The sequence below is a fragment of the Haliotis rufescens genome, unplaced genomic scaffold, assembly GCF_023055435.1.
Source record: "Haliotis rufescens isolate VD_foot unplaced genomic scaffold, xgHalRufe1.0.p SCAF_39, whole genome shotgun sequence".
In the NCBI taxonomy this organism is placed as follows: Eukaryota; Metazoa; Mollusca; class Gastropoda; order Lepetellida; family Haliotidae; genus Haliotis; species Haliotis rufescens.
In genome coordinates, this window is record NW_025964101.1 from 311,213 (window position 1) to 383,301 (window position 72,089).

The 72,089-nt window shown below is 42.9% G+C and overlaps 1 protein-coding gene across 1 annotated transcript; it reads right to left on the reverse strand.

Annotated features, from left to right (window-relative positions):
• Nucleotides 1–11,156: 11,156 nt before the first annotated feature.
• Nucleotides 11,157–57,784, reverse strand: LOC124124161 (glycerol-3-phosphate acyltransferase 1, mitochondrial-like). The gene is made up of 23 exons (XM_048381427.1): nucleotides 57,281–57,784; nucleotides 55,267–55,379; nucleotides 53,615–53,728; nucleotides 53,181–53,251; nucleotides 52,234–52,341; nucleotides 47,125–47,177; nucleotides 43,865–43,973; nucleotides 43,485–43,581; nucleotides 40,532–40,668; nucleotides 39,093–39,186; nucleotides 37,178–37,307; nucleotides 36,173–36,255; nucleotides 35,621–35,734; nucleotides 34,531–34,729; nucleotides 33,257–33,327; nucleotides 32,911–33,059; nucleotides 32,099–32,214; nucleotides 23,501–23,646; nucleotides 23,270–23,353; nucleotides 21,234–21,356; nucleotides 19,830–19,956; nucleotides 18,343–18,411; nucleotides 11,157–17,880 (listed from the first exon to the last, which is right to left on the reverse strand). Exons 1-23 carry the CDS (start codon nucleotides 57,285–57,287, stop codon nucleotides 17,708–17,710), a joined length of 2,487 nt encoding a protein of 828 aa, XP_048237384.1. The 5' UTR covers nucleotides 57,288–57,784; the 3' UTR covers nucleotides 11,157–17,707.
• Nucleotides 57,785–72,089: the final 14,305 nt, after the last annotated feature.

Genomic DNA, 72,089 nt, shown 5'->3' on the forward strand with positions numbered 1-72,089 from the left:
GTAATAGACAGTATACCACGAGCAGTAATAGACAGTATACCACGAGCAGTAAGATACAGTATACCACGAGCAGTAATATACAGTATACCACGAGCAGTAATATACAGTATACCACGAGCTGTAATATACAGTATACCACAAGCAGTAATATACAGTATACCACGAGCAGTAATATACAGGATAACACGAGCAGTAATAGACAGTATACCACGAGCAGTAATATACAGTATACCATGAGCAGTAATATACAGTATACCACGAGCAGTAATATACAGTATACCACGGGCAGTAATATACAGTATACCACGAGAAGCAATATACAGTATACCACGAGCAGTAATATACAGTATACCACGAGCAGTAATATACAGTATACCACGAGCAGTAATATACAGTATACCACGAGCAGTAATGTACAGTATACCACGAGCTGTTATATACAGTATACCACGAGCAGTAATATACAGTATACCACGAGCAGTAATATACAGTATACCACGAGCTGTTATATACAGTATACCACGAGCATTAATATACAGTATACCACGAGCAGTAATATACAGTATACCACGCGCAGTAATATACAGTGTGCCGCGAGAAGTTATATACAGTATACCACGAGCAGCAATATACAGTATACTACGAGCAGTAATATACAGTATACCACGCGCAGTAATATACAGTGTGCCGCGAGTAGTTATATACAGTGTGCCGCGAGCTGTTTGCGGTGGGCAGTAGCACACATTTCCTCCCCCTCTCCTTCCAGCAAACCCCTCATGTGTGGACGGGTCAGGGGAGCACTGGTCAGCTGTTTCACTGGCGGCCAGTTTTCAGGGGTGCGGGAGGCCGGCCCTTCACTTCTCTAAAACTGCACTGGGCAATTCTGTGATGTATTTATTGTAAATATATGTAGCCTCTTTGAAACGAATGGAAACTTATTCAAGTTCAATAATTTTTCCTATCTGACAAGTCTATATGATACCAGTATACACATATCTGATGCACCAAAAGAGCTGTGATTGTTAAATTATTTAAATTTTGTCAGTTTTTTACAAAATGTATGTCTGTATTAAAAAAGAACTTTCTACGAGCGTACACAGTCCTTTATTGTTTATTCTTGTTTCACACAAGGGAGGGGCTCACAGGTCAATTCCGTGGTTGTCAGACGCTGCTTCGAACATATCACCCAAAAGTTTCGAAGCTGGACAAGGCAAGGCGTATAATATGACTGTTTTGTATAACATCTGCATTGTGGTAATGCGCGTAAAACGGGACCATGGCATCTGGTCATATCAAAAGTCCTGGCAAACCAATACATCGAGTTAAGATAATATTTCAGACAAGTTTTATCAGGGCCTGACTGGAGTTGGATGTACATGCACCCAGATAACACCTGTAACAGTGAATGTTGACGACAAGTGTTATCCCGGAACAGTTACAGTGACCCACAGGGATTAAACACATTGTTGTATTTCAAAACACAAAACACACGTCACAGGACAACAAGACGAACCCCAAGCTACGACTGTCGTGATGGCATTGCGTAATAGAGATTAGTGGTTATTGTAGTGCTGAAATCTCTACTTCAAAGGACCATAACATAAATGGTAGTTTACTGAAAAGTTGGGACGCCAATGCCACCTGCATCAGTCAGGAGCTGTCGAAACGGTTTGATGTTGTAAACAGAGACTCGGTAACGTTCAGCTTCATCTGGTTTCATATCACGAATCGGTTTTTAAAGACACTGACATTTTCCTTTCTGTTGAGAGTGCATGGTGTCTACATGATCATTGTAACGCCTAAATCCACTGCATCAGACTCTTGCCGACAGGAACCTAATTCTTTTGTTCCCAACGTTCCCTGATTTCCAGTTGTTGGTTTAAGTGACTTGTACATTCAGGTCATCGTTGAAGAGTTTTAAAACGGTAAGGAAGCTGAGCATTAACCAAGTTAGAGGCTGTTCTGCCACCGGTGTTGATGAAGCGTTGGCAGCACGGAGGGAGCATAGAGACAAACTATTGCCCACCAGGGTGACAGCCTGAAAGCCGGGCATCAGGTAGTTAGCGCTGTTGCTGGGACAAATCCTCAGGGCTACGGTCCTGCCACGCTGTGAAACAGGGTTGTTTATGATGATGATGATGATGATGATGATGATGATGAGTAGTAGTAGTAGCAGTAGTAGTAGTAGTAGTAGTAGTAGAAGTAGTAGTAGTAGCAGTAGCAGTAGCAGTAGAAGTAGTATTTACAAATTGAAATAACAAATGCAGCGAAGAGGGTTCGGGTGATCCTGGCACAGTCAGGCTGATGAGGCTCATCATCACGGCCCTTGCCCCCTCTACACGCAACTTTTCGGAGAATATGAAGACTCCCCCAAAACTACAGCCTTCTGTATTCCTGGTAGCAAACCCGGGTACTCTCCCAATGTCAGTCAACAGATTGGGAGGTACCAAACCTAAGGCACCAAGTACAATGGAGAGTCGGACAACTTGGCAAGCATGACATTTCGAAGGCGTCCGCATATTTGCCATGTTTTTCCTGAATCTTGTAAATCACATTACAGTAAAGTACGGTTATAACGAACTCAAAGGGACTACTAATTTTAGTTCGTTATAACCGTAGTTCGTTATAAGCATATATACAGCATAACTTCAGCAAATAGGCGGGACCAAAAAGTAAGTTCGTTATATCCGTCAGTTCGTTATAAGCGTGTTCGTTATAACCGTAGTTTACTGTAGTGTCAAAAGGGACAGACAATTCAATAACATAAATGATTTCATTTGATCAAAAAGGACAAGAACAAGTTTATTGGCCTGGATACGTCTTAGGCTGTATACGGGCCTATGCCAAAGGGTTTTGTATTGATCATTTTCCACACAGTAATAGCAGCTTGATTCAGTGTTAACGACGCGTGATAAACTTTTAGAGGCAAGGGAGACATTTTTAATTCCGAGCTGGAATATGACGTCACAGTGCTGGTCTGTCTTGCACTTCTCGAACGCAATCTGGTTGTTGCGCAGTTGACCGAACACACATCTGCCAGGGTTTGCCCTGTCCATGACACATGTAAGTAAGTCTTTTTATAAACTCGGCGTCTGTAAAAAGAATTTTTCTGTAATACTTGTACACCTTTAACCTTTGGATTGATCTGCATAACTTAACATGACGTAGCATCAACAGGGACTAAACGTGGGCTTAGAACTAATGAATAAAACTTGCGCGGGCCAATTCCTTTCAAAGGCCAGATACACCAAGGTTAACTCAGTTCCACGGCCATCAGTAAACGTAAACACGTTAGGGGTGGGACTGAACGTTTGTTTTGAAAGGTTTAAACATGATAATCTAGGGGTAGGATTGAACGTTTGTTTTGAAAGGTTTAAACATGATAATCTAGTCACCACAAAAAGTCAGGTTTTCCTGTTACGATAAAACGGAAATCTTGTTTTTCGTGCTGTGTTGCACCAACCTGTGTTACCGGCCCCGGCAGAGATCGCATCACATACGCCAGACCTATTGCCAGGAGACCGTAGCAACAAGCTGAAACATTGACAATACGTGACTGTGGTGCCCATTTCAGGACATCGTAAATAGTTACAATCAGTGCATAACAGTAAGGTAGTACAAATTCATTTCTGCATAATAGACATTCTAGTACATTTGAATAATAGACATTCTAGTACATGTGAACAGCTGGAATTTCAACACAAAATGTTTGTTTTTCCCATGTTGCCAACATACAAACTACCGAAGTCACCAGGGGTCAGAACAGAACATATTTACTCTCAGGCCGACATCTTTGGTATGTGAGATACAATGGACAATATGTGTAGCAGGAGATGATGGATACAAGATTAACAGGAAAATGTAGCATTTTTTCTTACAAGTGACAGTTTCATACAATTAAAAAGTGTTTTGAATTTTGACATGATTGGTCTTTCTAAATACGCTTTTGAAATATACAATTGTCACTCTTTGAAATATTTAAATTTAAAAATGAAATAGAATTCATCACCATACATTTCCTTTCATCTAGTGGTTTTAAGTCCACCTTCCCTCCCCAAAAGGCAGGTCGTGGTATAATATTCCAAAACATAATAGCGTTATTGCCAAGGGAAATGGTATACATTTCAAATAATTTTCCAATTAAATTCAGGTTTCATTATGGTAGGATGAACCTCTTTGTAGATTATGAAATTTGGTATCTCCTGGCTACTCTTACGCTGAACCTTTTTTCATCGTTAAGGAATGATATTGCAACATTAAAGTGAGAATTAACAAATGTCATGGATGAATAGATTGTAAACTATGCGACGACGAGACGTGGGTCGAGTTGTATAAGTCATGTGAATAAGATTGAGTGCGTGAGTTGGGTTTAGGGCCGCTTTTAACAGCATTCCTGTTATATCGCGTCGTGTCAGCTTAATGTGGGAGAAAAGCCCGGAGAGTTGCAGGTCTCAGACGTTTACCACCTCGGCGAAACGGGTATGGTGCTGACAAACCTAGAAACATAATCGGGGCGAACCGGGATTCGAACCCACAATCATAGGTTTCTGACGTGCCCAAGGGACACAACTCTGCACAGCGAATCGCGGCGCCTTAGACGACTGGGCAACCTCTCATATGAATAAGAAACATATGTCAGATGGAACTGAGAAATAAAAGTTGATTTCAAAGTTATTGCACGTAGTTACGTACTGAATAATTATTGTACAAATCCACTGGTATTTATACTGCAGAATATGTACATGTAAAAGTATAATATGTTAGGTGTTACGTTTGATCATAAACCCGATCAATGAAATGATAAATGAAAATCGTCTGTTAACTCGACAAAATACATCAATCGTAAAATTGTAGTATTGCACTGCAGAAATTATCAGAGTTTATACCTTTGATGTGCATCGATTTCCCAGAGAATATATTTTGAGTCATCACAGCTGGAGAGCAGCGATATCTACTTTCCAAAGTATATTGTATTATTTGTCCATCTCACTCCCCTATCCCGGGATAACACGCTACATGAGTGAGTGAGAATATGGTTTTACGCCGCTTATAGCAATATTCCAGCAATATCACGGCGGGGGACACCAGAATGGGGCTTCACACATTGTACCCATGTCGGGAATCGAACCCGGGTCTTCGGCGTGACGAGCGAACGCTTTAACCACTAGGCTACCACGTTACACGAGATACATGCAGGTCGTCATAGGGACGCTGTGCAACAGACAAGATATTTACTTGGAGACAAAGTATGTATGTCGTTTATGAATTATTATGTTAATATAAGTATCGTCATTAATATTGTTATGTATAAGTAATTATAGTTCTTGTGGAAAATGTTGTAAATATATGTTTAGTAATTCTCACTGGCAGTAAGCGATTGAACATCCAGTAGATTTGTACAGCAGTCACCACTACCGATAGAGCAGCACCTGCTTACCCTTTTCGCAAACACTGGTGTCATAACTGATTTGTAGTGATCCATTCATTTAATTTTCACCGCTGTTTTCCCTTTTACGCCAATTGGAATCTCTTCCGGCGGATACTCGAGACCGGTTACTCTCTGGGGTTGACGATCAATATGTACGGTATGATTCTAAAGCATCGAAGCCTTGGAAGTCCATGGTATTTTCCCCTCTCACACATGGTTTCATATTTTCATACATATTTTTAATTATCGTGAACGTTTCACCATGGATAGCTGCAAAAATGTAATAATTAGTAAACACATTATCATGATAGTCGGAATCGTACACTGGACTCTGCGTGTAGCAGATATTTCTTATGATAATCGAAAGGGGCTTGTCGCTTTTATTAACATACAACCTTGCTCAACGCCATTTGTATTAAAAACCTTGTTTTCATATTTTTCACTCTCACACATGGCTTGATACTTTCTTACATATGTTTTAGTATAGTAAACATGTTAGGATGAATACCTGTAAAAAGTAGAACATAAAATAACTTATTTGTACCTACTCATGGATGGCTTTCTCGAAATCAATGATTTTGATTTTATGACAAAGATACTCAGTTTTAAAAATGATATGAACATTTTACCAATGAAATTTATAAGCGAAATTCTTCTTTAATTGCCAACATGATGAACGTCTTACAAAACAACAGCTTCTTTGATTTACATATGTGTGACCGTATTATCTTTTTTTTTCAGATGAAAATGCAAACTCTCAACATCCCCGATTACATTGTCATGGGAACGATGCTCGCCTCATCATTAGGTATCGGGGTGTTCTTCGGTGTAAGGAGTAAGAACACAAGAGAAACCTACCTCCTGGGGGAACCGACAGATGGGGTCTTCTCCGTGGCTATCTCCATGTTCTTGACCTTGCAATCGTCAGTGTCCTTACTTGGCTACCCCTCGGAGATATACACGTACGGGACTATGGTCCCATACGTCTTCATAGGCCAAAGCCTCGTCTTCCTTGCCGGCGCCTATACATGTCTCCCGCTTCTATACCCGTTACGCATCGTCAGTATATATGAGGTGGGTACACTTATATTATCCCAGATCAAACCAACCAGTAAACCAGGTTTAAGGTTTCAAAAGGCTCACATCAATGTACCCGTGTGTGTTGTGAATGAATGGATCAGGCACTTGGTTCACTGCGTAGTATCGATTCACGGCGGCGTGGAATGGTGTTCCTTATATCAATCATTGGTTTGTATGGCCCAAATCGGATTCTTTACATGCCACAGATATATAGAAGGAATAATGCCGAGATCAACGTTACACAAGAAACACAAAGTAAAAACAAGAAGGTCTATTGTTTCTCGTAGTTTCCTTTCTCTGTTATTTTGTTGGCTACACCTGTGTCAGAGTTTATATTTTTAAATGTTATGCATAGAATCTAAGCATTCTGATAATGGGTCGTCTGTATAAAGAAAGGTAATCGGCAGATACTATCTTCACATTTTTCCAGCAAATATTGTATTTATAATTAAGGTTTACTGATATCGACAAATACATTCTTCAAACATTTGTCAAACAAATATTGTATTTATACAGTAAAGTACGGTTATAACGAACTCAAAGGGACTACTAATTTTAGTTCGTTATAACCGTAGTTCGTTATAAGCATATATACAGCATAACTACAGAAAAAAGTCGGGACCAAAACAGTAAGTTCGTTATATCCGTAAGTTCGTTATAAGCGTGTTCGTTATAACCGTAGTTTACTGTAATGACCGTCTACTAATATCATGCAAACCACTTGCAAATACAGAAGCAGCCCCGTCACCGACATTTCCTTAAAGCTTTAATTGTTAAATTCCACAAAAGACCAGTGTTTCAAATGTACGTATCATTTGGCCGGCATATTTAAATTTATGACGCATGTCATTTAATAAAGGAGCATTGAAGTGGCTTTGAACATGTATCGTTTTCATGTATTTTCTACCGTGTGAAATAATGCTGTTCATGACCCTTGAAATCGTGCATGACAAGGTTTAGATTTATCCTGTGTTTCATACGCTCCTAAATGTTCAGTCACAGGTAAAAGGAAGATTACCATACTGACACCAAAAAATAGCATTTAATTTAATCGTTCGATAATATAACTGTGTTACATTGTAAGCTTTGATCTGTCAGTGTGCAGAAACCATGTCATTATTAACATATGGCGTGGAGATCCGCATCACCACAGACAATTAAAGCTTCCCATGGACGATGAGTACTTGTTAAAAAAGACTGTATAGATGGATGCTCTACATTAAATTGCGAACAGGTTTTAATTTAACACTGGCTTGTGGGGAGTATAATGTCAGGTTGTGAAGATGCCGGGAAACTTTAAACACGCTGAACGTGTTGGTATACTCCCTCACACGTTAATGTGCATGGAGGCTATGTTTTGTATAAGCACCTGACAATACTGTTGCCTTATGAAATTATTAATATTAGTATGTTTCCATAAACATAATATAGCAACAAACCCCTTTCCATATCCGACTATATCATGAGCATGTGTTTATGAATTGATATCAAATGATACCGGGGTTCGCGAAAAGGTGAGCGTATCCTTTCCCACCGGTGGCACCCATCACAAACACATGCTAAGACAAGTCAATTGTTCACCTGAACTACCAGGTTATCATAGTTTTGTGGAGAGTGTTTTGTCACTCTGAATCTTAATGCATAGATCTAAATCCGAAGCAGATGAAGCGGTCTCACTTGATTCCTTTATTCCTGGTTCAGGTGGGTAGATCAGTGAAAGGGAATTGGCTGCTCGATGGTTATTGAAATAGGTTTTTTTAAAAACAAACATATTGTAACACTGAGTGTTTTGTAGAAGACAATTTCTTTTTTCTACAACAAAATTGAAGCATAATTATCTTTTTTTAATAATTGTTTTAGATAAAATCCCAGCCTAATTCATTCATAACATGCATTTCTACTGTATTTGCGTTTGTTTCAAATCCGGCCTTTGGCCCTGTGAGTTGATGCAGATATTGTAAAGATTCTTACAAATATAAAGTTTGCTGCCACTAAAGTGAAACTTCAAACAATGGTGAAATGATACCCTGAAGTGTTCCTATGATATAAAACTCGACATGACCTGCACCTGTTGGACAATAGCAAGTATAGAAACAATTAAGTATTGTCTCATATCCGAAATTGTTGACACAAATTCGTGCAGTCATCAAAATATTGACATGTTCTCAATTTACGAGAAAATCCGGAATTCCGTTGTGTTGAACCATGTTGCAATTTGCAAAGCAGTACTTTTAACTTAGCACTCTTTGTACAACGGGACCATATATATATATTCCAGCTATATGACGGCGGTCTGTAAATAATCGAGTCGGGACAAGACAATCCAGTGATTGGCATCATGAGCATTGATCTTCGCAACTGGGATACGATGACATGCATCAACCACGTTAGTGAGCCTGACCACCCGTTCCCGTTAGTCGCCTTTTACGACAAGCATAGTCACCTTTTACGGCAAGCATGGGTTTCTGAAGACGTATTCTAACCCGGATCTTCACGGGTATATTCTGCATTTAAAATTTGAAGTTATTTGTATACTAACATCATGTTATATGGTGCATTCTAGTCCTATGAATCTAATTTCTAGGTTTTATTCCTGGCTGTGGCGTTATTCACACCTGCTCTGGCTCTCCAAGTATGCAAGTAAATAAATAAACTGGTAACAATGTAGTTCTATGGAAACCTTTTAGGACCATTTGTTTTTTAGGGTTTTTTTCAACATAACATCTTAAAATTTCAAGTTAGTACCTTCCAATTTCATGTTAGCATCTAGAAATTTCAGCTTAGTATCTTGACATTTCAAGGAAAAAAACTAATGTCCCCCAAAGGCTTCCGTAGAGCTCGGTTGTTGTGGATGCATATTACAGTTTGTCTACTTTGGTGAGAATCATTTCATTATAATCTTTGAATAAACTTAGTAAAGGAGAATTACAGAAATGTCCATAAACACAATACTTGAAAACATTAATAACTTCAGTGGGGCATAGGATACACAGCAAATCTAGAAACACACCGACAGTGTATGTCCTTGTTCGCATCCGTTCTGTTGCTGCTATTTGCCCCAGTACGTACTGATGGATCTTCTTCCTTCTTCTCCACCTGCAGGCATCCCCCTTTGGATGTCCATCGTGATTGTCGGACTCGTCGGCACAGTCTACACATCCATTGTGAGTAATCAGTACAGTGCTGTGTGGAGATTCCAACTTTCTTTCAGTATTGATTAACCAGAATTCACTTAAATTTGTATTAAATATATTTCCGGAAACTTCAAATTCCTTATTGTCATTCTGTTTTAAATCTTGACATAATCGATCATTGCTTCCAGCTTCTGAGCCTATCAATATTGCTTTTGTCTTGTCTACATTAATGTTTAAGCGAGACATTATGTAGAATGTAGTAATTCTATAGCCGCATATAAGCTTTCATCTTCACCATTTCAAAATAGATCAGTTTCATCAGCATACTGCTATTCTTTATGAACAATAGTCCCTTCAATTTTATTATTTCAAATCATACATCCTAGGATTTCAGCGACTAGGAGGAAAACATATGGCGACAATGGGTTCCCTTGTTGACAGCCTCTTTCATTTGTAAATAAAGTCTGATAGATGTCCATTTTGTTTCAAGTTTGATGCGGTATCGTAAGTTAGTAAATTTATCCACCTTATCATTTCAGGTCCAAATCCATAGTTTTGTAAACTTTTTTTTTATAAATTGAAATGCCTTTTCAAAATCTATGAACAGAAGTAATTCTTGTTTAGTTTGTTTTTATTTAAAGGTGTCATATAACAATCTTGTGTTTTTTAAAATTACAGTTAACATAAGCGTCATCATCAAGCAAAGACAAAAGTGTGTCTGTTTTTACGTATTGACATCAACTATTCAACATCATCATCATCATCATAATAATAATAATAATGCCATTAGATTGCTCTGTTTCCTCACCACCCCGAGGTATGATCAAAGCCTACATTTTCATCAATCTGATCAGTGCACACTCGATGTTCACTCTCACCTCCCAGGGGTATGCTCAAAGCCTACATTTTTATCAATCTGATCAGTGCACACTCGATGGTCACTCTCACCTCCCTGGGGTATGCTCAAAGCCTACATCTTTATCAATCTGATCAGTGCTCACTCGATGTTCACTCTCACCTCCCAGGGGTATGCTCAAAGCCTACATTTTTATCAATCTGATCAGTGCACACTCGATGTTCACTCTCACCTCCCTGGGGTATGCTCAAAGCCTACATTTTCATCAATCTGATCAGTGCTCACTCGATGTTCATTCTCACCATCCTGAGGTATGCTGAAAGCCTACATTTTCATCAATCTGATCAGTGCACACTCGATGTTCATTCTCACCACCCAGGGGTATGCTCAAAGCCTACATCTTTATCAATCTGATCAGTGCACACTCGATGTTCATTCTCAGCTCCCTGGGGAGTACAACACATGCTGCCACGAGGCTCTAGAAGGTTGACAGTCACATCATCTCATTTCACGTTAACCCATTCAATGCTGGGTGAACAGAGGCATATTTGACAGTCACTTGCCCAAGGAGACACATGCTACATGTGCTCCAGTGTGGGGCAGGATCCAAGCCCTAGAAACAGGATAGTGTTCTGAAAATACAACAAGACATTCTATATCTACTTCCATCAGCTTTTAATGACAACAGTAACTATACAGTGAGCGAATCCGTTCCTATGTACTATACAAACACCATATAAACTGCCAACAGAGTCAATAAATAGCAAGGTATACTGAACATAATCTCAGACTAACATCAGAATACACAAGACATTGTCATACACAGTAGTCGTCCAAACACTGTTAATAAGTAAATCACTGTTAGTCATGATTGAAGTTTCCATTGTTGTCAATATTAATTCCATCATCACTGGATAAATGCTGTGTAACAAGATGATTCTGTCAGAGATAAAAAGAAAGTTACAAAGTAATTCGTTTGTGCATTGAAATCAAGAATATATTCACAGTCACATGAATGTGACAACCCACTGGCTGTAGCGATTCACTCAGTCACAATGTACACCCTGAAAGTCAAGTCACCACACACTACATGATAATGAAATCAGGAACTCAACATTACGACGAACCATATTTTTCAACAGGTATCGAACAAACACATTCTTAGTCCACTAATAACAGCTTGTGAACTTTGGGTCACATACCGAAAAACAGTATTTCCCAATTCATCGTCATACCAAATAAAATGTGAATATGCTTTCAACCAATTGAAATGTCTCCTATAATAAACATGTAAGGTTCTTGAAGCTACATGACCATAGGTACACATTTGTATCAAGGCAATATCGTGACACAGCATATCTTAATGCACTGAAGCTGCAGCGAATCGCCACAGCCGTAAACACTACAGCTAACTGTTTCTAAGATGTGCAAATCTCTCAAAGTTCTCACACCAATAACATCCACGCTCAACCACACAGTTAGTATTTAGTATAACCTGTTTGAGATCAGTCTTTGTAAATGTTCACCTGTATTATAGTGCAGGAGTACATGCAAACTTGAAGGTGATCAAAGTGTTATCGTGGTGTGCACTGTGTATATAAATATCAATGGTACCCATTACACAGAATATATATCTGGGTAACTTCTAAAGTAACAATTACTTGTCTAGGAAAGAAGACCCAAGTAGCATGAATCTTGGTACTAAATTAAAATAATATGCCTCTTTTTTGTTAATGCACCCTACTATTGTTATAGTGTTCAAAGACATATATATAACTGAAGCCTCAGTTTTTTAGTTCATCCTACATGCTCCAAATGTACATTTTTGAAAAGAGTAGCAACTATTGGTTAATTTGAAAAAGTTTCCAGGCTGAGGTCCACATAAATTGTCCAATTGTAACCTTGAGTGGAGGAGGGATTCACATGAAAATCAAACAGACATGGATGTTTTGTTTTGTTTGTTTGTTGCTTAACGCCTCACTCAGCAATATATGTGACGGCGATCTGTAAATAATTGAGTCTGGACAAGACAATGCAGTGATTGACATCATGAGCATCGATCCACACAATAGGCATACGATGACATGCATCAACCAAGTCACCCGATCGTGTTAGTCTCCTGTTACAACAAGCACAGACACAGATGTACACTAATATTTCAATACAATGTAAGCAGATGTTGTGGGACAAGGGTCATGTGTGTCCCTTGTTATTTTCAAAATAGTGTGAGGGGCATCAAACCCCATTTTAACCCACCCTACCAAATTACGACATTTTGACATTTCCTACTGCCTCATCTACAGGTTTCATTGCTGCCCAACTCCAGTAGTAGTGTGCCTGGTGCATCTACAAGCATCATTGAAACACCTCACCCATACCCAGAGCCAGTTGTTGACACTGACAGTCCCTCACAGTATATTGCACATGGAATTGGAGCATTAAGTGTGATGTCTCTGAAGACATCTTTAGTTAGATGTTAATGAAATAGATGTGACTGTATGTTTTAATGTCCAACAAATGCTATGCCTTACATATAATGAACATATAAATGCTTACTAAAATTTTCAACCATCCAAACTTTGCATAAAAATATCCTTGCATGAACATGATCAACAAAAATGGATCAGAATTGTCCTAAAATTTGATAAAGTAATTACGGTAATTTATCTCCATCAGTGTCTTTCTTAATGTTTATACGTATCTGTAAATGAATATAATTAAAAATAAATAATAATATTAAATGCAGAAATTGATATAATTACCAATAAATTATCATACAAAATGCAATCATTAATCCTCAACTGAGAAGAAATGTGAAATGATATATAGAAACAATAACAAAACTGGAGCAGAGACTAACATCTACTTTCATCCACTGGTTAAATGAAATATAAGTGTACGAAAACGGGACGATTTGAACTGGACACAATCGGATACATTTTCAAACTGCTGTACTGACATTGATCATCACTACAGGCTGGGAATTACATCAACAACATCAGTCATAGAGATCCTCAGCATATTGATGGTGTTCAGGATTTCCTATAGACTGAGAATGCATACCTAAAACAAGCTGAACAAGTAGCTCTGGTCCCTGGAGATTGTTTCGATATTTGGCAGCCACTTATGATGTAGACTTGTTCATTGCAAATTATGCAAAGCCATGGAAGCCATCTTATACACAACAGGATAAACACTGCACTATCCTGGGGACTGTGTGTACACAGAGGAAGAAGTGGAGAGCACTATCCTGGGGACTGTGTGTACACAGAGGAAGGGGAGACCACTCTCCTGGGGACTGTGTGTACACAGAGGAAGGGGAGGGCACTCTCCTGGGGACTGTGTGTACACAGAGGAAGGGGAGAGCACTCTCCTGGGGACTGTGTGTACACAGAGGAAGGGGAGAGCACTCTCCTGGGGACTGTGTGTACACAGAGGAAGGGGAGAGCACTCTCCTGGGACAATGTGTACACAGAGGAAGGGGAGAGCACTCTCCTGGGGACTGCGTACACAGAGGAAGGGGAGAGCACTCTCCTGGGACAATGTGTACACAGAGGAAGGGGAGAGCACTCTCCTGGGGACAATGTCTACACCGAGGAAGGGGAGAGCACTCTCCTGGGGACTGCATACACCACAGAGGAAGGGGAGAAGAGTCCCCTGGGGGTTGCATACACTACAGAGGAAGGGGAGAGCACTCTCCTGGGACTGTACATACAGAGAAAGGGGAGAGGACCCCTCTGGAGCCTGTGTACACAGAGGAAGGGGAGAGCACTCTCCTTGGGACTGCATACACCACAGAGGAAGGAGAGAAGAGTACCCTGGGGACTGGTACACCACAGAGGAAGGGATGTGTTGGAAAGACAGAGATGCTGGTACCAGTCCAAGTCTGATTGCCTAATATAACTAAGGGCAAGAAACAATTCAGATTTTTCAGTTAGTGGTCCTAAAAATACATACGTATCACTATCTGGGCAGTAAATTATTTGGGTTAAGTTGCATTTAATCCAGTCTGACCATCTAGGACACCAGAACAGTCTGTCTATCTGTAAGACCAGAACAGTTTGACTAGCTGGAACACCAGAACAGTTTGACCACCTGGAACACCAGAACAGTCTGTCTACCTGTAAGACCACAACAGTCTGACTAGCTGGAACACCAGAACAGTCTGACCACCTGGAACACAAGAACAGTCTGACCACCTGGAACACAAGAACAGTCTGACCATCTGGAACACAAGAACAGTCTGTCTACCTGTAAGACCACAACAGTGTGACTAGCTGGAACACCAGAACAGTCTGACAGTACTAGGAACTGACAACTGGGCATCTTTGAAGGCTGTATGTGTGTATCAATCATTAAGGAGGATAACAAGATGCTTGAAGCATGGAAGCAGTAATGAAAGGAAATACAAATCTTTGACAAGTAGAAACCATGCATATAGATCATACTGTGCCAAGATACCAAACAAAATGTCATTGTGGAATCTCCTTCAAACATCAGAATAAGGAAGACAGTGGTTAGTCTGAAATCAACGATGCATTTACAAAACCAGCCTCTACAAGTCCTCCTGGTAAACAAATAATAACGTCCATCTGAAGTCACAAAACAAATTGAAATATAACAAATATTTGAAAAGATGAATTTTGGCGAGAGGAAGCTAGCACATTGGTAATGCTTGTTGTTTGTTTCTGTATTTGTTGTTTAACACCCCACTCAGAAAACTTCCAGCTATATGACTGCGGTCTGTAAATAATCTAGTCTGGACCAGACAATCCAGTGATTAACATCATGAGCATCGCTCTACACGTTTGGTATACGATGACATCATTGGTAATGCAGAGATAGATCTAGGTAGCAACAAAGGGAGGAGTCCCCTACTACAAAACTGTACACAGGAAAACAAACAGTGAATGTCTGCCATTTTTTGTGCCTGGACCGTGACAATATTGTCATAAATAAGATCATAACAACCTCTCTCATAGGCAGCTTTGATAACGTTCTTTGCCTCAACGTTAATGCCCGATGTGTTTTTCATGTATCCTTGGAGACTGTTTCACAGATCACAGATCACAGGTCACGCAAAACAAAAATGAAACGAGTGGCAGTCCATATATGTGAGCAAATAATCTACCATGACAAATACAATTCTGCGGAAATGTGCAGTGAAGTTGCATGAATCCCATGAGAGCACACTTAGATTTATTAACGTCTGCAGTGGTATCCTATGTCTCACTACATGAAACGTGGGATGCCACTCCCACCATGTCGAAGAAAGTAGAAGTGCTTTACAATCACATCTCTGCTCTGATGACCATTCATCAGGATTCTAGTACTTACATGGCAGTAATGGAGTTACGATAAATCCAATGTGCCAGGCCAAGTTTCTAGAGCCTGACCATTTCAATGTAAAATAACATAAAGGTTGTCATTTGCATTGCTGTGCATTGCCTACATCAAGACACAACAAGAATGGTTAATCTCAAAGGGTCTATAGTCAAGTGAGTTTGTCTATCATTACTTAAATTAACAAAGATCATAGTCAGAGATACAAGCAATTAAAGTGTGACTATGCTCCAGTCTGGGGGACATTTCCTAATTCCAGTCACTGGTCTCATAGAGACACTATGTATTCAGTAAATAGAGAATAACCTAGAAGCAAAGGAGGATTGCAGATTATCAAGTGAATTAGTTTTTAAAGTTCCAAATCTTGACAACTTTCAACAATAAGATAATGTTAAACAGATAATGTAAAACATTTAATTCTGAGAAATGCAGAAAAATGGGGGTTTTCCTAATCTGAAGTTGAGACATGAGCTCAGATACTTTTTTGTTACATCAAATTATTTGTAACAAAGGTTTTTTTATGTCACGCTGCTATGGAACGATCGTTATAATGGTCAATGAAATATACAGAAACTAACTCTGCACATACCTGCTCCCTTATTGGTAACATAATAAGTGAATCTACATTATAAAATCTGAGGTAGCGTACAAAATGGTGTTTCGGGGATGTGCTTCCTGTAATTACGTAAAGTAGTAAGTCATACTTTTCAGAGTTACCATGGTTACAAAGATATCATTTTATGATATCTGACATAATTCTTGTATATTAATTAAAGTCACTATATTATCTATACTTGTGACTATATTGTGAAATTGATTCCCACACAAGTTGATCAACTAATACAATAAATGTACAGAGCTGAAGCAGACAATGCTGATCGGAAACACCGATGTAAAATATACACTCTTCTTGTCCCAAATGTTCACAGTTTTTGTGCATAGACACAAACTCACACACACAGAAGTCATGAGCCATGGGCCCTGTAGCTCACCCGACACAACCTTCTTTTATACTTGATTGTCACTGGGAGTGCCCAAATTGGTAAAAATGGTAAAGAGACGAAAAATAATCTGGTCCAATTTGAAAGAATTTCAAGAAACTTTTGACGACTGACACAACACATAATAACAAGTGTCTTGTGTAGATATAGCAAATGAATGCACACTGTTGTACTGTGGATTCCGAAGTACAGATAATTAAAGTGGCATTAGCTAAGACTTCTGAACAGATAATAAATGCTTCTTTAATAAATATTACTTACATATTATACTTATGATTTCTTACACATGACCAAATTGTGGTTCTATCTGAAGAGATTTTACATATCTTTCTATGATCATAAGGACAGTGCGCATATCCTTAAATTATTGCACATAGCAGCTGACAAACACATGCAACATGTTGATTCATAAACAAACAAGCCACAAAATAGAGTTCATGTTGACAATACAGCAGGTCTTATTATGCACGTGATGCTCAGAGGCCATGTGTGTGACACCCTGTCTCACAGCGAGGCTACAGGGAGTGAGCCAATGTTCATGTCCGACATAATACTTAACAACATGACACACGGTCGTGCACAGGAAGCAGCGGAAGTCTACATCGTCTATCACAGATTCTCGGCCATATCAGGTACCTGAAACCTGCACTCCATCCATGGAAGCATGCCAATCCTATGCATCCATCCATGGAAGCATGCCAATCCTATGCATCCATCCATGGAAGCATTCCAATCCTATGCATCCATCCATGGAAGCATTCCAATCCTATGCATCGCTTCTAAAGACACCTGAACAGAAATCTCTAAGAGTTTCAACAAAGGGGACGACTTTGTTCGACTATAAAGGTCCTTGGTCCAAGGGAGACTACTCTCTGAGTGTCTCAAGGAGTTCAATATAATGTCCAAGCCTCTCTTTGACCTGGTAATGGTCACACAGTCCGATAATTCTCAAATTGCTGGCATTGTAACACTCCACAATACGGATGTTCTGATACGCCTTCACTGCATTCTTCAGTGTGTCCATCGAGGCACTCTCAGCTGGGGAGGTAAATATTCTGGTTAGTGAAGGGCCGCATAATCCTCACTGAACAGGTTACACGAAGTGAAAATACATCTTATTTATCTTATACAAAGATTTACAAGTATTATAACATTTTACTCATAAAGAATCTTCATCTCAGGATCTCTTTAACAGAGACCATTTTGAATAGTTCTTGAAATTCATAAATGTTTTCTTTACTTCAGTTAAATACGATTAAGTCAACAGGATTCTTTTTCTCTCAGGGGTCAAATGGCACGGCTGAGTAGGTATGTGTCCATTTGTCTCACATCATTATAATCGATGTTCTGTCAACACCATATCAACAATCAATGCTCATGGGTTTCACCTAAGTGGTAAACGTCTACAATTTGCATGACAACGGGCTGTACGACCACATGAAGTGGGCCTGCCATGACCACACCTGATCTCACAAACCTCACCTTCACATCAACACTTACCATACAATGAGGAGTTCTTTGCGACTCGATCTTGAGCATGTGCCAGCAGCATCCTCATGAAGTCATCCTCTGAGAGGGCAGGAGAAAAATGGAATGAATTAGCTCGTAGCCTCATTATAAGTGGAATTTACTGTCATTATTATTTACTGTTATTAGCTGAGCTTACTTGACCAAACAGAATCGTACAATAGTAGCTAAAGTCGCAGACAGTACACACATCTGATACCAATGCTCTACCTACTGGACACACCAGTCAATAATATGATTCCCAAGCCCTCAGCGTAAGATAACAGGCAATCTACTGTCCTCAAAAGGCATGCTTATAGTTTGCTTGGGACCTATCTAATCCAGGTTCCCATGGATGGACTGTAAGCAAGTAAATGTGATGCATCAGTCATCATTACTTCCATCTAAAGCAGACATACCAGTCCAGGAACAATAGTGATCATCAACCCAAAGAATGCCAGGAGATAGCAGTGAAAACTACAGACTGGCTGAACGACACATTCTGTCCAGTACAACACAGAGCTGGTCTTTCCTTGAGACACTCTACCAGCAGCCAACTTGATCATCTCCAACAACATGACTGATGATCCAATCTGTGCCAGGGGCAGTATAAACATGAATCTTGGAAAGAGTTCCACGCAAACAGCTGTCCGGGATGAGTGAGTCAGTATAGTTTTATGCTGCTTTTAGCAATATTGCAGCAATATCACGGCGAGGGACACCAGAAATGGGCTTCACACATTGTACCCATGTCGGGAATCGACCCCAGGTCTTCAGCATGACTAGCGAGCGCTTTAAACACGAGTCTACCCGACCGGCCCCCGTCCGGGATGATGTGGGTCTTTGGCGTGGCTATTGAGCGCTTTAAACACGAGTCTACCCAACCGCCCCCCGTCCGGGATGATGTGGGTCTTCGGCTTGGCTAGCGAGCGCTTTAAACACGAGTCTACCCGACCGCCCCCCCGTCCGGGATGATGTAGGTCTTCTGCCTGGCTAGCGAGTGCTTTAAACACGAGTCTACCCGACCGCCCCCCACCCGGGATGATGTGGGTCTTCGGCGTGGCTAGCGAGCGCTTTAAACACAAGTCTACCCGAACGCCCCCCGTTCGGGATGATGTGGGTCTTTTGCGTGGCTAGCGAGCGCTTTAAACACGAGTCTACCCAACCGCCCCCCGTCCGGGATGATGTGGGTCTTCGGCGTGGCTAGCGAGCGCTTTAAACACGAGTCTACCCAACCGCCCCCCGTCTGGGATGATGTGGGTCTTCGGCGTGACTAGCGAGCGCTTTAAACACGAGTCTACCCAACCGCCCCCCGTCTGGGATGATGTGGGTCTTCAGCGTGACTAGCGAGCGCTTTAAACACGAGGGTACCCAACCGCCCCCCGTCCGGGATGATGTGGGTCTTTCGGCGTGACTAGCGAGCGCTTTAAACACGAGGCTACCCAATCGCCCCCCACCCGGGATGATGTAAGGGATCTCACCTGGCATCTCGGTCTCCAGACTCCCTGAGATCCTGTAGGCTGTGACCAGGTATGTCTCGAGGATGGGGGCCAGGATCCGGTGATAGAATTGCAGCTTATCGCACACAGTCTGCTGTTCAATGTTCAGCTGAAACAGTGAAGGACAACTAGAGCTGCTAGCATAAAGCACTTCCCTTCTTGTTGCATATATATACTCGAACATCAAATGTTTCTATTTGAATTAAAAGAATGAGTGTTAATGAGATTGTTAACTTTTAGTGTTTTCAATTGAGAGGTTCAATCATTGACTAAATACCCTGAAAATGTCATTCAAAATCAAACCTGCATCCTACCAAGATTACAATTAAAAGAACTATATACTAACTACAGTCAAGTCCTGGTACTTGACATGGCTGGTTGCATACGATTATGTCGGATTAACGAGTATGTACGAAATTAAGTAGTATCAACATTCGTGATCGAAAATTGAACAACTATATGATAGATAACACTTTGTAATAAAAAAATGAAATATGATGCTTAACACAAAACTACTGTTACGGGTTGTATGACTGATTCTAAAATACTTTAAAAAGCATATAGTCTGAAATAGAAGTCGCCAGTTGAAATCTAGTGCCGCAAAGCTCAAGAAAGGTGCTTTCTTAGTGGCTAATGTCAACTTCCTGCTTGTCATTTCATTGGTTGGTCAAAGTTCGCCAAAGTTGGTTTTGACGTGACCTGTAATGAGATGTCCTCAGTGGTTGCGAGAATTTAATCTGCTCTTAATGAGATTGAGGTAATCTAAGCATGTGATTAATCCTGTTTTGTTTATTTAAAGCATTAACTGTTTATTGTTAAGCAAGTTTATCTCTGCTGCCCTCTGACGTCAAAACACAGCGCTGTGTACTTGTGGGCAGATGATCACGCACCACACTGATTACTGTGTCGGATTAATGAGACTGATTGAAGATTTAAATAATTTGTTGCAAATTAGTCGTTTTAGAGTTGGAGCGCAAGACAAGTCGGATTAACGGGTCTAAATAGCACTGATTTAATCGGTTCCCATCATTAGTGTCAGAAAAAGCCTATTGTTGAATTAACGAGTGTCGGATTAACAAGACTTGACTGTAGTTGTTGAACACTTTCGAGGTTAAGGCGCTATCATCTGTTATACATCCTCTTTGTTGAAACTATAGCTTTTAAATCCCTCTTAAAAGACATTTATTTTTGTCATCAACACTATTTTCAAGGGAGACTACTGGTGTTAGTCAATCAAATGTAGAAAATGGCAAAACGAAATCACTGGTTAAATGTAAGGTCAGCTAATAAAGCTAATAAAGTGGTCTCCTTTCTTGAACTTGTCCTGTTTCTGGGATTGCGATTGTGGCAACATGTAAATAATGTGACTAGATATCGTGTACTGACTTTGAGAGGCTTTTCCTCCACAAAAGTATCATCAGTATCATCATCTTCCTCATCGGCCCAGGACAGCTGTGCTGAGAGACGGTTGGCCCACTGACGATCAAATGTAGTGTACAGATTGTCATACTGAAACAAACAGATACTGAGCGATCAGGATAGGCGGATACTGAACAATCAGGGAGGGTGGATACTGAACAATCAGGGTGGATGGATACTGAACAATCAGGGAGGGTGGATACTGAACAATCAGGGAGGGTGGATACTGAACAATCAGGGAGGGTGGATACTGAACAATCAGGGAGGGTGGATACTGAACAATCAGAGAGGGTGGATACTGAACAATCAGAGAGGGTGGATACTGAACAATCAGGGAGGGTGGATACTGAACAATCAGGGAGGGTGGATACTGAACAATCAGAGAGGGTGGATACTGAACAATCAGGGAGGGTGGATACTGAACAATCAGGGAGGGTGGATACTGAACAATCAGGGAGGGTGGATACTGAACAATCAGGGAGGGTGGATACTGAACAATCAGAGGGTGGATACTGAACAATCAGGGAGGGTGGATACTGAACAATCAGAGAGGGTGGATACTGAACAATCAGGGAGGGTGGATACTGAACAATCAGAGAGGGTGGATACTGAACAATCAGGGAGGGTGGATACAGAACAACAAGGGTGGGTGGATACTGGCAATACAAAGTCAGTTGCAGAAAATCAAAGCCACATTTTCTATCTGATATCACAGCAGTCAGTATTTGAGGAAGGTTTTATATCAGATGGTCATAGGGACAGCAGAATAGACACTACCCAGCATCCCCATGGCGTGTGATACATGTATATACAACCTAAGACAAAACACCCACACTTCTTATTAAACATAAGACACACCAAAGATGGAAATACAATGGCATGTCAAAGAAAGAAAAATTGCAATACATGTCTCCTGGTAAAATCAGTTCAACAAATTAAACATACATAGTTCAATCTATGACTTTAGCCACAAGTTTGAAGCCCAAAACTAGTAAAATTCTGTTCTGTCTGGTAAACTCAGCATAGTCTATATGATAACACTAAAATCTATGAAACATGACGTTAAAAGCCATAATCGTTATAAGCCATAATCGGGCTAGTAGTCTTAAAAGTTTAGGTCATAGACTGACAGTGTCTACTTCAGTCATACTTATGTTCAACGTTGTTCGTTTGTTTTAAACGCCGCACTCAGAAATATTCCAGCTATATGACAGCGGTCTGTAAATAATCAAGTCTGGACCAGACAATCCTGTGATTGACATCATGAGTATTGATCCACGCAATTGGGATACAATGTTAATCACTGGATTGTCTGGTCCAGACTCAATTATTTACAGACTGCCTTCATATAGCTGGAATATTGCTAAGTGTGGTGTTAAACAACAAAGCCTCAATCAGCAGTATTCCAGCTATATGACAGCGGTCTATAAATAATCGAGTCTTGACCAGACAATCCAGGGATAATAGACATCATGACATGCATCAACCAAGCCAGTGAGCTTGACCATCCAATCCCATTAGTCGCCTCTTACGACCAGCATAGTCACCTTTCACGGCAAACATGGGTTGCTGAAGACCTATTCCACCCCGGATCTTCACGGGTCTCATACCTATATGACTGCCATTTTGCCATTTTGTTACTGAAAAGCATGGCAACACTGTTACAGTGCAACACAACATAAGGCAACACTTACAGTGCAACACAACATATGGCAACACTGTTTCAGTGCAACACAACATATGGCAACACTGTTACAGTGCAACACAACATATGGCAACACTGTTACAGTGCAACACAACATATGGCAACACTGTTTCAGTGCAACACAACATATGGCAACACTGTTTCAGTGCAACACAACATATGGCAACACTGTTTCAGTGCAACACAACATATGGCAACACTGTTTCAGTGCAACACAACATATGGCAACACTGTTACAGTGCAACACAACATATGGCAACACTCATCCTACTTTTGTGAGACAATGACAAGTCCATACCTCTGATTCCTCCTCTGCAAGAATCTCCAGTGAGATGAACTGTTCTACCATATCAGATAAGGCCTCATTCAGTCTCCCACAAGGCTGAAATAGTACAGCCCAAAACAGTGTCAATGTCAATTTATGTGATTTATACGCTTATGAACATGTGACAGGCTTCTCGTCCAATGCAAAAATCTACATAAAGTGTATACTTCTCACTAAAAAGTAATATATATATAAAACACTCACTGGGACAAAAATAAACTCTTCCTGAAGCAGTTTGCAAAGTTCCTCAGCAACACCGATCACTCTTTCTCTGCATACTCTGACTGGTCCATTCTCCTGCAGAGGGGTGTTTGTCGGTGAAAACTTACCAACATACATCAAGGCATTAGCTGCAACAGAAACAGACAGAATGCTGCAGCAGACCAGCTTCCTGGGGTCAACGTTGACAACAGTCAAGGAGTTCGGTTTAACACAGTTTTTGTTTTTTTGTTTATTGCTTAACGCCTCACTCAGCAATATTCCAGCTATATGACGGCGGTCTGTAAATAATCGAGTCTGGACCAGACAATCCTGTTATTGATTTCATGAGCATCGATCCATGCAATTGGGATCGATGACATGCATCAACCAAGTCAACGAGCCTGATCACCTGATCCCGTTAGTCGCCTCTTACGACGAGCATAGTCGCCTTTTATGGCAAGCTGGTTTAACACAGAAACGAGCAATACCGGTATTTCAGTTCTTTAACCACATCCACAGCAAGTCAACATAATTTGGGAGGAAAACAAACTAATTATGTTAACACTTCGAAAACCACAAGGGTGGGCATGTCGCTTTAAAAGAGATTCCACAGTGGTTGGCATGTCGCTTTAAAAGAGATTCCACACACATGCAATTCAGGTAAAGTAGTGTGATACACACTTAAATGGAGGAATTATTGGCTCATGATTCTTGATATTCCTCGAATAATGCTAAAATTGGCAATACTGAGTTACAGGGGTCCGGAAAATTTTGTAGAATTTTCCTATTCGGAATATTCTATAAGTAATACGTTACCACTGTTATACCGAGGCTGTTGTCTCCCACAACTGCTGCTATAGCGAAATCTACCACAGAGATCTCAATTACCTCATGCAGCACGTGCGTAGCCACCTAGCTGCCATGTGACACCCTTCACTCTTGTCTCCTGCGAGAGCAAGTGCTCGGGGGACGGACGGGCGGGCAGCAGCCCAGTGGTAACGTATTACTTATAGAATATTCCGAATAGGAAAATTCTACAAATTACATTAAGTAATACGTTACCACTGTTATACCGAGGCTGACTACCACAGTAGGCGGTGGGGAGCACCTACAACCCGAATCCTGACTGCTAGCGTTCCTTCCGACCAGCGGAAGTAAACACCAAGGCGGAAGCACTCGATGCGCATGCACCTAGCTAGGCGTTACCCTATAGGAATACCAAAGCACTGTCAAGCGCATACCGTAAGGCTCAATCGTCATTGCCAAAACGATTGGTGACTCCAAACGGCCCCACTGGATAGGTATTTCATCGCCGCAGCGGATGAGAACACTGTATCCGCGTTAGCTTAATCTTAGATCAGGTTAAACAGTCGAAAAGAGGGAAATTAATTTCATTCAGACCGTATATCCCAGAGCAAGCCTACTTAAAGTATGCATTAGGCGCGTGACCTAATTCCAGTATTTGTAAGCATGCATCACAAGGTTGGGATACACGACAGACAATTAAAGACATAATTGTCAAAATACAAATAAGGACAAAGCACACAAAAAGCCGCCCTCACCTGTGGTGTGAGTGCGCTGGTTTGCGGGACCCCAACTCCTGTACCCACGGCAGTGGGAACATTGGAGTAGACCCAGATTGACCACCGTGCAAGGTCAGACGCCTGAGGAGTTCGGAATTGCGCTGGGCACACCCCTTAGGTGCCCGCTTGCGCCGCGATCCGCGGGCCAAGACGGTGCACACTCTCCACGACGGCATCAGCGACCTGTTTGAGGTAATGATTGGCAAAAACCGAGTCAGAACGCCAGTAACAACCTCGTAATATTCTGCGAACAGAGATATTCGAGTGTAGGGCAAATGTTGCCGCTAGCGCCCTGATCTCGTGCGGGTTTGACCCCGCTACCGGTAACCCCCGAGACCGGTACGCCAGATTGATGACAGAACGAAGCCACAACGCAATCGAGTTGCGAGGTATGTCAACCGTGCGATTAGGGTTACACGATATGAACAGACGGTCACGCCCTTGTCTACGTTCATTCGAAGCCTTAAGATAATACTTAAGGGCCCTAACCGGACACAGCGCTCTGTCCTCAGTATCAGCAGGATGTAAGATTTCTTTGAGTGATCTTACAGTGAATTCTCTCTCGGTTTGCCCGACTCTCTGATTCTTGGCGACGAAGCCCATGAGCAGGCCCAGGCGGACCGCTCCTTCGTCACCCCTATCGAATCGTACCTTGGCGACATCGAGTGCATGAATTTCGGATACACGTGCTGCCGTGGCAAAGGAGAGGAGAAATGCTGTTTTCCAAGTCACATGCCGGAACGAAGCGCTATGCAAGGGTTCATACGGAGCTTCCGTAAGTGATTGCAACACTAGCCAAAGATCCCAGGCCGGTGCCCGAAGGCGGCCCTTCTTAAGATCGTGCTGTTTGAAACCCTTGATAATACCCCCTATCACCGGCTCTTTGGAGAGACTGGTACCCATAGCAACGTCCCGTACCGTAGCAACGGACGAGACATAGTTGGCAATGGAACCCCCGGAGAGTTTCCGGGTCTCTCGCAAGTGAGACATGAAACGAGCAATATCCTGCACAGATACCTTATCTGGCGAATGAATGTGATGTTTACAACACCACTTCGTGAAAATAACCCAACGTGCATTATACACCTTCTGGGTAGAATCACGATGCATACTAACGTATGCCCGAGACGCCCGGCGAGAAAAAACTTTACTCCTCAGACGCTCGGTGACAACATCCACGCGTGCAGATTGAACTGCCCTGCGTTTGGATGAAGCTGACGGGTGTGAGGGTGGATCAAGAGATCCGGTCTCACAGGCAGTGGAAGTGGCGACTGCGTGACCTGGGTCAGCAAGTCGGGGTACCACGATCTGTTCGGCCACATGGGCGCGATCAGTAACATTCGACAGCGAACTCCTCGGAGCCGGCTTAGAATGTGTGGTATCAACGCTGTCGGCGGGTAAGCATAAGCGACCAAGCCCGTCCAGTCTAACGTGAGAGCATCGTGATCGATGGCCCTCGGGACCGGGACTGGTGATACAAACAACGGGAGTTGATTGTTGAACCGCGTTGCGAACAGGTCGACCATCGGACGACCCAAACGTTCGCACAGCCACTGAAACACTACTGGGTTCAGCATCCACTCTGTGGGGCTCGGATCCTGAGGCCTCGATAGAGCATCGGCCAGTACGTTCCGCACACCTGGGATGTGACGGGCGCGTATCTGGCACGGGACACTGTCCACCAGAGCGTAAAACTCGAACGTGAGATCGAGTAGCGAGTGACTGTGGGTTCCCCCCAGTTTGTTCACATAGGACACTACCGTCGTGTTGTCGGTCGCCAGCATGAGCCGGGCGTCGACGAGACGATGCTTCCAGTGATTGACTGCGTTGATCACTGCCTTGAACTCGAGACAAGTGATGTGAAGACCTAGTTCGTCTAAGCACCACAGCCCCGAGCTCACCTCCCCCTCTAGATGGGCGCCCCAGCCCACTAGAGAGGCGTCTGTATACAGGGTCAACGTGGCCCGGTAGGGCCGCATAGAGACTCCTGATAAGACAATGTAAGGGACCGTCCACCACACCAGATGCGGTCGGAGCCGATCCGGGAGGGCGACGGTCGCACTGTTCACCTCCGTTGCTAACAACTGGATTAAAAACCGTTGCAGCGGGCGGAGTTGGAGACGACCCCGTGCGGTGCAGTCCTGGGCTGATACAAGTAGCCCTAACAGCTGTTCCCAAAAGTGAACAGTCTGTTGCACCGCTAAGACTTTGGCAATCATCGCCTGAATTTTGTGCCACCGGTCTGGGGGGACAAAGAGGCGATGGGACACCGTGTTGAACCGACCTCCGATGAACAGCAAGTTCTGAGAAGGGGTTAACTCGCTCTTGGGGAGATTGATAATCCACCCAAATTGCTCCAAGAGCCGACGTGCGAAATCGAGATGGCGTGACAGGGTGTCCGTCATTCGATTTGCTACTAGCGAGTCGTCCAGGTACGCGAAGTACCGGACACCCCTCCTGTGGAGGAACCCCACTATGGGGGTGGTTAACCGGGTGAACAGCCAGGGAGCGGACGTGTGAATCATTCTGAGTTCGGCACTGTCCTACTTGGGAACGAGAAATATCCTGGAGTAAAACCCCGGTGTTATTTCTGGTAGAGCTAACTCCCGTACTGCCCCTTCTCCACCAACCTGCCGATGGCATCGGCGAGGATGGGAAGATCGGTTTCCGAATCGAAACCTGCCAACGGGGCAACGGTGAGCGGCGAATTCGCTTTGAGATCAAGCCGATAGCCGTACCGAATCGTGTTGACCACCCACGGGTCGTCGAACACTTGTTCCCAATTCTCCCAGTAAGTCTGGAGTCTGGCTCCCACTGGGGAAGGAGAGGGGGCCCTGACAGGTTGCGACAGGCGCAACTGTCCAGGGCCAAGTGACTCGGGTTCGCCTAAGGGCCAACCGAAGTTGGCGCTGTCGGCATACGAACCCCTCCAATGAGAGTCACCTGGAGGGGCCCTTGCCGTCCGTCGACGACTTGGGCTTCCCCCAGTTCCCCGTCTTCCCGCGAAAGGGCAGCTGATTGCCCATACCGGAGCCCTCAGGGCGGGGCTACTTCCCAGAGGAAGAAGAACCCGACCCCTTAGACCTACCGGCCGCAGCAGCCTGGGGCGCGCTCCGGTTAGGAGCGGCACCCAGGCGCCTATGCAGGGACCCAACAAGAGCAAGTGTGTGCCGAGAGTCCTCGGCAACGTACTCCAGGGAAGCATTTAAACTGAGCAGGCAGTTGTAAATGCGCTGGTCACAGTCCGTGGGAGAACCTTCGACCAGACGGGCCGCTGCAGCCAAGTAAGTGTCTCCGTGAGACATGGAGTGCCGAGCGAGGGCGTCCAGCTGGTGCAAGGTAGCTTGCGTTACCGTAGCAGCCGGTGGGGCACGGACACCCAACCGCTCAACATGGGCCTCCGCGGTAGGACCAGCCTCGGGAAAGGCAAGGTCATGTACCAGGAATAAACCCTTTCTCCACGACGTCGGAGGCAACGGGAGACCCCGACCGGAGGCCGCAGCGAAGGCGTTCTCCAAGGAAGGCTTGAAACCGCGCAGCAAGGTTGATGCGGGGAAAGCCGTGTCGGAAGACTCATCGTATACCTCGGAGGAACCCACAGTCGTGGATTCCCCGCGGTACCGGCCGGGGCATGTCCTCAAAGAGGTCATAAACCATGGCCACGCGGTCCTAAACCGATAGCGGGAGCAACGGTTCGGGGGAAGGACCGGTGACCACGGGAGCCGCCGCCGTACCGGTGGACCCCGCGTCCGACCCCGCGGCCACCGAAGTGGCCGGGGACGGAACAGCCAGCGGCCTATCCTGAGATAAGGCCGCCAGCTTGGAGTCCACAAGTTATGCAAGTAATGCAGCGACAGAATCCCCGGACAGCACACGGGCCGCCAAGAGATCCGCCGCTTTACCGGTGGACCCCGCGTCCGACCCCGCGTCCGACCCCGCGGCCACCGAAGAGGCCGGGGACGGAACAGCCAGCGGCCTATCTTGCGATAAGGCCGCCAGCTTGGAATCCACAAGTTTCGACAACAATGCGGCGACGGAATCCCCAGACAGCCCGAGGGCCGCAAGGGGATCCGCCGCAGCCGAGGAGGTGGTACCCGCACGGGGACCCCGACCGGACGAACCGGCCACCACAGGGGTGGAGACGGACTGTACGTACAGCCGGTACCGCTCAAAATCCGCAGGCCCCAGACCTTCGCACAGGATGCACCGGGTGTCCCCGCAAGGAACCCTGCACCGCGGGCAACGATCGTGGGGATCCCGGGACGACAAAAACTTTCTGCACACCCCATAACTCCGAGGAGCAGGGGTAGAGGGGGGTAGATACTGGGGACATATCCATGTCAGACATTGATTGTTTGCTATAAACAAAGAACAAAACATGGTTACAACGCACGCACCACAATGATTCACAAACGAACATTTTCACAAGAAAATAAACGAGCAATGTGAACATATAACATACACATATAACTTTTATTAAAGAAATAAGTTATGTTAACCCCCAAAACATACAAGAACAGGGGAAACGTAAAACACAACGTGCATACGCGAACCCCGCAAGTATATAGAAAAAAGGGCGGGAAAAAATTTCCGTTTGGCGGGAAAATTATAACCAAGCGTAGCTACCGCAACGCCCCATAAAAGCACAGTTTATTAGAGAATAAACTATAATAAATATCACCAAATCTTCAAGGAACGCTTCAGCAGGAGAAAACACGTCTTGCTAAGCAGACGAAGGAGACAAGAGTGAAGGGTGTCACATGGCAGCTAGGTGGCTACGCACGTGCTGCATGAGGTAATTGAGATCTCTGTGGTAGATTTCGCTATAGCAGCAGTTGTGGGAGACAACAGCCTCGGTATAACAGTGGTAACGTATTACTTAATGTAATTAAAATCCCAATCGGACATTTGCATTTAGGCCACGCCCCCTTCAAATAGCGTATTTTAGTACGACTTTTCACACACATTACAAGTTTACGTATTCATAATATGATGAATTATGAATTGTTTCAATTTAAATTGTTTAATTCAAAGGACAATTAATAACAAATAATATCATTTTAGATTTACATGGAAAACATACGTTTGTTTCTGTTATAATAACGATCTGTTAACGTAGTGAACGGTCTAATTAATATTCATGAGTTATATTCATGAGTCTGCTCAAGTGTACGCGTTGTAACATTTGGATCGAGACTATTATCCCATATTTGGTTATCACGTGACCTCAAGGGAATTTTTTTTTTTAAACTTAAGATTTTTTAGAAACAAGACAGATAATTTAATCACAAATACTAAAATATCGTTGATAGCAATAGTTATTTGAATACTTTTTTCATCTGTACTTATTTATTGACCATAAAAAAAATTGGATATCGATCGTCCTAGAAAGCAAAATGGCGGTCAATCAAGATTCAATATACGACTACCTACTGAAAACAATAAAATCTGCAAATCCTCATTGTATGTCAACCAAGTGAAAGTCGTTAGCCACGACTTACAAAATGATCGTCCAGACTTTGAGGGTTTGGCAGATCCGCTCGACTGATCTGCATCGGTCGACTGGCTGTCGTCACGCTTTCGCTTCTTGTCTGAGGTTACGTATCGTAGCATTGTGAGGATAATGAGGTACATCGATGATGCAAGGTATTAATGTACAGTTGTAAACACCTTTCACTCAAATTAACAAGATGTTCTCAGTAATTAATCCTCGATGAATCAGTGTCAACTCAGTTTATTGTCTATTACAGTGATTGACTGATTGGACTATCATGTAGGTACGATGTATTTACAGCAATCAAAACAAACAAAGCTTGTCAGTGTAGTTAATCTTCATTGTGTTGCAACTGCAGACAGAAGCTGCTCAGTTCTAACTGTTGATCATGTCCGGTCAAAATTTAAGAATGTCCGGACAATACTTTTTAAAATGTCCGGTAAGCAATATTTTAAAACGGACATTTGAGATTCCCAATCGGACATGTCCGGCGCATATGACGGTTTCCGGACCCCTGCTGAGTTATGTCTGAGGTAGTGAATACTGTTTAATGCTGCAAACAGCATCATTCCAGCTGTATGACCAGTCTGTGACTAACCACTAGTCCGAAGCCCTGGTCTAGTAACATTCTCTTCAGTCTGGTAAGCTAATAATGTCCTAATATGTCCACACTAGAATGTACTAAACAGGATGCTGAGAACCAAGTTCGGGCTCGTCGACTCAAACATTTTGGCAAAGAAGGACAACTGATGCCTGTAACTATTCAGGTCATTGGCTGACAGCATGAGCAAAGATGAAACCCATGGCCACAAGTATGGAGTCCTAGAAACCAAATTAGGGTCAGACATGGTTCAACCACATGGCCATAGGTTTCTGGCACACCTACGGAACACCACTCTGCACACATCAGCCCAAGGCAAGGGAGTTAACTGACAGTAAAAAAGTCAAGTCACCACCTTGCCGAACTAGGCTGGAATTATGGAGTCCTATTTTGGCTGGACTAACAAGCCCATGCATAGTCCAATCAAAATTGTGTAATGAAATTGACATCCGGTTCGTAAAAAAAATGGATTTCAAAATGAAAATTTCGTGTGACTGCAGGATTTGCAAAAGATATGTACCGTCAACTGGGCATTGACAGATATTTTCCAAATCTTTTCATGTTTTTAATCAAAGTGCTCAAGTGACTTCATGCACTTCATGAGGAAAGGCCCGTATAATTAAAATATGGATCTTGATCATCGATCAGATCATCTTGACTGGGCGCTACCATTTTGTTTGGAGCAAATGCAAGTGATCTAAGAGGGAATCTGATTGCTCAATAAGAAGGGCATAGAAGGGACATAACTCGTATTAGCCACTGGTGGCGCTATGATCGAGCGCAGAAATTCCAGTCTATTTTGGCAAGGGTGGAAAACTGGACGTTTACAGTCAGTTCACTGCTTTGCCTCGGAAGATGCTCTGACCACCAATCCCCATGTTCCTACTGTTGTACTGACTCCCTGCACTGCCTGCCACAGTTACCTATTACACTCTCCAGGAGGAACGGTGATATCACATTGTTGCCGTAGTAGGTCAATTCAAACACATTGGGCAAGGTCAGGCACGGAATCAGGACTTCTACATCATTCTCATCATGTCTACAACAGAAAATAGATACAATCCTTTAAAAAAATGTGAATTATTTAAATTCACAGTATCTTAATCATTCATGCTCCATTTTAAAGACAATGATGATGTTTTTTCTTCATTATATTGTTAAACATGGTCAAGTGGTGGTACATAGGGCTGAGATTACCAACTACATGACAATAAATGACATATTTATACTAGATCTGTCAAATATGGCACTTAGTTGACAGTAAAATGACTGGTCCCTACTCCCTAGTCAAGTAAAATTTCTTCTGGTCCAGTAAGAACACATCCTGATAATTAATGACAAACTACATTTTCGAGGTAGTAGACTCAAAGTTTTATGGCACAGGCTGTATGTGATAATGCCGGGGAATAATTCACAAACCAACAACACCACGTAAAATTAACATTTTGCTGATTTCAGTGAAGATTCTGTTGGGCTACATTTCATATACTTTTCTTACATTTCATATACTTTTCTTACATTTGTTTTTGTAAAATGACAATGAGTGCCATATAGAACGACCAACTCGAAACTCTGAATTACAGATTATATGAGCCTTGTGACTGATGCTGCAAGTCTCACTAAGGCTCGGGACTTCCACCATTCCTGCTCTCAGGACAGGTAGTCAGTAGTTCTTTGCACCTCGGTGCTCTCTGCACAGTCTCTAAATGTTTTGCAAACCGACAGTATCCCTTACTTCCTGGTGATGAGGTCAGTACCAAGCAGTGCCTCGGCGTACTCTACAACCACGTCAGACTCTCCGCAGAAAGCTACATCTCGGTTACGCATCTTCAGCTCCTGCTTGAGCCAGTTGAAGCTGTGTACCAGCCGGGGCATCGTCACACCCTGCAACACAAACACACTAAAGTCAGCCGGGATATTTAACAAACTGACAACCTGAAAAAACCTTGGCCCTATAATATCTTAAATGCAACAACCATTATAAGTAGTGATGTACATGAGAGCACAGGAGCCAACTTGTAACACTAAGATCTCTTACAGCACTTACCAAACCACCAGTGTCAGTGTCACAATACACCTACCTGTCGAAACTTGATGAGGAAGAGGAATGCCACCATATTGGTACAGGTGAGAGCTGTCGAGTGAACAGCAGCTGCAAGAAGAAACCAGGGTATAATAATTACAAACACTATCATCATACAGCACACATGTACGTATGTGCATATTCTTCATGCTGATTGGTGCATTCACATGACAGTTCACAGAATCCTTCAGTATAAGTGACCTTAATGAATTACCATTCACCATCATCCCAGAAAGTCAAAAAAAATAAATTCTAGACTACAAGATTTCTACTCAAAATGCATATCCAGCATGCCATTCTATACAACATGGAAATAAGACTTGTTTGTTGTTTATCAAATATGAATCACTGAACATAATTTTAATAAAGCAGACTTATTAATATCTAAAACATCATTTCTAACCTTACAAAAAGAACCTACAATAAACTATGTTTATAACGAACATGACCGATATAACAAACTTATTTTTTAGTCCTAGTCATGTGTTGTATATATGCTTATAACAAACTTTGGTTATTACGAACTAAAATTAGTGGTCCCTTTGAGTTCTTTATAACCGTAGTTTACTGTATTTATATCCTGCCAGCATGTCAATAAGATCTGAAATAGGAAGGTATAATAAACTGATCAGAAAGCTGCACTGCGTAAGCTAGCACCACCAGGTCAACAGTGAACAATGAGTCAGGAAGAGAATACTTGTAGTTATACTGCAGCCAGCAATAGCCCAGTTATATCACCTCGGCCTGTGTCCAATCAAGACTGAGCCACGGATGCCATTCATCATCAGCTGAATCATGACAGGGTTCTCAGCCCAGTTCTTCAAAGTAACCTCAGCGCTACCACGTTAGCATGATGAGAGTTTGGAAGCTAGGCTAAAAATAATAATAGTCTTGGTTCTCAGGCTCTGCCCGCATCATCATAAAGTTTGTCGCACATTCCATTTTTAATTCCATTTTTAGAAAAACAAAAAGAATCCAATGGTAGTCAAATACTGCATTCCCGTATTTTCCTCATCAAGGAATACTTTTATGTGGGGAGGCCCTTTCCCAGGTTGATTGTACACAACAGCTTATTTGGTTACATACTAGTTTGAACAAAAAAAATAAAAAATGCCTGCACACAATATATTTTCAAAAGCCATTGCCTGAGAACCAATTCTTTTATTTTTTTTAAGCTTTAGTATAATCCTAGCATTTGAACGTCTGTTGTGACCAGGCTAAGGAGGCCTGTTCTGTCCTGGGCCCTGACGGTGGTCCATGAGGTCAACTCACTGTGTACTATATGGAGTCCCATGCCCTTCACGAGGCACCGGCTGTTGTCCAGGCCGTCAAACTGCAGACTTGCTCGAGAGGAGCTGGAGGTCATGCCGTTGAGGCTGGGGCAGGAGGACTCGGGGGAGTTCTCGCCGGACGACGACGCCATCGGAGACAGCGGCCGGTTCAGCTGAGAAGGGTTACACTGGATGTACTCCTGAAACAAACATGGTGAACATGGGAGAAAACTGGGAATATCTGACAGACTACATAGTTCTCAAAGAAACATTTGAAAATTTACACATATCCCATAGCAATTATCCAAATTTCTCAATAACAGTGTGATTCTGTTCATCGGATTTCAAATTATTCTTAATTTCTACTAAAACACATTTTAATAATAAACTTTGAAAGTTTTATAATGATAACAAATGCATCACTTACGCTAATAAGAACAACAATTCTCAAAACCTTAATTACTTTGATCAACAAATTAACTGGGAACTTATACAATATTTCACTGATATAAATGTCATTCCAAGTTAGTGTCATCTAACTTTGTTTGTTTGTTGTTTAACGCTGCACTCAGCAATATTCCAGCTTTATGATAGCGGTCTGTAAATAATCAAGTCTGGACCAGACAATCCAGTGATTGACATCATGAGCACTGATCCAGGCAATTGGGATACAATATCTATCACTGGATTGTCTGGTCCAGACTCGATTATTTACAGACCGCCGTCATATAGCTGGAATATTGCTAAGTGCGGCATTAAACAAGAAACAAACAAACAAACAAACAAACAAACAAACAATAACATGCATCAACCAAGTCAGCGAGCTTGACCAGCCGATCCTATTAGTCGCATCTTACGACCAGCATAGTCACCTTTTACAGCAAGCATGGGTTGCTGAAGACCTATTCTACCCCAGATCTTCACAGATATAGTGTCATTTAAGAAATTAGGGTGAGTGCTTTTGATTGTCTAATTAATGAGTGTTATGTTAATTCAAATTGAAGGATCCATTCTGAAAGCCATGTGACTAGAACTGTCCTTTCGAACCAAACCCTGCTTCACCTTACAGTTTCTCATTTAGTAATACTCACCTTCACTGAAAAGGGCTGAGCAAAATCAATTCTGACACTTCCAAAGTTCTGACACAGAACACGCCAGATGCCCTTCCAGGCTCCAAGGAAGGACTCACTCACTTTAGGAAGACCCTACGAAACAAAAAATGAATTTTTTCAAACATGAAAAGCTGATTCTTTTATGGTGTTCATATCTTCATGTTGATAAGGTGGTCGATATAAAACACTGCCAGGCTGCCATCAGGGCCCGGCGACTTCTGGAGCTGCAGACCTTGAGTAAACTCTTCAGGCCCTCATATACAGAACTGGAGCTTACTGTGACATATAAATAGACACTTAAATTTACGGCAGGCTATAAAGGCCCATACAAGTTTGAAACTACGGGGCCGACATGAGATCTACCTGCCACGGGGCTACGGTCAGGTGTATATTTCAAACACTGTGTTGATTTCCTTTCAATCGTACAGAAGAATTTATACACAATTATATGTTTCATTATTTCAAAATGATATGGAATCTTTTTGAGGCTGTAATCATGTAGTCTGACAAATCCCTGTGATGTCAACTCACCATCTGTTCTCTGTGGAAGTTGCCATCTAACAACCTCTCATAGCTTATACTGATTGGCACTACATATGCATCGGGGATCAGACCTGGAAAAGAGCAATTATTTCTTTCAGTCACATAATATTTTCTTTTCATATTCATTTCCATGAAATCCATTCTTAAACATCACTCATTTTTCATGCACATTTCTCAAATTTGAAAACCAATCATAAAATTTGTCTTCTTGCTGATTGAATTAATTTCAATAACAATACACCATCATAGGTCAACATTGGAAGCGAAGTCTTTCCAAAAATTCTTTTATTGTTTTGGGTTTTTTTAATGTACTTTTCATAAAAAGTTTCTTTTTATTTTATTTTCATATTGACTACTGACATTACAATATCCTACTGGAGAAGAAGAAAACAATATTTCAAAAACAGGTCTGCATTATTAAGGCATTCACAACAAGGTAGACACAATTTTATGGACAACAACTTCTTTAATACTGTAAAAAGCGACGTTTCTGTATTGATCCGTATACCGTTGTCAAGCAAGACTGAATGAGGGACGTTGTACAGAATATATATCGTCGGTGGAGGATAAACACTAGAGGATTAACAGTAACAACAATGCATACATGAGTGGGATAACATGAGTAAGTAATGGCAACAGAAGGATAATACTGTCACCACACGATGGACAGAGAACACATAGGTGGAAGTCAATGGGACAAGAAGCCAATCAAACAGGATAAGTGATTATTGCTTGATGAGTTCATAGTAGGCGGATGGGATGAAATAGCCTTGTTCTCTGTTGATTGATGGCTTGTGGCGGCGAATGTTAGTGAAATCATGGAGGTTGTTGGAGAGGATTTGGATGTTGTCCCAGTTGATGTTGTTAGGATCTATACGGAAACGTAGCTTTTTACAGTATTAAAGAAGTTGTTATCCATAAAATTGTGTCTACCTTGTCATCCGTCAACTTCTAAGTGATGCCTATCAAACAATGCATTCACAGCAGTTGTACCTTCTATACATGAGTCAACTACAATCGATAGCAAGCCTCCTTTAGGTGTCAAAGCTTTCCCTGAGCGTGTTCGTCCTCCCTCGATGAAGAACTCAAAGGCTTCACCTTTCTTCAGTAGCTCTTGCATATACTGGCAAAGACAAAGCAGATAACTCACTTCATGATCTGCCAGATAGGTAATGAGTACATGATAATACAACTACAAAAGATACCACTTCAATTGAGCATGAGAGGTCAGTGGACACGCAGGACCTTAAGGTGTACAGAGGAGCGTATAGGAGGCTTTACTCACAATAACTAAGCACAGATCTGCATATACTCACAGAGAGGCACTAATCTAAATCTACTTGCAGTAAGAAGCACGGAATTGCATATACTCACAGAGAGGCACTGATCTAAATATACTCCCAGCATAATGCCAGGGGTGGAAATTTAAAAAAAAACTTCACTTGCCATCGGACAAGTTTAAAGACAATTTTCACTTGCCCTGATTTCATTTTCACTTGCCCAAATAATTTCAAAATAAAATTTCAAATCATCAATATGTGTTTATTTACCGTTGAACAAAATTACACTACACCAGCACTGTTATATCTACATAAGGACTCGGGTAAATTCTAAATGAACATCGGAAACCTCATGACTTGTCAAATAATGTTTTTTCGAAATTGTGTACAACCGTCAACAAAAACATGTTCTTATTTCTGGATGTTACAGTTGGATACTGACAACAAATTCTGCACTTGATGACATTTTTTTTTTTCGTCATACACTACCCATGGAAACGCATCACACCAACTCTGAATGAATTTTCTTCCTGTTCTTGTTCTTAAAAACATGTGTCCTCATTTGGTCGTTTTCTTTTACATGATTCGCTATCATCGTCATTTTCAGATTTATTTTCACTTTCCCAACCGAAAAAACTTTTAATCGACGCCTACTTGTGTGTCGCCATAACCAGGTCGTAACTGTTTACATTGGAGAAAGTCACAGGCCACGACGTGTTTCAATTACGAGACCCCTCTAGGCAGTATTGATCGTCTATCAATTATCAGATCCCTCTAGGCCGCAATGAGAGAAAAGCATTCAAACCGAGTGTAGAAAGTTGTTTCATACTGTTCCGATTGAATATTAAAACGAAAATAGAAAAAGGACGTAACTCTAAGTCTCCTGTGTTCTTTAATAGTGTCAGTGTTTCGCGAAAGCGCGATTACGAAATTTCTCTCAGCTAATTTATTGTACCATTTTACGAGTAGTTAGACATGTAGACAGTGATAGTAATTTCCAATATTACTTGCCTCCGGACAAGTTAAAGTAAGGGATTTTGTTGCCCGACCTTGTATTTCTACTTGCCCCGGGAGTCGGGAAATGGCAAATTTCCACCCCTGAATGCATGGATCTAAATCTACTTGCAGTATAGAGCACTTCTCTGATATATTTTCAGTATGAAGCACTGATCTAAACATACTTGCAGTAAGAAGCACTGATATGCATATACTCTGTATATATACACAGAATGGACCAGGGATCAGTATATACTCACAGTATGAAGCACAGCTCCGTATATATACACACAGGATGGACCAGGGATCAGTATATACTCACAGTATAAAGCACGGCTCTGTATATATACACACAGAATGGACCAGGGATCAGTATATACTCACAGTATGAAGCACGGCTCTGTATATATATCCACAGAATGGACCAGGGATCAGTATATACTCACAGTATGAAGCACGGCTCTGTATATATATCCACAGAATGGACCAGGGATCAGTATATACTCACAGTATGAAGCACAGCTCCGTATATATACACACAGAATGGACCAGGGATCAGTATATACTCACAGTATGACGCACAGCTCTGTATATATACACACAGAATGGACCAGGGATCAGTATATACTCACAGTATGAAGCACGGCTCTGTATATATGGTCCTTCTTCCCTCCCTTGTCCAGCTTCCGACGAATGTAAAACCCTCCTAAACCTCGCATCAACATGCTGCAAAGAAACAACCGAAATACTGATTATCAGGCATGTTCTCCCTGCTACAATTCTAACAGACTACATTCATACAGAATTTACAACATTGAAGTTATCAAGGTTGTTCATCACTGCTACCTACTTAAGGAAAGGGATATCGAGGTTGTTCCCCACTGCTATCTACTTGAAGAACGGGATATCGAGGTTGTTCATCACTGCTACCTACTTGAAGAAAGGGATATCGAGATTGTTCATCACTGCTACCTACTTGAAGAAAGGGATATCGAGGTTGTTCCCCGCTGCTATCTACTTGAAGAACGGGATATCGAGATTGTTCCCCACTGCTACCTACTTGAAGAACGGGATATCGAGATTGTTCATCACTGCTATCTACTTAAGGAAAGGGATATCGAGATTGTTCATCACTGCTATCTACTTAAGGAAAGGGATATCGAGATTGTTCATCACTGCTATCTACTTGAAGAACGGGATATCGAGATTGTTCCCCACTGCTACCTACTTGAAGAACGGGATATCGAGGTTGTTCATCACTGCTATCTACTTGAAGAATGGGATATAGAGGTTGTTCATCACTGCTATCTACTTGAAGAAAGGGATATCGAGGTTGTTCATCACTGCTACCTACTTGAAGAACGGGATATCGAGATTGTTCCCCACTGCTACCTACTTGAAGAACGGGATATCGAGGTTGTTCATCACTGCTACCTACTTGAAGAACGGGATATCGAGGTTGTTCCCCACTGCAACAACCTACTTGAAGAACGGGATATCGAGGTTGTTCCCCACTGCTATCTACTTGAAGAACGGGATATTGAGGTTGTTCCCCACTGCTATCTACTTGAAGAACCGGTTATCGAGGTTGTTCATCACTGCTACCTACTTGAAGAATGGGATATAGAGGTTGTTCATCACTGCTATCTACTTGAAGAACGGGATATCGAGGTTGTTCCCCACTGCTACCTACTTGAAGAACGGGATATCGAGGGTGTTCCCAACTGCTACCTACTTGAAGAACAGGATATCGAGGTTGTTCCCCACTGCTACCTACTTGAAGAACGGGATATCGAGGTTGTTCATCACTGCTATCTACTTGAAGAACGGGATATCGAGGTTGTTCATCACTGCTACCTACTTGAAGAATGGGATATAGAGGTTGTTCATCACTGCTACCTACTTGAAGAACGGGATATCGAGGTTGTCCATCACTGCTACCTACTTGAAGAACGGGATATCGAGGTTGTTCCCCAATGCTACCTACTTGAAGAACGGGACATCGAGGTTCTTCATCACTGCTACCTACTTGAAGAATTGGATATAGAGGTTGTTTCCCACTGCTACCTACTTGAAGAATGGGATATCGAGATTGTTCCCCGCAGCCACGTAGGGTGCTCTGATGCTGTAGTTCCAGAGGATGAAGGTGACAAGGATGTAGTCGAGGTGACTGCGGTGGAGAGGCACATAGATCACAGGCACACCACGCTGTTGGGGAAAACAGACACAAGATTCAACAAATGCTGTGTAAAAGACTGTGCTTTCATGTGATGTGAAAACCTTCATAAAACAGTCAAAATATATTAATCCTAGTAAAATCCTAGATATTTTTTATTTTTGTATACTTATCCTGCATTACTCCTTAATGCATATTACTGCTTGTTCTTGACAGAGAAAAGAACTGTGTGAAGGTCTTTGCTTGAAGAAGTTGTTCAAACTAGCTGAGAGGCCCGCCCATCACGCAGCTCCCATGTGACCAAAGGAAGTGACGTCACGGATCTTCACATTACTCCGAAACATCGGAAGGCATCGTGGGGAGATAGCTCTGCGATGGGTGGGTCCCTTTAGACTAAGTAATGCAGCATAAGTATACAAATATAAAAAATATCTATGATTTTACTAGATTTTTTACTTATCCTGCATTACTCCTCCTGTTCCCAAGCCAATCCTTGGCTGTGTGTGGTCGGCTTCAGGTGACCACTCCATGTATGGGAAAACTCAGTTTTCCTCAGCCCGTCTTGGGCTGTATGGTCGGCCTGGATGAACATTACACGGAAGGGAAGAGTCAGGTATGCGTTGTGTCCTGGTACTACGCAGCCCGACAATAACCCTCAGTTGAGGTCAAGACTGGAGTACCGAGCAGTATGCAAATGGGGCATGAACCTTCTAATCCAGGGCATACGCCAGGTGAGGTCGAAAGGCCGGCTCTGGACTTGGAGGCGAGGTCAATGACGTGTAGTAGTGGTGACCTGTTGGGCCACTACAAATGGACCAAAACTGTGTGTGCCTTGCACATCCTCCAATACGACGTCTCGCAGGTAGTGAGTGGCGAAGACGGTCGTCTATGTACGCCTCGAACTGAATGTCCCGGTACGAGGCTATCAGCTTGGTAAGTCGTGTGAATAGCCACTGGAACGAAGAAATTCCGCATGGGATGACCGCCCATTGATAATGGACTCCCATGATGCGATGAAGAGGAGAAAATCCGGTCTTCAGGATATATAGGGAAATGTAGGTAGGCGTCCTCGATATCCAGGTTGATGAGCAAATCCTGCGCCTGGATCCGGGATCGCAGTAGCCTGAGCGTTGTCATCCTGAAATAAGGTGGCGCGCCAGGTAGCGTTTGTTGAAAGCGGTGAGGTTGTGAATCATCCTGTGTTTGTCCGAGTTTTTCTTGGGGACTAGGAAGACAAGTGAATGGAAGCCAGGTGTTATGGCTTGGACGTGTATAACCTCAATGGCTTTCTTGTCTAGGAGCGCCGTGATGTTCCGGCTCAGTAGCTGCGGTTGAGTAGGGGGTAGGTGTCCGCTATGGGGTACGACGTGAGCGGTGAGTCGTCTATAAGCATCAGCTTGTACCTGTGTCGGATGATGTTATGGACATATGGGTCCCCAACGATCTCCCAATTCTGAGAGAATCGACCCAGTCTCCCACCTACTGGAGTGTCGACAACTTGGACAGCTGGGGGTGGGAGGTCCCAGTCGTGCCTGTCTGGCGATTCACTTTAAGTCCCTGTGGTCGGCGTTAACCTCCCTTGGCGTGACTGGTATTTGCCAGAGGACTTTCCTTTTCCTCTCCCCCAAGAAGTTGAGGTAGAGCCCCATCCCCGAGTCTGGAGGGTGTTGCGTTGTGGCTGGTATGAGCCAAACTGGTCCACCCAAGCAAAGGCTGGCTGTAATACCCTGGCCAGGGCCTTGAGAGCCGTCTCATCTCGGGGAAAGCCGAAACCGGGAGTGTGTCTTGGATATCTGTCAGTTAAAGAGGTCAGAGGCGGACCAAGGTTGACGCAGGAGGTTTATCTTGAACTCTGGGTCCCAGTCCGACAAGGCAAGGTACCCTAGGCATCTAGTGGTTGTGAGCTCAAACTTGTTGTTGGAGGTAGGATACGACTGTTGTTAGGTGGTCAATCCTATTGGGGTTGTCCTCCGATAAGTCCTGCAGTATGGCTCTAAGAACGACGCCATCAGTGACAGGTGTTTGAGCGTGTGGAGAATCTCAGTTTCCACATAGGCAAGTTTACTGTCAGAAACTCGAACTGAGGTGGAGCGGTTTAACCCCGCCATGCGGTGCAGGTCCTCATCTAGGGTATGAGCGTGGTCCGCGACTTGAAGAAAGTGGACTGGGTAGTCGTCTCGTCTATAGCATGGGGCCCTGAAGGACGGAGTCAGTGACAGTTTACTGAAGTCCTCGTCCAAGGCTGAGATCATGTCTCTGATCAGTGGGTCAGGAGGGATCAAGGTAGGGTCCACACGGATGGCTGTCTTGCTATCGACCTCTGCCAGCCATTCTGCAACCTGGTCTAAACCCAGGTGGGACTCGACGTCTGTGGGGGTGTCGTCATAACAATGGAGTAGGACCGATAGCCACTGGAGTGTCTGCAAACCGGTGAGCGGCTCCCAGATCAATGATCTTGACAATAAGATCGACTGTCACTCTGACGTGAAAACGTACTTGGGGAAGCCAAGTCCATGGAGTAACAAGAGGTAGACGGCGTCTGTATAGTCGACTTGACGAGGCGGAGGCGGAGGCAGAGGTGCGGGCGTCTTGGGCAATAGAGGTAGCAGCTGTAGCAAGCAATGTGAATCCATCTGTTGCTGCGCCATGCTGCCCCGGCAGAGAGAGTGTGTTTGGTTTTACGCCACTTTTAGCAATATTCCAGCAATGTCACGGCGGGGTACACCAGAAACAGGCTTCACATGTACCCATGTGGGGAATCGAACCGTGACGAGCGAACACTTTTACCACTAGGCTACCCCACCGCCCCTCCGGGCAGTGAAGTGAACACCGTAAGACTGAGACTGACCTGTGCCACCTTGTGGACCATCTCCAGCTGCCCCTTGTGGACCTGGATCGTCCTCAGGAACTGGCTGAGAAACTTCAACAGGAACCACCCAGTCAGCCTGAAAGGGAGACAGAAACAATAGCCACCAAGCACATCTCTGTGGATGAATTTCCACGAAAGGCTGAAGCACCCTGCTGATTGTAAGCGGGAACAATTTAACATTGCATTATTCATCTTTATAAAAGGGTACCTAGCAAAACTGCTTATGATTGTTTTTCTTATTATTCTGATGAAATTCATTTAATTCCTAAAAATGTAATACTTCAAAACTGCAAAAAAGCCAATTTGTCTTCACAGGCAAATCTACCAAGGACTAAACAGTGCTGAAAGTGTTACACTACCTGACCAAGTGGCCAGATATGGAAGCCTTCATCTTGCTGAGGATCCTCTTGGCGGACTGCTGGTAGTGGGACAGGGAGGGGGGAGGCCGCTTCTTGCTGCTGGGGGAATCTAGTCGGGAGACAGCAGCAGGTGAGATCATCATCTCTGAACAGTTCAACTTAAAACTTGTCAACCCCGCCAATACTTGCTACATCGACAAATGTTAAATCTGAAAATGTCCTTACAGTGTCCTTACAATCACAGAATGAAATGTTTTAACTCTCAGGAAACAAATGTGAAAATCTTGTTTTTACTGGATATCAGAAGTGTCCCATAACATTTTCCTTACCTGTGGTAAACATGAACATATTTTCGATCTATATTTTGTCATATGTAGCAAAGATTCTAAAGTATCATGCTACTTGCAAAAGTTGCTGGTTCAGATGGTCCACTCCCTACCAATACTCTAGCTCAGGTCTACACCAGGCCAAGCCAGAGAGACGTACCTGGTCCACTCCCTACCAATGCTCTAGCTCAGATCTACACCAGGCCAAGCCCGAGAGACGTACCTGTTCCACTCCCTACCAATGCTCTAGCTCAGGTCTACACCAGGCCAAGCCAGAGAGACGTACCTGTTCCACTCCCTACCAATGCTCTAGCTCAGGTCTACACCAGGCCAAGCCAGAGAGACATACCTGGTCCACTCCCTACCAATGCTCTAGCTCAGGTCTACACCAGGCCAAGCCCGAGGGAGACGTACCTGGTCCACTCCCTACCAATGCTCTAGCTCAGGTCTACACCAGGCCAAGCCAGAGAGACGTACCTGGTCCACTCCCTACCAATGCTCTAGCTCAGATCTACACCAGGCCAAGCCAGAGACACGTACCTGTTCCACTCCCTACCAATGCTCTAGCTAAGATCTACACCAGGCCAAGCCAGAGACACGTACCTGGTCCACTCCCTACCAATGCTCTAGCTCAGGTCTACACCAGGCCAAGCCAGAGAGACGTACCTGGTCCACTCCCTACCAATGCTCTAGCTCAGGTCTACACCAGGCCAAGCCAGAGAGACATACCTGTTCCACTCCCTACCAATGCTCTAGCTCAGGTCTACACCAGGCCAAGCCAGAGAGACGTACCTGGTCCACTCCCTACCAATGCTCTAGCCCAGATCTACACCAGGCCAAGCCAGAGACATGTACCTGTTCCACTCCCTACCAATGCTCTAGCTAAGATCTACACCAGGCCAAGCCAGAGAGACGTACCTGTTCCACTCCCTACCAATGCTCTAGCTCAGATCTACACCAGGCCAAGCCAGAGACACGTACCTGTTCCACTCCCTACCAATGCTCTAGCTAAGATCTACACCAGGCCAAGCCAGAGAGACGTACCTGTTCCACTCCCTACCAATGCTCTAGCTCGGGTCTACACCAGGCCAAGCCAGAGAGACGTACCTGGTCCACTCCCTACCAATGCTCTAGCTCAGGTCTACACCAGGCCAAGCCAGAGAGACGTACCTGGTCCACTCCCTACCAATGCTCTAGCTCAGATCTACACCAGGCCAAGCCAGAGAGACGTACCTGGTCCACTCCCTACCAATGCTCTAGCTCAGATCTACACCAGGCCAAGCCAGAGAGACGTACCTGGTCCACTCCCTACCAATGCTCTAGCTCAGGTCTACACCAGGCCAAGCCAGAGACACGTACCTGTTCCACTCCCTACCAATGCTCTAGCTCAGGTCTACACCAGGCCAAGCCAGAGACACGTACCTGTTCCACACCCTACCAATGCTCTAGCTAAGATCTACACCAGGCCAAGCCAGAGACACGTACCTGTTCCACTCCCTACCAATGCTCTAGCTCAGGTCTACACCAGGCCAAGCCAGAGACACGTACCTGGTCCACTCCCTACCAATGCTCTAGCTAAGATCTACACCAGGCCAAGCCAGAGACACGTACCTGTTCCACTCCCTACCAATGCTCTAGCTCAGATCTACACCAGGCCAAGCCAGAGAGACGTACCTGGTCCACTCCCTACCAATGCTCTAGCTCAGATCTACACCAGGCCAAGCCAGAGAGACGTACCTGTTCCACTCCCTACCAATTCTCTAGCTCAGATCTACACCAGGCCAAGCCAGAGACACGTACCTGGTCCACTCCCTACCAATGCTCTAGCTCAGATCTACACCAGGCCAAGCCAGAGACACGTACCTGGTCCACTCCCTACCAATGCTCTAGCTCAGATCTACACCAGGCCAAGCCAGAGACACATACCTGTTCCACTCCCTACCAATGCTCTACCTTAGATCTACACCAGGCGAAGCCAGAGAGACGTACCTGTTCCACTCCCTACCAATACTCTAGCTCAGATCTACACCAGGCCAAGCCAGAGACACGTACCTGTTCCACTCCCTACCAATGCTCTAGCTAAGATCTACACCAGGCCAAGCCAGAGAGACATACCTGTTCCGCTCCCTACCAGTGCTCTAGCTCAGGTCTACACCAGGCCAAGCCAGAGAGACGTACCTGGTCCACTCCCTACCAGTGCTCTAGCTCAGGTCTACACCAGGCCAAGCCAGAGAGACGTACCTGGTCCACTCCCTACCAATGCTCTAGCTCAGGTCTACACCAGGCCAAGCCAGAGAGACGTACCTGGTCCACTCCCTACCAATGCTCTAGCTAAGATCTACACCAGGCCAAGCCAGAGACACGTACCTGTTCCACTCCCTACCAATGCTCTAGCTAAGATCTACACCAGGCCAAGCCCGAGAGACGTACCTGTTCCACTCCCTACCAGTGCTCTAGCTCAGGTCTACACCAGGCCAAGCCAGAGAGACGTACCTGGTCCACTCCCTACCACTGCTCTAGCTCAGGTCTACACCAGGCCAAGCCAGAGAGACGTACCTGGTCCACTCCCTACCAATGCTCTAGCTCAGGTCTACACCAGGCCAAGCCAGAGAGACGTCCCTGGTCCACTCCCTACCAATGCTCTAGCTAAGATCTACACCAGGCCAAGTCAGAGAGACGTACCTGGTCCACTCCCTACCAATGCTCTAGCTCAGATCTACACCAGGCCAAGCCAGAGAGACGTACCTGGTCCACTCCCTACCAATGCTCTAGCTCAGATCTACACCAGGCCAAGCCAGAGAGACGTACCTGGTCCACTCCCTACCAATGCTCTAGCTCAGATCTACACCAGGCCAAGCCAGAGACACGTACCTGGTCCACTCCCTACCAATGCTCTAGCTCAGATCTACACCAGGCCAAGCCCGCGAGACGTACCTGCATGTTCCGCCTGTGCCTCTTGAAGGGTGAGCTGCACAGCTTCCACCACTCTGGAAGTAAAGATCAGAACATACCAGGAAGTAGAAACCTCCTCATACAACTTTACACAATATCATGTATACATAGTACGCACACCATGTGTTATGCTTATACATCCATAAACGCAAAAATATATTGACATCAATTATTACCAAGCATATTTTTATGCAACCAACTCAAAGTAATTGAGTTAGGGTGATTTGTTCTGCATATTAATTTTCTATTAATTTGGTTAGCTTATCCAGAGCTCACGGCCCAGTTCCACAAAGCATATGTTGCGAATGACAGTTGTATGTGTACTTTAAAAAATAGGAGTTAAAGCATGATCACCATAGCGCTACGATAGCGTCTGGGGGAATGGTCCACGGGGACCAGACCTCCCTTTGGAAAACCAAATGTAGTGTGTTGTGGGCAGTAAAATTATCTGTGAGAGGATTTTGATATTTGGGACCCATCACTCTGAAAAAAGCTGGATCCGCCCTTGCAACCCTCAATCATTTGTTCTCAAATTACAGGGGGCACGGGTGGCCCAGTCGTCTAAGGCCCGCGATTCTCTGTGCAGAGTTGCGTCCCTTGGGCATGCCAGAAACCAATGATTGTGGGTTCGAATCCTGGTTCGCCCCGATTATGTTTCTAGGTTTGTCAGCACCATTCCCGTTATCATAATAATAATAATAATAATTTACACCAATATAACTTGTAATGTAACGTATATGTATTGAGATATAGGGGCTGCAAATCGATGTACTGTATCATTGTTCTCATAACGGGAGACAATACTGTATTGCCGTATCATTACACCAATAATATTTAGTCACTCAGTAGTCAAATGTCATGGTTGTGCAGTTATGAAAAACTGTGAGCCTAAGGGGGTCTAAGACATCAACAATACGGTGCTATGGCAGCATCCAGTGGCATCCTGTGGCATCCAGTGGCACACTTTATTTGATTCCAGCCCACACTGGCGTTTACACACCCTTGGCATTCATGAACAGAGCATTACAATGGCTACCCTCAAGTCAAGCATTCAAGAAATCCCTACCAAAACACAGACATGCCATTTGGGGGGCAGAAAACTGAAGAAAGTTACATAATCCATTCGGCATACACTGCCTGATCAATGAGCACTACCTTGAAGTATTGATCAAAATATTGTGCCTACAGTATATCAAAGGCCAAGGAATCAAAAACAAAGTTTAACTGTGAGTTAGGGTAACTTCATTCTCAACCTCACTGTTTTGATTCTGAATTGATAACTGTTCACCATCAAGCAATCAAGCAGCCTTATTTCACAAACGGTTTGCATTGTATTGAAAGATATGTATTGCACACCATGTACTTCCGCAACCAATGTTAACATGGAATGGGGTCAGTAAAGAAGAATATACTAACACCTTACAGCATGTTTACCAAACCATTTCATGATAATGACAACAAGAATTCAGGGATTTATCCTCAACTTTGAACTTGGCAGGCAAATTGGGGGAAAACATGTCCTTATTTCCTGTCTCCACCTTCCTCATTGGTAATGCAATAATTCAAACAAGTTACAAATAAAAACTGAACCTGAAAATTTTAGACATTCACACTAGACCTAGGGCCAAATGAAGGCCTCAGAATACCTTGATAAAACCAGAAACTACATGACTAGATTAGTGTGACACTATGCTCACTGTAAGAACATGTCCAGGGCCCTGTTCCAAAAGGCAATCGTACAGCTAAAATCTCTTTGCCAATTGGGTCCAGATTCAAACTGCTGAGGTCTTAATTAGAACCTTATTAGATGTAGATGTTGGAGGTGTTAGATAGCATTGTAAACAAACTAAGTATAGCCTACAATGGTATGTTCACATATTTGGTATATTACAAAATGATAAAGGTCAATTTAAACTTTCCACGAACATGATAAAAAACAAAACTTCAAAAGACATTTTAGAGACAATTCTAAGTATATTAAAACAATAGTATAGAGGCTTTGGCATCAAAATTGCAAGAGAAACATCTAAAGGGATATTATATTTGCCATAAAAGGCGCTCTGGATGCTCAGAAATTTGACAAATGGGGACACTTACTAAAATTATGGAAAAACATGGAAACTAAAACTGTTTTGATAATAGTTACTAGGCAATTATATCCCCTTTCTACACAGAAACACTGCTGTTTATATAAATCTGTAATATACACAGGAAATACTGTCTATCATGTGAATTTTCGGTCTTAGTAGGAGGCATTTAAAACAGATGGGTCTAGAAGTGAGTCCGTGGGTACTTGTTGGAGCAGGGTACTTAATAGAGTAAATACGGTAGTTGTCACAAGGCCTTATGGCTAATACGTACAATACCCAGCTGTCTTACTCTACCCAACTCAACTACAAGACCGAAAACCAGCTTCAAAAAGAATTCATTCAAATTCAGTTGTGACACATAGCAGCAATAGTAAGGCTGTGTTCACAAGACGCAATACCATTACGATGATTATGCAGTCAGGCGTTATTGACCTACTTCCACACATCTGTCACAGGTCACAGCGGTGCTGTGAAGGCTGCCCTCACAAACACCATTGATTTCAATGCTCTCAGTTCACACTAGTCTTTAGACTCAATATTTTATGGGTTCATGTCACATGTAAATGCAATTAAGCCAGAATGTTGTCAGTAATGTGTGGCTTGGCCAGGGAGTATACTTCCACACAAAGCAGTTGTTCCATGACTATTTCACAATTAAACATTAAAACTGCCACTACTATTAATGGAATAGTATTTGGTACTAAAGTCACATAGACACATCTGAATCTCCATTAAACTGCACAATACACAAGAATATGTCCCATCACAAATTTAGATTTGTCTCTAGCAAAATCACAGTAACATCGCTCATTGTTAAAATGCATTTTGTTCTTTCAAAATGACATGCGATTTGAGCAAATTAACCTTTCACAGCTGCTGCACTATTGTTGTAGTATTGTTAATGGATATATGTTTTGACATCATTGTCATAAGATGACATCAACAAGTCGGGAGTCCTACCCCCAGTCTGTGTGGGATGTTAAACAGATCATCACGACACATGAACAAATGAAATGATATTCCAACGCATGATCATGCTATTGTTCGAAAGTTACTTTTTCATCTGGCACAGCATTCTGTGCAATGCCAACAAGATTTCAACTTACGGCTGAAATGTTTGGGATTTGTTTAGGTACATAGGAATTAATCTGATAAACCTCATTTTTTTCAGGTCGTCAAATAGAAAATAACAATTTTTTTACAGATTTGTGGGGATTATCAAGGATGGGGTGTCATATTCAATACACAAACTTCAGTGGAGCAAGTGGTTTCAAACTGTAAAATGTTCATGCATCCAGTATGTCACACTCAGCAATATTCCAGCCAGTGTAAATCATCCAGTCTGAACGTGACAAACCCGAGATTGATGTTACCACTGTAAGACCATTCCATGCTGTCAGCGTACCATGACACAAAGTCAACCAAGTCTGCAACCCTGACCACACCACATTTAGTTGTATCTATCAACTAGTCCTGCACCATGACCGTGGAATATATTTATTTTATGAAAAAAAAATAATCTAGAAATGCATACAAAAGCAAGTCCCTGAAATCAGCATAGGGATTTTTTTTTTATTTTTAGAGTCAAGAAGGATATTGTGTAATAAAAGATTTCAGAGACTAAAAGAGTCTATCTATCAACAAACATAGGCTGCTGGGGACCTATTCCTATTAGGAATCCCAGGGAACACCCTGTATCTAAATCATACTGTGTCTCCCTAGCATTTGTTCATTTTTACACCTTGAAATATTTTTCCAAAGTGACAGAAAAGCCACCTTGCAGATTTCAAATCGGGTGAACAATGATATCAGTGTTTGAAAGTCAAAGGCATCCTGGGATCCTTGAAATCTTAACTTAAACATGTTAAACAGGGATAGACACGGTCTCATGTCAGTTAGTTTGAGACAGTAACATTTTAGATGGACTCGTATATCCTCAAATCTACTTATTTACAAAGCCACGAGTCCGAGAAGAGCAGCAGACTAGTGGGATATGACCAATGGTGTCTACCCTGTTTAAACATTCAGGTCATGACAAGGACTAGGGGTGACTATTGGTCTGGAAATCACTATTGCAATAACTATTGATACTGAAAGAAACTATTGCGATAACTATTCATATTGCAAGCAACTATTGTGATAAATATCAATAGTTTTCACTGTATCATTTAAGATGGATTTTAGAGCTGTATTAAACCTTGGAACTGAAGTTTCCTATGAATGTGATAACCATAAGACTTCCAAACACTCGATTTTCCACCCATGTTTGTCACAAACTCCACTTGACTGTCACCTCCACCATTTTACTTTAAGAAAGACCGGTTGCTAAGCATCATGGGCAGTTAACTCTTATCCTCACTCGGCTCGTTCGTTAGCGTGTTTCGGTGACTAAATTGCATGTGTGGTAAATACAATCGAAACTATCGTATTACTACTGAAATCGATACTATTAATCGGAAACTGATTTAACAATCCCTTTATTGACTTTAAGTGCTTACCAACAGCAATATATATCGATATTTCAATTTATCATGACACCCCTAACAAGTGCTTTCAGACACAATTCAAACACTAGATAAGGTTAGAATACTTGTATAAGTTCAAGAAGATTCTACCAGCCATTTATTATCCAAACATGGTATCAATTCAAAAGGATGTTACCATGTTAAATATCCCTATCAAAGTGACAGGCATTTCTTTCCATGTGGTGGAGCTTTCACAAGCTGAACTTATAAGGTCACTCCCTGTGGGGATTCCGGGTTAGAATAGGTCCACAGCAAACCCATACTGGTAGTAAGAGGTGACCCAAATGGATCGGATAGTCTGACTTGGTGTCTGTTAATAACGTGTCCTCATACCCTTACAGCGTAAATCCTTGCTCACAATATCGATCACTGGATTGTCTGGTCAAGACTTGATATTTCCAGGCCACCATCACATAGCTGGAATATCACTGAGTGGGGCATTCAACAACAAACAAACAAAACACTAAGTTACTAACCTCTTGTTGTTGAGTACAGCAAGGGACACATCAGGAAACTTTCCCTGTCCAACTCGTCTCAATGCATAGGCTATGGATGGCATAGTTCTCGCAAAGTATCCACATGACCTGCAGAAGAAGTTACTTGTGTCACCTATGGATCACGTTGAAAGCACATCTGAATGGCTGTAATACTAACAGGCATTTCCAACTGAACACAGACACGTATGAATCTTTATTGAAGGTCAACAACTTCATTGTAATAAAAAAAATCCCTGAAGTCTTGTACATAAAAAATTAATTTGAAAACCATTTCATTCATCAAGAACATGCTAAGAAATCAAGATTCTGCAATGACTTTCGACCATACTTGATTCTGCCTGGCAATGATTGGTCACTCAGAGCTTCAAATCACAATAACAACCTCTGATTGAAAGTGACAATTTGCGGCCACATCACTGTGGAAGCAGAAAGTACAATTGTAGGTCACAAAGTGCAGAGCTGTGTTCCAATATTCCAAGTGTGTGTGTCAATACATTTTGGGCAGAAAGCACAAAAAAAACGGTCTGGGAAAGCGTAATACAAATTTAAGAGATATCAGAGATCTGGAAATTTGTTCTTCCCTGTCATGTCTATGATGCTGAGAAATCACATCTGATGGGTCACAATGAACACTGTGATTCATAATAATAGTAAGCAGTTCACAACTAAACAATGCTAGATGCTATGTTTTTATCCTACTCAGTCATCCAGTTCATTCAGCATACTTCCACTGTCAGCGTTATTGGCACTAGTCCTGTAGCCCTTGCCAAAGCGCCCAATAGTTAAGGTGTCATAAGGGCTAGTTGAAATTTGCCATGTTTAAGGGTTTTGCAATATGTTATCATAATAAGGATTAGTGGACTAAATTTGTTAGTTTCTACCACTGACTGGAGAATACATGACAATAGTGATTCAACAACACTTACCCCAGCTCGGTTCTCACATCAAATATGTTCCTGATTCCCTCTTCACATATTCTCTCACTAATCAGATCTCTCTGTAAGTGGAAAACAAACCAGGCTCTACATTCACGCTCACCTGTGTCTGAAATACTGGAGTTGCTCCTCATGCATTTCATAATTCCTAATATGGAATGTGATAGCTTTAAACATGTTTCAAAGTTTTCTTCATCCATGTACTGGATCCAAAAGCAAAAACAAGATTTTTCCCTACCAGTCTACTATTTGTGAAATGCCAATTGTCTTCCGACCTTGATCCATTAAACATGTTAGAGAAAATATAAAAGAACTTGCTCTTAAAGTATCCTTCACTGAATGGAAATTCCTTTGTTATGACAGGTTTCCTCATCATATATAAATTGTCAAATGATGCAATGAAAAGATAGTCAAGTAAATCTGACCCTGCTGGAAGGGAGACAACTGCAGCACTGCCCCATCATTGGTCGATGGACCTTGAACTGATCGGGGCGAAATGATGGCACAGACTTGAAGGCAGCTATGATGCTAGTGTTGTACTGAAATACAACATGGCGTGTCACATACAATGGAAACAGCTACACATTTCCAAATACTCCATAAACCCTCCCCAAGGTCAGGGTACTTTAGATGCAGTATTTACTCACAGCTTATCATTCACTTCAGGCATATTTAGGTATCATTAGTTTTCTTTGGGTATTCAATATATTTTTCAATCTCATTAAAATCAGATCTTAGTTCTCGCTATCACTAAACAAAGTTCTGAGGACATCCTATTAAAGGTCATGTCAGAACGACCTTTCATCCGACCAATCAAAGCGTCACTTACCAGATCATGAAAGTGACAGTCGAAATGTGTTTTCTAAACATTGCAACCTCAAAAACTTTAAAACGTGGTATTCGACTGATTCCATCAAAATTATCGTGTGTCTCTCGCTTCTGTAGGATAAACATTTGAACGGAGGAGGCGTTGCAAAGTACATGGGAAGCACTGCCATACAATCGTAACCATATATTAGACATTCCGGATTGTTCTATTGTTCAGTTTTCAAAATTATAATCGAGAACTGTGTCAACATATTTTTCAAGCGTAGTCTGAAACGTAAGTCGCCAGGTTGAAACGAGTGCCGTAAAGCTCGAGAAAGCTGCTTTCTCATTGGCTGTTATCGACTTCTTGTTATTTGTTTCAGTGGTCGGTCAAAGTTTGCAATAGGTCGTTCTGATGTGACCCGTAATGGGATGTCCTCAGATCTTTGTTTAGCGGCAGCAAGAACTTAGATCTGATTTTAATGAGATTGTATATTTTTAACCCTTTGGGTCTAGTCTATTATCATGATTATGTATTTTCAAGCAAATGAGTAGACATTTTAACCATTATTATGCATAAAATTACGTTTCATGTGACTTCTAATCATGCTAATTTGCATCTGTCCATGTGATGCCCCAAGGTTGTCACATGTCACATAGGCTCACAGCTATTACATGTCAAGGTTATAATAACACTTTGTCACATTATTCACTGCTGTAGAGTTCATGTATACATGTGTGTATATGAGACACCTGCTTTCAAACAGGAAATAAAAATATGCAAGTGACATTTAGGTACACAAGCTTCATTGAGTAATTAAGCAGAGTGTTACTATACAATCATTTCTTTGGATTATTTCAAGCACATCTGAATATAAACAAATCAAACTTTATTGGTTTACGGTGAATAATTGTGTGTTTCCTCTGCAAAAGCGCAGCTTATCTAGTCCTCTAGGGTTGGGCAATTTATCTATGTGTGTATATTTTACTGACATAATTGGTATTTATCATAACATATAGAGTTATCGATGTGACAACCAGTGTGATCCAATATATATGCAAATGAACCCTGCATTAACTACTCCGAGTCCATTCCCTACATACATCTGCATGAATAACATGCAGTGCCTACTTGATCATGTAAATCTAATAGCTATTGCCCAACAAACCCAAAAACATTCCTGAAGTGTGAGCGCCTATGTGAACAAACATGGTTGCAAATCATTTGGCAAAACCAAACTCAGCCAATAATTTCTATTTAATGACTCACTTGTTCAAAGTAAGATCCTTTCAAACGGTGTCTTCTCTTCGGCATCCTTCTCCCCTGGCCAGGGCCGTTCAATGGGCCTGAATTGTGTCGACTTCCCATTGTAGCCTCAACCTCTGCAAAACATAGCATACATCAGAACACATCCAGCAAACAATTACCAAAACGATCATCTTAAACTATGTTTTGTTTATGTATGTTTGTTTGTTGCTTAACGCCGCACTCAGCAATATTCTAGCTATATGAGTGAGTGAGTGAGTATGGTTTCATGACGCTTTTAGCAATATTCCAGCAATACCAAGGCGGGGGACACCAGAAATGGGCTTCACACATTGTACCCATGTCAGGAATCAAACCCGGGCCTTTGGTGTGACGAGCAAATGCTTTTACCACTGGGCTACCCGACCGCCCCTATAGCTATATGACAGCAGCCTATCCATAATCTCAGTCTGAACCAGACAATCCAGTGATTGATATTATAAGCAACATCTTACATCACAGGGTTACCAGGACATGCAATCAACCAAGTCGCTAACAAATCTATTAAGTCACCTCCTCTTTCAAGCAGAGGTAAATAGGGGCTTTATTCAACCCAGAATGCCCACGGGACGTGTACTATCTGGTATAAATAACAATCAGTGGGAAACCTTATGCCGTGGCGTGACTGGTGTCATTTCACACTTATCTTTATCTATTTCAAGCTTACAATACTGAAAGAAATGTTACTTGACTCGGGCTTCACACTAGTGGCTTAATTCACAGACTGGAATATGTTTTTAGTATCTATGCTTTTCCATCCTCAATTATCCAGGGATCCCCATAGCTTGGCTTCAGGAGTGACTTAATTCATCATCTCCACATCATCTCCTATCTGTAACTTAGCACAGAATTTCTCTTGCCCATGAGAGGCATTTGATTTGACAGCTATTTATAATCTGGTGCCAGTCTGATTTTAAAACGAGGCTAGCGATAGGGTCCAGGGTATTTAGAATAAGATAAAGGAGCTATCACTAAACAGGGTCCCGATCCACAAAGCAAGATGTGAAGACTCATGAAGATAAGGATTTGTAGTGTTATGACCTTTTTTAACGATAAAATTTATCGTTGGCTTACGGATGTCCCTGTGAAGACCCGTGAAGATAAGGATCTGTAGTGTTATGACCTATCTTAACGATATAATTTATCATTGACTTACGGATGTTGTGGTGCTACAAATGCTTTTTGGATTAAGGCTTGATGCTGACAAATAAGGTATGGCCCCAATGGCGTTTGTTATAACATGACCCTAGTTGAGAATATGGCCAGAATATTGCCGACTGCGGCATCAAGCAGCTCTCACTGTTCTGTAGTCAGTTTCCCCCCAAGTAATAACCGTGCACGAAGAGCAGATAACAGGTACCCAGCAAGCAATTGTAACTCCTCAGATTGCTCATTTACTGACTTGTCAATAACAGTGCTGGTATTTAATTAACCAAAGGCAGGTGTTCAGGTAAAGATATGTGGAACACTTTGTATAAGCAGTCTTTTAAACCGATTAACTGACATTACCATCAATTAATCATAATGAATCATGGCGAATAGCCAATGATCGACTAAACATTCTTGAAATTACTTTCACAGAATTGACATGAATCTTTGTAATAAAAGCAGGTATGTTACCATGGTTACATTTGTTCCAAATGATGGAAGAAAGAGCTTACTGACTGAGTAGACAGATTTGTTGTGAAAAGAGCAGGTTTTGCATCTCACAACATTCAACTCATGCGGATATTACTGTAGCAGTGAATGCACTCAATCATCAAAATACGGATTATATACATGTTATAGTACTTATACACTAATAATTTTAAATGTTCAGTATGATATATGTTGTCCGATCATGACAAAGTAATTGATCGACTAAAAAATGTCAATGTACTGGCAAGTGTCCCGGTTATCAATAATTACATAGGCCTGTCAGCAAGTAGGCCTATGTACGAACTACAGGGTACATACAATACGATCAGTGTTTACATACCTCTCATCACAAATACAGAGAAATGGTTGGTTGTTCATTAACCCTATAGAATTTTCGGCATATCAATAAGCATCTGTGGCCCTGTGGAATTTCGTGAAAACAAGACCTCTTTTCTCCATCGATTTCGACAGCTTTCTCCACGCAACATCGGCCCAGTAAGCTTAATTTCCCGACACCTGCACTTGTGGCATGACACCTGCACTCAATAACAAACAGATACAGACTCAGTCTGCCGGTGAATGTTCCGGTGATTCCACCAAAGTCATCATCGTTTTACTGACATTGAAAGAATGATTCTCGAATGTCGTGTTTTTGCATCACCCTCTCACAGCGCACTGAAGCAAAAGCAACCATCCACTGACACAGAAGTTTTCCTTGTCGATCCTAAACACGAAAGAAAATTTGTTGATTCAAACTGACTGATATTTAAGGAGCCCGATCGTATGAACTTTGTTTGCACCCTTCAGATAGCACGTGTATCCATAATGTTGTCTGCTGATTATAATGTGTTTATCAAGGATCATGTAATCTAGCACACGATTGGTCAACTGGGAAACATCAACCAATCGAAATCTCCGTTTCAAATACATGTCGGCTTTACATCATACGACAAGCAAGCGTGAAAAGGCGTCGTTTTAGACTGATTCCAGTCTTTGTTCCAAATTTAAAGTAAAAAATGACAATAAAATGTTTATAACAAAAAGGATAAATTATGTCTTCTAACGTAAAGTATCATGAATACTGAAAGAATTGGATTCTGAAACCTTAGATAGAAAATATATGTTATGCAATCAATTAGTAATCAGTCTAGATGAAGCCTTTATCTTGCGTATTAGAAGCATTTCCAGCTAGATCTATATATAACTTCACAAGAGAAAGAATGTCTGTGGTTTATTTGAGAATTTACAAAATAGCATATTTATCTTTACGCAATGTAGTATCAAAATATAAGGACCAATCGTTTAATAGATCAATAACAACAAATTGAGTTAACAATAAACACACATTTGTATGCCGTAAAACATCTATTAAAGGCGCGAAATGGCGGCAGCCAAACATGACCAAACGTTATAGTGAAAATACCCAGACTCGAATCAAACAGATTGAGCAAATTATTGGAGTAAGAAGCAACAAACCAATTAACTGTTTACACCTTAGTACAGTATTTTATTTCAAGGTTCAAAAACATCAGGCCTGTTGGCCAACAACTGGTCGGGTCAAAAACAAAGCGAGGACAGATGTACGAGTAACGGTATGACGTAATTAATTATACAGTACAAGAGAGATAATTTGGGTGGTAATATATTTCATCAACACGTATGACACGGGCTGATATGGGGCATCGATCTGTAGGTGACAGCTGACTGGTGGATATATATATATACCTGTCTATAGCCTGCTGTCAATGAGTCAATTTTGTTGTTTTCGTATTTCTCTAAAAAAGTGAACTATGTATATACTGAATATATGTTCACTTTTTAAAACGATTGTTTGGAAATTGGCAACCTTTATCAATATACATTTGGATTCACAATTAAAAAGAGAAATAATTCAAATATTGTAATTGTATTGAATAAACGGCCCCCAACGCTATACTATTATGACGAATGAATACCCAAAAATGTGTCGAACTGAGGAAATTAGGGCGGTGGGGTAGCCTGTGTGTGAAGCCCATTTCTGGTGTCCTCCGCCGTGATATTGCTGGAATATTGCCAGCGTTCGAAATACCTGCCTGCCCGACCGTCCGAGACGGGTTGATTTCAACTCGGGCTGCCAGATTTTCAAATCCGTCTGCCCGACGGTCGGGTTATATTTCATAGGTGAAAATATTCTAAATATTTCCCGATGATAAGCATTAATTCACATGTAAATATGAATGATGAAATGTAACCAAAAGAAACACCGTTAGCTTTAAGACAACCTAACATTTAGCGATGCGCTTATGCTACAAGCAATCAGTTTTCATATTTTTAATTAAATTATCCTGAGAAACATATGATAATAGTGGGCAGGCAGGTTTTGGTCAGGGCTGGCAAGTATTTCAGCTAGCCAGTCCTGTGGTCTGGCTGAAATTTTTGGGAGTTTCATACCCTGATATTGCTGTGTAAAACCATACTCATTCAAATTGTTTGATAGGCATTACTTAGAAGTTGACAGATTACAAGGTAGACACATATTTATGGATAACAACTTCTTTAATACTCCACGTCTCCATGTAGACGACGGATAAATTGTTTGATAGGCATTACTTAGAAGTTATAGTAACTACTACCTACTATATATATCTGTACTATGTCCCTCATTCAGTCTTGCTTGACAACGGTATAAGGATCTATACCGAAACGTCGCTTTTTACAGTATTAAAGAAGTTGTTATTCATAAAATTGTCATACGCATTCACTGACCCTCCCTCTAACGAACGTCTGTTTTCATTGGTTGTGATAGAAAGGCTGAACACGTGTTCTATTGTGGTGCTCAACCTTGCCAGTGATTTCGTCTAGTGTTGTCCACAGGTGTGTGTTCTATTAATAATTACATCGGCAGTCGGTGTGGTTATTGTTGTTGACGTATTAACGATGACACTGATTTCGTGTAGTTGTCTACAGTTGCGCTAATGATTAATTAAGCAGTCTGTGAAGATATTATTGTTGACATTCTGAACGATGTCCCGGATTTCGCGTTGTTGTCGACTGCTTTTTCATATTAATGATCTCTTCAGCAGCCTGTGAAGTTATTATTATTGACTTTCTTATTTTATAAGAATTGACTTTAATATGTTTTTGCGTTAATGGATGTATGCGCACTTTGGATAACTCGTACTGGACGGCGCTGAACGTTCCGTCGTCGTGCTTTGTCTGGCCCAGAGCGGGGTTCGATCCCCGGCCGCGTCATACAGAAATAGTTTAAAAGATGGTACTTGTTGTAACCCTGCCTGGCGCTAGGTGTTTAGTGATAAAACAAGGAGTGACAGGGCCGTTGTCGGTATAACGTGCCTGAGTGTGTGCAATGCATGTTAAAGATACCGAGTTAAGGTATCTAACTGGGCTTGCAGTGTAAAACCAGCAATAGTCCGGACTAGCGCACGCACGCACACACGCACACACATACACATCATTATATTAGTGCAATAACGCGACGTGACACCTGACTCCACCTGAGACCCGTGAAGATCCGGGGTAGAATAGGTCTTCAGCAACCCTGCTTGCCGTAAAAGGCGACGACCATGCTTGTAAGAGGCGGCTAGCTGGATCGGGTGTTCAGCCTCGGTGACTTGGCTGATGCATGTCATTGTATCCTAATTGCGTGGATCGATGCTCGTCATGTCAATCACTGGATTGTCTGGCCCAGACTCGATTATTACTGACCGCTGTCCTCGTAACTGGAATATCGCTGCACGAGTGCAGCGTTAAACAACAAATATGGCCAGATATTAGCGGGCCCCAGCACCTGTATAGATGTTAGCGTGTCCTTCCAGAATCGGTTTTACACCATGTGAATTCTTACCGTTCACGTGCACTTCAGTTGCCTGTGTTTATATCCTTATTCGTACATTCCCTCCTTCTGTGCACGTGTCCCAGTCATGGGTCGAAGGCACTTCTGCGGATTGGCGTGACAGTGCGACGGTTGCATGCTGCCGTCCACTGCGATTAACATCTAACTCCGTGACAGTAACCTGGGCAGGCATTGTCTTTGCCTTTCTGATGCTGCGAATCACGTGAACCCTCTGACGGGATGTGTTCGTGGTGGTGGTAGTAGAGTGAGTAAGTATGGTTTTACGCATTCTCAGCAACATTCCAGAAATATCACGGCGGGGGACACCAGAAATGGGCTTCACATATTGTAGCCATGTCGGGAATCGAACCCGGGTCTTCGGCGTGACGAGCGAACGCTGTAACCACTAGGCTAGCCGACCTCCCCATGGTGGTAGAAGACGTAGTGGTGGTGGCACTAGTACATAGGTTGCAGTTATAGCGGTAGTTTGTCCAGTGATTGACATCCTAAGCATCAAGTGGGATATGATTACATGCATCAACCAAGTCAGCGAGCCTGACCACCCGTTCCCGTTAGTCACCCTAGATCTTCACGAGTGTAAAGTAGAAGTAGTAGTAGATCTTCACGATTCTGCAATAGTAGTAGTAGTAGTAGTAGTAGTAGTAGTAGTAGTAGTGGTGGTGGTGGTGGTGGCAATGTTAGAAGTCGTAGTTTGTTCGTTTGTTTGTTGTCGACAACATTCCAGAGGTGCTGGCTGTGGTAGTAGATGCAGCGGTAGTAGATGTAGTGGTAGTAGATGCAGCGGTAGTAGATGTAGCGGTAGTAGATGTAGTGGTAGTAGATGTAGTGGTAGTAGATGCAGCGGTAGTAGATGTAGTGGTAGTAGATGCAGTGGTAGTAGATGTAGCGGTAGTAGATGTAGCGGTAGTAGATGTAGTGGTAGTAGATGTAGCGGTAGTAGATGTAGTGGTAGTAGATGTAGTGGTAGTAGATGCAGCGGTAGTAGATGTAGTGGTAGTAGATGCAGCGGTAGTAGATGTAGTGGTAGTAGATGCAGTGGTAGTAGATGTAGCGGTAGTAGATGTAGCGGTAGTAGATGCAGTGGTAGTAGATGTAGTTGATGCAGTGGTAGTAGATGTAGTGGTAGTAGATGCAGTGGTAGTAGATGTAGCGGTAGTAGATGTAGCGGTAGTAGATGCAGTGGTAGTAGATGTAGTGGTAGTAGATGCAGTGGTAGTAGATGTAGTTGATGCAGTGGTAGTAGATGTAGTGGTAGTAGATGCAGTGGTAGTAGATGTAGCGGTAGTAGATGTAGCGGTAGTAGATGTAGTGGTAGTAGATGCAGTGGTAGTAGATGTAGTTGATGCAGTGGTAGTAGATGTAGTGGTAGTAGATGCAGTGGTAGTAGATGTAGCGGTAGTAGATGTAGTGGTAGTGGATGCAGTGGTAGTAGATGTAGTTGATGCAGTGGTAGTAGATGCAGCGGTAGTAGATGTAGCGGTAGTAGATGTAGCGGTAGTAGATGTAGTGGTAGTGGATGCAGTGGTAGTAGATATAGTTGATGCAGTGGTAGTAGATGCAGCGGTAGTAGATGTAGTGGTAGTAGATGCAGCGGTAGTAGATGTAGCGGTAGTAGATGTAGCGGTAGTAGATGTAGTGGTAGAAGATGCAGTGGTAGTAGATGTAGTGGTAGTAGATGTAGTGGTAGTAGATGTAGCGGTAGTAGATGTAGTGGTAGTAGATGTAGTGGTAGTAGATGTAGTGGTGGTAGTAGATGTAGCGGTAGTAGATGTAGTGGTAGTAGATGCAGTGGTAGCAGATGTAGTTGATGCAGTGGTTGTAGATGTAGTGGTAGTAGATGTAGTGGTGGTAGTAGATGTAGTGGTAGTAGATGAAGTGGTAGTAGATGTAGTGGTGGTAGATGTAGTTGATGCAGTGGTTGTAGATGTAGTGGTAGTAGATGCAGTGGTAGTAGATGTAGTGGTAGTAGATGTAGTGGTAGTAGTAGATTTAGTGGTGGTAGTAGCTGTAGTGGTAGTAGATGCAGTGGTGGTAGATGTAGTTGATGCAGTGGTTGTAGATATAGTGGTAGTAGATGTAGTGGTAGTAGATGTAGTGGTGGTAGTAGATGTAGTGGTGGTAGTAGATGTAGTGGTAGTAATTCAAGTGGTTGCAGAAAAACGATGTAGTTTTGAAAGTAGAAGTATAGAAATAGCAGGAGAATTAGTACGATAATTGTAGCTTTGGTATAGTGTTTGTAATTATGATAAATATAAGTACGATAAATATTAAATACGGCTGTATTATCACAGGGCTAGTTACGCGAATTGTGATGTCATGATAGCGATTGCAGTATTAATAGAAGTGTTAATTATACAGGTTGATTGTAAGAACACGCGTGCGTCTGTTGTATTGCTGCTGTCGCATACGACGTATGACGTTTGTGTTCCTTGAAAAGAATAAAATGTCAACCGTGTTGAGGCACATCCTACATTCAGTTTAGGGAGCATCCGGTCAGCAAGGTCAAAGCGCATGTCAGCTGCCAGTCAATATTCCACAGCCCGTTGACCTCCTTTGTCATACAATCTAATGATAACTTGCAATGCTACTGCGATGACATCACTGGGGTCGGGGAAGAACACGCGACCTTTATACATTATTGTGAAAACTGCTGCGTTATCTAGAAACGATCGGACGTGTTAACTGACTGATAACACCTGTAACGCAACTCACATACCGCATACCTTCACACAAGGACGCCTATGTATATAAGTTTGTTTGTTGTTTAATGCCGCACTGAGCTATATGACGTCTGTGTAAATAATCGAGACTGGACCAGATAATCCAGTGATTGACGTCATGAAGATCGATGGACGCAATTGGGATACGATGACATGCATCAGCCAAGCCTGATGCCCAATCCCGATCGTCGCCTCGGTATAAGGTGAAGTGGGTTAGTATAGTAAGTTACGTCAGCAATATTTCAGCTTGAAGTTTGACAATGTATGTTTCACAACATAGAGATGCCGTGAACTCAAACTCCAATAGGCGATACGGATAGATAATCGTCTTAAGCGCCATAATGTGTTGTGCAGAGTTGCGCCTCTTAGGCCAGACAGGATCCAGGAATTATATCATCTCCAGGGAATATGTCGTCATGTGATCACTTCGGTTGTTTACAGGGCATACAAGGGGTATTTTCATATTTTTTATGTGTTTCAAGTAATAGCCTGAATAAAACCATTTTATACTCTTAAAAAAAAGAAACGCAATACTGATATTTTTGGCCATAAACATTTTTCAGCAAACCTAAAGGTACAAAATGAAGAGGATTGATGTGTTATAGTGTCAGTGACAAATTTCCCGGATCAAAATGATCACAACAAGGACATGCAAACCATTAGTCGGAAACACGTACGATTCGGAAACAAACGCACCCAGTGCATTAACAAAAGGGCCATGTACACATGCCGCAGCATTATGAACGGTATTAAAGTGCAGGGTTTTTGATTGCCTGGCATCTGCGTCAATCGAAGAGTGACAGTTCAACAACATACCAAGATTAACAGAAGGGCAAAGAAACAACGTCATAGGCCGCTTGCAGGCAGAGGAATCATCTGTAGCCAGGGTTTTGGATGTCGAGCCCAGCACCATCACAAGGCTATGGGGTCGGTTTCAACGGCAGGGGTCAACACGTGATCGGCCAAGAGTAATCCCCCACCCCACCCCCACCCACCCCTAGATCGCTGCATCCCCCTGCGCCACCTACGTGAAAGGACGACCACAGCCACCTCAGCCACCTCAGCCGCATCCCAGACCGTACAGAACCGTTTAAGAGCAACAGGTCTACGAGCAAGACGTCCTGTTCGACGCGTCATATTGAGTTGACAACATCGTCAACAACGACTGCATTGGTGTCGTCAACACAGGGTATGGCCTCAGCTGTGATGGAGAGATGTCAGGTTCAGCGACGAATCAAGATTTCTCCTCCGTCGAGGGGATGGAAGAGCACGGGTCTACAGACGCCGGGGAGAACGTTACGCCGGATACTGCGTTTGGTGGGGGTAGCGTTATGATGTAGGCGTCTATCTGTCATCATGGCAGGTCAGGTTTGGTCCATATCCAGAGCGATCTTACGGCTCAACGATACATCAACGGAATTCTCCTATCACACGTCCTCCAAGTTGCAGCCAACGGCAACGGTGTATTCCAGCAGGACAACGCTCGACCGCATACAGCACGGATCACAAGAGCCTGTCTGCACAACAACAACGTTGATGTTCACCCCTAGCCCTCCAGGTCACCGGATTTGAACCCGATAGAGCACCTGTGGGATGAATTGGATAGACGGCTACGCCGACGTCAACCACAACCCCAGACGTTGGCTTTTGCGTTGCAGGCCGAGTGGGCTACCATTCTCCAGGATGTGATTCGCATACTCGCCTCTTCCATGGGCAGGAGATGTCAGGCCGCTATCGATTCCAGCTGGGGACATACGCCTTATTGATGGTACCTGACCTTCACCTTTGACTTTTCCTATGTAACGATAACTGAGATGACTACAATCACCAAGTGTTCTCTCTACAACGTTTTGGCTCAATACCTTGTTGGGTTCCTCGTATAAATGTATTTTCCGACCTCAAACAAATCTAGCTTTGCGTTTCTTTATTTTTTTAAGGGTGTATTTTAAGAAGAGACTGGGAAAATAAATATACTGCTAATAATGATTTAAATATTAATTCAATGTTGTTATACATGATCAGAGGCGCTGGTGTAGCGAAGTGGTTAAAGCGTTCGCTCTACACGCCGAAGGCCCGGGGTAGATTCTCAACATGGGTACAATGTGCTAAGTCCATTTCCAGTGTCCCCCGTCGTGGTATTGCTAGAATAGTTAGCAGAAATTGCCCTTTTTCGCAATGTACCCATGTTGGGAATCGGACACGGGCCGAAGTGAGTTCTTATTTTTGCATGATATGACGTTTTGCACACGGATATCAGATTACATAATCAAACAGGAAACTATCGACAGTGTTGTGTGACGTATCGATGTCAACTGGTAGTGTTGTGTGACGTATCGATGTCAACTGATAGTGTTGTGTGACGTATCGATGTCAACTGATAGTGTTGTCCGAGGTATCGATGTCAACCGATAGTGTTGTATGACGTATTGATGTCAACTGATAGTGTTGTGTGACGTATCGATGTCAACCGATAGTGTTGTGTGACGTATCGATGTCAACTGATAGTGTTGTCCGAGGTATCGATGTCAACTGATAGTGTTGTCCGAGGTATCGATGTCAACTGATAGTGTTGTCTGACGTATATATCGATGTCAACTGATAGTGTTGTCCGAGGTATCGATGTTAACTGATAGTGTTGTCCGAGGTATCGATGTCAACTGATAGTGTCTTATGACGTATCGATGTCAACCGATAGTGTTGTCCGAGGTATCGATGTCAACTGATAGAGTTGTGTGACGTATATATCGATGTCAACTGATAGTGTTGTCCGAAGTATCGATGTCAACTGATAGTGTTGTCCGAAGTATCGATGTCAACTGATAGTGTTGTATGACGTATCGATATCAACTGATAGTGTTGTATGACGTATTGATGTCAACTGATAGTGTTGTGTGACGTATCGATGTCAACCGATAGTGTTGTGTGACGTATCGATGTCAACTGATAGTGTTGTGTGACGTATATATCGATGTCAACTGATAGTGTTGTCCGAGATATCGATGTCAACTGATAGTGTTGTATGACGATCGATGTCAACTGATAGTGTTGTGTGACGTTTCGATGTCAACTGATAGTGTCTTATGACGTATCGATGTCATCTGATAGTGTTGTCCGAGGTATCGATGTCAACTGATAGTGTTGTCCGAAGTATCGATGTCAACTGATAGAGTTGTGTGACGTATATATAGATGTCAACTGATAGTGTTGTCCGAAGTATCGATGTCAACTGATAGTATTGTCCGAAGTATCGATGTCAACTGATAGTGTTGTATGACGTATCGATGTCAACTGATAGTGTTGTATGACGTATTGATGTCAACTGATAGTGTTGTGTGACGTATCGATGTCAACTGATAGTGTTGTGTGACGTATCCATGTCAACTGATAGTGTTGTGTGACGTATATATCGATGTCAACTGATAGTGTTGTCCGAGATATCGATGTCAACTGATAGTGTTGTATGACGTATCGATGTCAACTGATAGTGTTGTATGACGTATTGATGTCAACTGATAGTGTTGTGTGACGTATCGATGTCAACTGATAGTGTTGTGTGACGTATCCATGTCAACTGATAGTGTTGTGTGACGTATATATCGATGTCAACTGATAGTGTTGTCCGAGATATCGATGTCAACTGATAGTGTTGTATGACGTATCGATGTCAACTGATAGTGTTGTGTGACGTTTCGATGTCAACTGATAGTGTCTTATGACGTATCGATGTCAACTGATAGTGTTGTCCGAGGTATCGATGTCAACTGATAGTGTTGTCCGAAGTATCGATGTCAACTGATAGTGTTGTGTGACGTATATATCGATGTCAACTGATAGTGTTGTCCGAGATATCGATGTCAACTGATAGTGTTGTATGACGTATCGATGTCAACTGATAGTGTTGTGTGACGTTTCGATGTCAACTGATAGTGTCTTATGACGTATCGATGTCAACTGATAGTGTTGTCCGAGGTATCGATGTCAACTGATAGTGTTGTCCGAAGTATCGATGTCAACTGATAGTGTTGTGTGACGTATATATCGATGTCAACTGAAAGTGTTGTCCGAGATATCGATGTCAACTGATAGTGTTGTATGACGTATCGATGTCAACTGATAGTGTTGTGTGACGTTTCGATGTCAACTGATAGTGTCTTATGACGTATCGATGTCAACTGATAGTGTTGTCCGAGGTATCGATGTCAACTGATAGTGTTGTCCGAGGTATCGATGTCACCTGGTATTTGGACTTGTCACCTTTGACCTAACATCAGGCCATGAACAGTTGTAATTCATCGAATATTCGATTAACCACTTCACACCCGTCTTATTAACCTTTTTTCCGGGTTTACAAATTACATGTTTTCCTATATTTGAATCGGATAATAATTGGTAGATATTAAATATAAATCGTCAACGCCAGAGAATAACCAGTCTCGTTTATCCGCGTTGTTCCTTTGAAGTTAAAGGCAAATTAGCAGTGAAAATAATAGTAAGCAATTTGTCAGTAAGCGACTGTCATATAGCAGTGCACGTATACAAGACCCTATTTGACTAATTTATTTTGTAAAATACGGTATTCATATCACGGAATCTGGATATAGTTTTTACAGTGAACATGTCAACCTGATGATGTAGATAAACTTTGTTATGACAATAAGCTTTTTTTATAAAGATATTTTGTTGTTTTTCTTAACCGACTTTCTCCTACATATCTATTATACGACCACCTTATAACCATAGACATTTCATCGAATGGAGTATCAATAATAGTAATGTAATATTACCATGAGCAATTGAAATGAGGTTCACCTTTCAGCTAAGAATGCACGTGCCCCTGACTGTACCCCTACTCCACCCCCACTTGCTGTATGTCCTAACTCCCGTAATCAATGAAACTCAAATGGCACACAAGGTTGTTGATTGTTAATGTTACCATTACTCATATGTTACTATTTTCTGTATACGTTATTTATGTCAGCCAAGGATATTCATAGTCTATATATATTAAGTTGTCTACGCAATCTCTAAATTGTGTAGGTTCCGGATCCCAGCTGGTCGTAAGTGGCGACTAAATCGACCAGGTGGACATGGTCAGGCCTATAACTGGAAGGCTTCATACACATCCAAACACACTCACATACACACACACGAACTCACTCACACGCACTCACACACATACACACAAACTCACTCACTCACTCACACACACGCGCACGCACATACATACACATTCACCCACAGTGTCACACACACTCACATACACCCACAGTGTCACACACACTCACATACACCCACAGTGTCACACACACTCACATACACCCACAGTGTCACACACTATCACATACACCCAGTGTCACACACACTCACATACACCCACAGTGTCACACACACACACATACACCCACAGTGTCACACACACTCACATACACCCATAGTGTCACACACACTCACATACACCCACAGTGTCACACACACTCACATACACCCACAGTGTCACACACACTCACATACACCCACAGTGTCACACACACTCACATACACCCACAGTGTCACACACACTCACATACACCCAGTGTCACACACTCACATAAACCCAGTGTCACACACACTCACATACACCCACAGTGTCACACACACTCACATACACCCACAGTGTCACACACACTCACATACACCCACAGTGTCACACACACTCACATACACCCAGTGTCACACACACTCACATACACCCACAGTGTCACACACACTCACATACACCCACAGCGTCACACACACTCACATACACCCAGTGTCACACACACTCACATACACCCACAGTGTCACACACACTCACATACACCCACAGTGTCACACACACTCACATACACCCAGTGTCACACACACTCACATACACCCACAGTGTCACACACACACACATACACCCACAGTGTCACACACACTCACATACACCCATAGTGTCACACACACTCACATACACCCACAGTGTCACACACACTCACATACACCCACAGTGTCACACACACTCACATACACCCACAGTGTCACACACACTCACATACACCCACAGTGTCACACACACTCACATACACCCACAGTGTCACACACACTCACATACACCCAGTGTCACACACACTCACATACACCCACAGTGTCACACACACTCACATACACCCACAGTGTCACACACACTCACATACACCCACAGTGTCACACACACTCACATACACCCAGTGTCACACACACTCACATACACCCACAGTGTCACACACACTCACATACACCCACAGTGTCACACACACTCACATACACCCAGTGTCACACACACTCACATACACCCACAGTGTCACACACACTCACATACACCCACAGTGTCACACACACTCACATACACCCAGTGTCACACACACTCACATACACCCATAGTGTCACACACACTCACATACACCCACAGTGTCACACACACTCACATACACCCACAGTGTCACACACACTCACATACACCCAGTGTCACACACACTCACATACACCCACAGTGTCACACACACTCACATACACCCAGTGTCACACACACTCACAGTGTCACACACACTCACATACACCCAGTGTCACACACACTCACAGTGTCACACACACTCACATACACCCAGTGTCACACACGCTCACCCACAGTGTCACACACACTCACATACACCCACAGTGTCACACACTATCACATACACCCAGTGTCACACACACTCACATACACCCACAGTGTCACACACACTCACATACACCCACAGTGTCACACACACTCACATACACCCACAGTGTCACCCACACTCACATACACCCACAGTGTCACACACACTCACATACACCCACAGTGTCACACACACTCACATACACCCACAGTGTCACATACACCCACAGTGTCACACACACTCACATACACCCAGTGTCACACACACTCACATACACCCACAGTGTCACACACACTCACATACACCCAGTGTCACACACACTCACATACACCCACAGTGTCACACACACTCACATACACCCAGTGTCACACACACTCACAGTGTCACACACACTCACATACACCCAGTGTCACACACACTCACAGTGTCACACACACTCACATACACCCAGTGTCACACACGCTCACCCACAGTGTCACACACACTCACATACACCCACAGTGTCACACACTATCACATACACCCAGTGTCACACACACTCACATACACCCACAGTGTCACACACACTCACATACACCCACAGTGTCACACACACTCACATACACCCACAGTGTCACACACACTCACATACACCCACAGTGTCACACACACTCACATACACCCAGTGTCACACACACTCACATACACCCAGTGTCACACACACTCACATACACCCACAGTGTCACACACACTCACATACACCCACAGTGTCACCCACACTCACATACACCCAGTGTCACACACACTCACATACACCCACAGTGTCACACACACTCACATACACCCAGTGTCACACACACTCACAGTGTCACACACACTCACATACACCCAGTGTCACACACACTCACATACACCCACAGTGTCACACACACTCACATACACCCACAGTGTCACACACACTCACATACACCCAGTGTCACACACACTCACATACACCCAGTGTCACACACACTCACATACACCCAGTGTCACACACACTCACATACACCCACAGTGTCACACACACTCACACACACCCAGTGTCACACACACTCACATACACCCAGTGTCACACACACTCACATACACCCAGTGTCACACACACTCACATACACCCACAGTGTCACACACACTCACATACACCCACAGTGTCACACACTATCACATACACCCAGTGTCACACACACTCACATACACCCAGTGGCACACACACTCACATACACCCACAGTGTCACACACACTCACATACACCCAGTGTCACACACACTCACATACACCCACAGTGTCACACACACTCACATACACCCACAGTGTCACACACACTCACATACACCCAGTGTCACACACACTCACATACACCCATAGTGTCACACACACTCACATAAACCCACAGTGTCACACACTATCACATACACCCACAGTGTCACACACACTCACATACACCCAGTGTCACACACACTCACATACACCCATAGTGTCACACACACTCACATACACCCATAGTGTCACACACACTCACATACACCCACAGTGTCACACACACTCACATACACCCACAGTGTCACACACACTCACATACACCCAGTGTCACACACACTCACATACACCCAGTGTCACACACACTCACATACACCCAGTGTCACACACACTCACATACACCCATAGTGTCACACACACTCACATACACCCAGTGTCACACACACTCACATACACCCACAGTGTCACACACACTCACATACACCCAGTGTCACACACACTCACATACACCCACAGTGTCACACACACTCACATACACCCAGTGTCACACACACTCACATACACCCACAGTGTCACATACACCCACAGTGTCACACACACTCACATACACCCAGTGTCACA

What these genes read in the sequence shown, in the direction of transcription:
- LOC124124161 (XM_048381427.1), bottom strand. An exon ending in GGGACTCCATATAGTACACA is followed by an intron (nt 33,328 to 34,530) that starts GTGAGTTGACCT and finishes TTCTTCTTGCAG; the next exon opens with CTGCTGTTCACTCGACAGCT. An exon ending in ACTGACCTCATCACCAGGAA is followed by an intron (nt 32,215 to 32,910) that starts GTAAGGGATACT and finishes TTTCTGTTGTAG; the next exon opens with ACATGATGAGAATGATGTAG.